Genomic DNA, 72,089 nt, shown 5'->3' on the forward strand with positions numbered 1-72,089 from the left:
GTAGTCTTCCCCGGCAACGGTCTTTATGACGCGGTGGATGGTCGGGTTGTCCATTTCATCGAGTAGCAGTCCTTGGTGAAAAGGTCCCCTCCGGCGGACGGTGAGGCAAATCCCACGCCCATCCTGCATCGTAATCCTGCGCACCGTGTATTCTCCATCGGTTATTGGCAGAGGTTCGTATGTTTCCTGTCTGGGTTCGCAGAGTAGTCGACGTACATCCCCAATGTTCGTCTTGACGAGCCTGGAGTAGCGAGTTGGTAACTTGCCGGCCTGGAGTGACCAAGGCTGTCCAGAGGGCGGATCTTCTGCTGGAGCTGTAGGCGGTGTCGGCGGGCTTGGCTTGACTGGTTGGTCGCCTGGGGACGCAATCGCTTTCCGCTTTCCAACGGCCACAAGACGGGCCTGGGACTCTACGGCGGCACCCTTCCTAGGTGTAGGTGGCAACGCTGGAGTCCCAGGAGCTGAAGTCTGTGGAGTTGTGGGGGGCGATTCCATCACGGCCTGGTTCAGGTCGGGGTTCGCCTCTGGCAAGTCGACAGGTAGGTCCGGCTGGGCTGGATCGGCTGGCCTCGCTGGTGTAGACCGGTGCTGGGGGTGAACTACGGGAAAGGTCGCCGCCGGCAGTTGAGCTGCCGGTTTTGTCCTCCCCCGGTCCTCCCCTGGCGTCCGTCTTCCATTAACTTCCCGTAACTAGCAATGAGTCCCCCCAGGTGTGGGGGGGGGGGGGGGCAACTCAAGAGAGCAGGCACACACATATTGCTTCATCGCTTGCTAAAGTTCGGAAGCGCAAGAATCGACTCGACACTGTGTCGGGGACGGGAAACTCTATTAACGTGCCCCTATCCACGAAGGTTCAGGCACGCCCACTACGGATTTAGCCTCTGACTTCGCCAGTGACTAACTCCGGAGCAGGGGTGACACTGTGTCTAGACACACTAAAAAGACGTGCCTCTTTTATTAAGATCACAGGGTATTGTGTGATACCTCAAATCGTAATGGACTTTACCAGCTTTATTACTGTAAGCAATTCTGTAAAACCCTTGATTAAGTAGACTTTCCCATCTAAAATCACAAAACTGACCAATTACGTAGTCTCAAAGAAAATAAATTATCACTTGGGTATCGTGAGTGGTCGTTTTTGCACCAACGTACTCTTCCAATAAGCCTAATAATAAGCATTTTTTCTTTGGATTTTTTAAGAGAGAAAAATACCATAATTCCATTTCGTTCTATTGATCCAAACTGAAATAGATTTAGTTAAATAGTTTATTATACTATCAAGTCATTTATGTTGTTTTACAAGTAAGGCTGATGAAAGCGAAGGGCCTTGTAAATTAGTGTTTCTTTACACTGTGCATACAGGAGTTGGTCGGAGCTGACGTCACTTCGCCTCAAGCTATAGCACCGGACGCCACAAAAACGAAACAAAATGGCAAGTTAGCAGGAATAATCATGTTTTTTATTAACTCTAAAATTACGCGTTTTTATTTGTTAAAGTGTAATTATGTGTTGGTGGTCCGGGTATGCATCATTCCAAAACATAAAGCTCTTGTTCGAGTTGACTGTCCCTTTAATAAATTAATGTGCTCTAGTGGTGTTGTTAAACAAAACAAACTTTAACTTTTAGGAGATACGAAAATTTGTATTGTTTTGCAATACCTGAAAATATTCAGCTGAAATTTTGTGTATAGCTTTATCATGTTCTGTTACGGAACAAGTTTGACATTTATAGCAATTTATGCATTTTGCACTGAGTTTTTGTTCACGCAACCATTTCAACTATACACCCCACCCCACCCCCCCCCCCCCCCCCCCCCCCCCCCCCCCCCCCCCCCTCCGAGACTCAGAATTGCATGTCAATGCGGTGCATGACTGGTGTAGAAAGATGTAATTTCAAGGGAAAAAATTGAAAGATAAGTTCTCAAGAAGGCCGACGACTCTGGATAAAAAAAAGTCTGATGAGATCATTGAGTTAACTGGACGGGGAACATACCGATTATCTATTTAGAGTTAAACTTGAATCAAGTCTCTGACATCGCACATTCTGACATGCAATGTTGATTCTTACACTATTTAAAACGCATTCCACCAGCACACTTGAACATTTACCAAAAAAGGAAGAAACACTCATATTACATATCCTAATATAAATACTTTCGATGTTAAACAGTTTTGGGAGAGGCTACCCGATATATACTACTCAAAAGAATTTAAGGGTCAAAAATTTATAACCAAATAAGTTTCAGAGTGTATTAGATTGATGATGTAAACTACATCAAATTTTTTATTTATTGTTCCATATTTACAAAAACCCACAAATAAACGTCACTGTATACAAGAAAGTCACATGACATGCTGTCAAAGTTGAAGGTTGTCAAACATGAATTTTACACATTAGAACATTCGTTTAATAGTGTGTGAATCCACCCCTGGCGCGAATACACTCGAGACATCGTTGCCTCATGCTGTTGATCAGACGTCTGAAGAACTCTTGGGGAATGGCCTGCCACTCTGCCATAAGAAGTTGACCCAAATCATGAAGGTTGGCCGGAGGGGCATGGTTAATCCGAACTCTCCTGCCTAATTCGTCCCAGGCGTTCTCTATTGGGGCCAAGTCAGGCGAATATGCTGGCCAATCCATCCTGGCGATACCTTGTTGTCTGAGAAAGTCCGTTACCACCCTGGCGCGGTGGGGTCTGGCATTGTCATCCTGCAGAACTGCCCCGCCGCCAATCTGCTGAAGGCCTGGGAGAACCAACGGCCGGATAATCTCATTCAGATAGAGGATTCCATTCAGATTGCCATCCACCACATAGAGGGGGGTCCTGTGGTGGATAGAGATGCCGCTGCCACCACCGAACCGGTGACGTTGTCTAACGTTAACGTCAGCGAAGCGCTCCCCAGGACGTCTGTAGACACGAACCCGACCGTCGTTGAACTGGAGACTAAACCTGGACTCATCAGTGAACATCACTCGACCCCACTGAACACGTTGCCACCGCAGATGAAGCATGCGCCAGTGACGTCTGGCCGTTCTGTGACGTGGTAGGAATGGTGGTCGAACAGCCTGGCGACGGCAGCGTAGATTATTGGCTCTCAGACGATTGCGTATGGTTTGATCAGACACTCGAGTTCCAGTCGCAGTCCGCAGATTGTCACGTAATCGGCGTGCAGTGGTTGTGCGTTGACGTAGAGCCATAGTGGTGATGTAGCGGTCCTCTCTATTTGTAGTGCTTCGGGGACTTCCCGAACGTGGACGATTTCGAACAGAATTCGTTGCTTGGTACCGTTGCCACAGTCGGCCAACGACACTTGACACCAAGTCTCAGAGCAACATTTCTTTGCGTATTGACATCCTGAAGCCAAGCAATAGCCCTTCCTCGATCTTCGATAGTCAGTTGAAGTCGTACCATTGTCGAATTTGGAGTGTGCACCGTACACGAACGCAAGCTCCAATTATACGGAAATTCAGCATTGGGAACATGGAATACACGTGCAAAGCGTGCAAATGAAGCGCTTTGTGAAAAAGCAAGTTATGGGCACTTAGCAGACCTTTCGCTTTCGCCCTAATTTACGTGCAAATGTAAGCATGTTTTCGCCATTAGAACTAGTCGACAGTGTCAATGACAGTGGATTTTAATTCATTTATGGGTTGCTTAGACCCACTTTCGTCAAAATGGAACAATACCATGCGTGACATTATGGTCTAGCTAATATAATTGACATTCAGAAAATAATGTCGAAAATATCGTCTCACCCTTAAATTCTTTTGAGTAGTATATATATATGCATTTACAAAAAAATCTCAGAACCACCCCCCCCCCCCCACCCCCAACAAAAAACTTGATCAGCGTATTAAGGACGATATACACACTATAATTCAGTTAGCAGTACCAGTGCTTATAAAACCTTTTGAGTCCAGACTCATCTCTAATGACGTCACACGCATATAATTTGTATGGCGTTGCTATGACGTTCACGTCTCAGACTCTATTAGAGTCTCGAGTCTAGACTCTAAAAGTTTTATAAGCACCAGGCCATATATGAAGTTGTATTAATGGAGATGGCATATGTCAACAGCTATAATTTAACCGACTGACTGTTAGTCCACTACTTTTGTTGACAAATCGACTAACGATTTTGATAGTCAGCGTCAGCCCCACCAAGGGTGGAAATACTAGTCCTGTTAGTCAATATCACATTGCCGGGAGATATTTTTGCGTGTCATTCTGTCAGACCAGCAATTATTTTGCTTTTATACTCGCACTTTAGTTTCAGTAAAATATACTGACGTCCAAGAGAAACTTTACATACATAAAACTGAAATAATTTGATAAACATTGTTGCTAATCGAAAAGAACCAATTTAGAAACCACCTTACAAACACTTTGAATATATCACAAAGTACAGTTCGACGTTTAGATGTTGAACTTCATATCCCATCATGCCATTTGCTGGTTTTCTATAATACAATTTCAAGGCTTGTAAAGTTCTTTTGGACGTCAGTATATGTATCTGCATCAAACTATTTGTGAAATCGATTCCACAATAAAAGTGACATTTATTGGAATAATGATTATCTTGGTTATTTGTAACAAAACACATTATTTACATAAAGGCAATCACACTAGTCCAGCAGGTTTTGATTAGGGTCAGCAAAATGCATAACTTATCGTACCGATAGTCTGGCAGGAATTTCAATTTCGACCCCTGCCTACTACGGATGCTCACCCACCCAAAATAAAGTTATGTAGAAAGAAAAACAAAGTCAAAACAAGTACATGTATATCATTTCGTACAAAAATGAATGTTTAATCAGTCTCCATCAACCACACTGTTAAATAGCATTTAATGCATGTTATATTTCACGCAATAACTAATAACGCAAACACATTCTAGAATAATAACACACACATTCTTAGTATCCAATTCCCCTTACTAAAAGAAGAAAAAGTTTAAAAACCCAAACCCAACAAACTATTCCCCAACCCCAACCCCCCCCCCCCCCCCCCCCCCCCCCCCCCCCCCCCCCCCCCGTGAACAATATTAACTTTAGAAAACACAGCCAGTCTGAATGACATGAGACCGTAATACTAATATATATGAGATAGGTGTCAGAAGATGTCAGCTATATATACTTGCCTTTCAATTAATTAGGTGGGGGGATGCATCATTTTCAGTTCGGGTGCTGTACATAGCCCAGTGGTTAAGTGCTCACCTGATGCACGGTCAGTCTGGGATCGATCCCTATCAGTGCATGTAAAAGATCCCTTGCTAATAATGGAAAAATGTAGCAGGCTTCTTCTCTAAAACTATATGTGGTATTACCAAATGTTAGCCAATAAATCAATATCCAATAAATCAATGTGCTCTAGTGGTGTTGTTAAACAAAACAAACTTTTAATTTTCAGTTACGGGCCATAGCCCAGAGCTCACACTGAAAATAAATTTTATTTTAGTCAATTTTACGATACATGTATGTCAAGTAATTACAAAGAAAATCTTAAATGATTACAAATGCCAAGAAATGGTTAGTTTAAAGTAAAATTTATTAGCCAAAGACTAAATGTTGTAGCCATTTTGCATAGAAATTGGCAACTGGCTAATTTGGCAATGAACAGAGTAAGCCCTGCATAGCCCTTTGCCCCTACCCCACCCCCTCATTTCTGACGCCTATGTTCAAAATGGTCAAACTTAAACGACAGCAAGATTTGAAGACCCGATTTCAATTAAGACTGAAAACACAGAACCTGCTTCCAAAATGAATCAAAAAGGAACTTTGTTCTTTCCGACGTTTTGATTGCCAAAGTACCTATACTCTTTCCCATCTTGGTTATATTTGTACGTAGGTTTTGCGGGAAAATATTCCGCATTTAACGCAAAATTGTCCAGTTTATTTTGGTTATGCTTTTTCAAGGTCCCTGAATTCATTTCCCACGTGGGTGGAGTTGTGTCCTCCTCCACTACGGACACCGGGTGGACAGTCTTGGTCACCACTAGCTGACCGTCGTCCTGGAGGACGCAGTTTCTCAGGTCGTCCTCGGTCTCGGGCAGGCCATACGGAAACTTGACCCGCGTGATCTGTATGAGATGTTTCACAGACTTCAGCAACGTGTTCACCTCTGGGGTGTTCTTGTGCACAACTACTTCATTTATCTGAAAATAACAAGTGAGTGCATGTTCAATGAAAGGAACACAATTTTTTTTTTTTTAAAGAAACAAAAAAGAAAGAAATGAAAATATATTTGTCTGACAACACCTCAGCACATTTTAAATCACGGCTATTTGGTGACTTATAACATGATTATTTTAAAACAGAGATGAGATACTCAGATAGACTGAGAGAAAGAAAATCTGCTACTATTGGCTGCATTCATATGCATTTGTCTAGTCAGGATAGCACATACCATTGCCTTTGATGCACCAGTTGTGGGATACTGTTTGGGATGTGAAAAGAATTGCATTCTTCCTTTGCATATGTTAGATGAGGAAAATCAACAGACAAGTTTGTTTACATTTTTCCACATTAATCCTTTGAAAATCATAAAAAATGCCTACATTTGTTTTTAATTTGCAATACTTAGCAATTACATTATTGTGTACGACTACAATTACTGCTAGCAACTTCTAAATGATACATGACATACTATTTACTGGTGACAACATTAAATGAAAAATGTCACTGTCTGCTTGTGTACAGAATTAAGGCGTATGCTACTTGAATTCGTTTGAAAGACATGATATCAATTTAAAAAATACAAACTGAACCAATCTTTTAAAAAGCTGATAAATGAACTCTATACCATTCTTAAATAAAGGTCAGTTTTAACATTTCAGATCAAATCCTAACTATTATATGTATGTGCCAAAATGGCTGCAATTAGTTATAAAATGATGAAAAATCAAATCTCTTATCTGAATAAGAATTTTCACTTTCTATCTATCTGATTTAGGGGAGCATATTCAAGAATTGTAACAGAGACTGAAGAATTCATAAACGTTTTAATAAAAGTGGAGTTATTTCCCATATGATGTTATGATGATATTTTGATTGTTTTTCTACAAATCACTTCTCACTGGTGAGAACATCGTTCTGAAGTTTAAGGCCATTATGGGTCACAGGTGTGTAGAAATGGAAAATATTTCACTATCCCACCAGAACAGAAACAACTAAAATTTAGTAGCCAGACAGAATTTCTACTAGTCTGCCAGTCTATAGGACAATATATTACATTTGTATTAACAATATTATAATATATTATATACAGTGTCTTCACTTCAAATGATATACTAGTATCTTGACAAAACATTATTAACAACACTTGATAAGAGAGATCAACATCAAGTGTCAAACAAAATAAAAAAGACGGATAGATTGTCGGGTTAGTAGTTGCATTTTTAACTCGTCTGTCAGAATTTTTACTCGCATTTGGCGAGTGGGCGAGTACTTTCTGCAGTCCTGGGATCACGCAACTAAAACCAGAGTTGAAAAGTATCACAGTAACATAAAATAATAATAACAAAACTGAATTTAAAATAATAAAATCAGATCATCCATTATACTAATTTATAGCGTAAAAAAGAAGAAGAAAGAAATGTTTTATTTAACGACACACTCAACACATTTTATTTACGGTTATATGGCGTCAGACATATGGTTAAGGACCACACAGATTTTGAGAGGAAACCCGCTGTCACCTCTTCATGGGCTACTCTTTCTGATTAGTAGCAAAGGATCTTTTATTTGCACTTCCCATAGGCAGGATAGCACAAACCATGGCCTTTGTTGAACCAGTTATGGATCACTGGTCGGTGCAAGTGGTTTACACCTACCCACTGAGCCTTGCGGAGCACTCACTCGGGGTTTGGAGTCAGTATCTGGATTAAAAAACCCATGCCTCGACTGGGATCCGAACCCAGTACCTACCAGCCTGTAGACCGATGGCCTAACCACGAATTTATAGCATAATTCACTAACTGCCAAATGCTAGGTGTACCGGTAAGTAGAGAGGCAACACAGTTCTATATCTATGAAGACTACCGTATATCTTCGCCTATAAGTCGAATTTTTTTCACCCAAAAATTATTTTATAACTTGGGGGGTCGACTTATAAGAGGGTTAAAAAATTTCACCAAAAAATATTACTGTTTTGGGGATTATTTACAAGTTTTATTGTTGAAGTATGCCATGTATTTATACTCAAATATGTTAATTTGACACATTTATTTTTTATAACCTATTTTTTGGGGCATTATAACGGTTTTGGTTATGCGAAAAGGCGTACGATCTCACTCGCATGCCAAGCCAACAGTCCACTTAGTTAAATTAACAGTCATCACTAATAGCAAAAATGTAAACAATACTAACTACCTGTTGTCTGAGTTTATTTTGAAATCTGGTCACTGGCATTAATGGTTGTTCAAACAATGTTTTGTCGGTGATTAACTTCATGAATATTACTGAGCTTTCCCTTAAAATAGACTGATCTCTGCAGTTCACTAGAGCAATAGGGACACAGGGACACACATCATTTGGTACAAAAACCAGTGTACTTTTCAGAGTTATCCTCCTTACATGTATTAATATGGCGGCAAAACGTGATACTTTCAGTTTTATCGTAGTGATCTGTTGTCAGTGTTTATAAATAAAGTTGTTGTCTGTGCACAAAACCATCTGTACAGTGCCATACAGTAACAGTCAAACAGCTTTCACTCTCTACTAAGGGAATATTTCGTTTTGATGCTATGTAATAATGATAGTTTGATTGGAATAGTCTGATTATATCATAAGGAGCCAAAATCTTACCGGCTCTGCACAGGGCGGTCTTCCACAGGACGGTTCTGCACCGGACGGTCTATAGTATAGTGTACTAAGATATGGGGGTGAGTGGGTGGAGAGTCAGTAATAATAAAGATAATAATCAATAAATAACGTGTATATATATATATATGTATAACCAAAAAATAATTTATATAGTGACGACGGCTCTGTACAGGACGTTCCTACACAGCACGGTCTATAGTATACGCTGCAGTGAATGGTTACGAGTTGTTGTTCGTCTACACGTGTACTGAGTTATGGGGGGGGGGGGGGGGGGGTGAGAGTCAGTAATAATAAAGAAAACATATGTATATTGTGGATAATACTCAATAAAATATATATGTTTATGTGTATAACGTGTGCGTGTGTGAGTATTAAACGGCTCTATACAGGTCGTTCCTACACATGGCGGTTCTGCACTGGACGGTCTATAGTATAGTGTACTAAGATATGGGGGTGAGTGGGTGGAGAGTCAGTAATAATAAAGATAATAATCAATAAATAACGTGTATATATATATATATATATATATATATATATATATATATATATATATATATATAACAAAAAAATAATTAATATAGTGACGACGGCTCTGTACAGGATGTTCCTACACAGCACGGTTCTGCACAGGACGGTCTATAGTATACGCTGCAGTGAATGGTTACGAGTTGTTGTCTACACGTGTACTGAGTTATGGGGGGGGTGGGGGGTGAGAGTCAGTAATATTAAAGAAAACATATGTATATTGTGGATAATACTCAATAAAATATATATATGTTTATATGTATGACGTGTGCGTGTGTGAGTATTAAACGGCTCTATACAGGTCGTTCCTACACAGGGCGGTCTTGTATTTTATATACTTAGATATGGTGGGAAAATCATTAACATTAAAGGTAATAAATATATATTTTGTATAATACTCAATGCGTTCGTGATGACACCGTATACAAACGTGTATTTACTTTTCCCAATTAGAAAAAATGCAACAAAACACATTCTGATATTTAAAATATTACTTTACTGTTAAAACAAAATTATACGTAATTTCAAGTCACTCAGAAACCCGCAAACACTCTCCGTAATTTAAAAAAGTACTTTCTGGTTCCTTTCTTATTGAAATGAACGCCATCTTTGTGGAACTCGGCCGGGTATTGCATGTTCACACCAATCACACGTTTTCCAAACTTTTTCATGAGGTGTCTGTTGATGGAATTTCTCTGCTTACAATACGCTCTTGAGGTAAACCCGGGAGATTTCTTAAAGTTTCCTCGTCTGCTAATCTCTACGAAATATACTTCTTCAACTCCGAGTCGTTTGAACGATTGTTCTACTGCGCACAATTTATCAAATATATCTTTTGGTGAACTGCTCCCAGAAATGTCATTCCAAACAAAGTGATTTTGGCCATTTCTAAGTGTTTGATGAAATGAATACTGAGGTGTAGCAACCGGGAATAGATATTGTTTAAACCATATCTTTAATTACAATTGTGAGCTTTAATCTCTCAAGCTATACTTGTCCAGCATTCGATGAGAGAACACGTTTCCCAGTACTTTTTTTTACCTTTTAAAAAGGTTTTTCTACTGGGTTTTTCGTGTCGGGCTGCAAGTTATTAACCTTGTAAATAATTTAAATAACTTTAATTAAATACTGTTATGCTTCGTGTGTGTATATATGTATATAGATATAGATATAGATATATAGATATAAATATAGGTATAGGTATAGATCTACAGGTATGTATTGTGTTTGATGAAATGAATACCATATCTTTAATTACAATTGTGAGCTTTAATCTCTCAAGCAATACTTGTCCAGCATTCGATGTGTATATATGTATATAGATATATTGTATATATTAATTGTATATTGTTTCTGTATAGAATTATGTACGTGTATAGAATTATGTACGTAAATAAATTGATATTGATTTCCATGGTTGTTCACTGTTTTCTTCATTTAATTAACAGTTATCATCAATAAAGTAGCCCAAGTGCTCCCAGAGGGGTGGGTGGGTGGGTGTAGGTCATTAACTGAATTGATTACACAAAAGCAGAGTTTTAACTAGAAGGTGGGGGCTGCAGAACTCGCGCACGCGCTCTCTCTTTCTCTCTCTATACACCCGACATTGATGGTACACAGTATTTTACGCAGATATCACTTCTCTATTAGTAATAGTTAGTGAATTAAATTTGATCTACAAAAACGACGTGTCTATATACGGTAGACAAACGTTTATATTGTGTCACGGGGATCCTATAATACCCGTAACTGAATGAAACACGATTATCAAATTCTCTCTCCTAACTGTATATCTATTAGATCTCTCTGTAACGGGCGGTTATACCCGCGTGTGGCTCGTCTAGGTATGATCAGAGATAAGATCTTATATAAAGTATATATAATATAGCACGTTTAGTTCACTAGAAAACACAACAAAAACACAATACACTTTGGAATCTGTATTAACCTACGCTGACAAATGTACTGCCGCAGTAGTTAATTAACAACAACAAATAATAACAACCCAGAACTGATCACGTAATTAGTTAATCTCCAGGTGTCTAGTTTACACAATATGCTAATCACTTCACCGTGACACAACACCCACACGTGTGATAATTGAGAAACGCTTCCAGGGGAACTTAATTAATAAAGGAATTACAACTCTATTCCTAACTGGTTAATTTTTAATTAACCCTTACTACTCATTCAGTAACGTGTGATAATTGAGAAACGCTTCCAGGGGAACTTAATTAATAAAGGAATTACAACTATATTCCTAACTGGTTAATTTTTAATTAACCCTAACTACTCATTCAATAACCTTGTAATACAGACTTAATACTGGTATTACAATAAAGACAATAACCTACAGTTTACCTAGGTCCTCTAGGATGACTGGCTAAGCTTTAATAATTATTTAGAACAGTGAGCCTACAGTATACTGCGTCAGATGACCGGCAGCACCGTCTAAATAATATTGGTATAATACAGTATTAAAATATTTCGCATCAATCACATCAAGGTTATACAACAGAGCAGAAATAATATTTACCAATTTCCCTGGAAGCCTTCCAATATGTTTCTGCCCGATATCTCTAAACCCTAGCTTTTTATCATAAAAGCCGAATATCGCCTGGGGGTACATCGCGGCCCTCCCCCTATCAAGTGATATTTCCACAGCGACCACGCCGGCATATTTTTCTTAGATGGTCAGACTTACTGTCGCCAGTTCGCTAGAGATTCCATGGTCACGCGGAGGTATTACGTAACTACTGGCCACATGGCCTCTGCACCTAGGGTAAGTGCATATTGGGATGCACGGTCGCGTGAAGGTATTACGTAACAAGGTGCCCACCTGGGCTAAGTGCATATTGGAACTGCACACGGCCCTCTAAAACAATTAATATCGCCACAGGTGAAAAGAAATTAAGAGCATGTACCGTCACATATTGTCTAAAGTTAGCAATGTCCATTACTGATATAAACTGACAGAACACAACCAGTCGCACACATAACGAACGTACTGCGTAGCGCCATCCCATGTAGGTAGGACTATACCAATTAATTTCCAGCTGGGTCGAAGTTCGAGGTGCACCGAACTTTTGATAGAGAAGTTAATATCACAAGTCCTGTGATTGGTTATAAATGTGAGTGTGTTGATTGTAAAAAAAATTAGTTTCATCTGGGCTAAAAATGTATACAATTTTAATTTATCTAGTACCACTATGTCAAGTAGCCTTGTGCTTGGAACATGTATGGGGTACATGTAAAAAAAAAGTAGTAAAATTTTGTGCGAAACTAGGGGTGTTGTGAAAACATCTGGTTATACCGAAAATGAGCCATGAAAGGTACCATTTTCTGCAGTTAATACTTTGAGGTAGGGGTTGTAGTACTGATATTTATGGGTCATAGTTTGGTTGATATATTGCATATAGTGTTTTTAAACACAAAGTTAACATGGTCGCCTATGGGATTTGAATTGGTATTGTCCAACCTGTAGCGCTGGCTGCAATGACCCATACACGTCACGTGACCGTCCTGTGAAGAACCGTCCTGTGGAGAGCCGGCTCTGCACAGGGCGGTAAGCTTTTGGATACGTATCGATTATATTGCGATGTACAAAACGTGAAAACCGAAGTTTGTAAAATAATTTTCTTTTGTTCAAATATTGTACATTATTGTTCTCATGTGCTGAAAATAAGAAATATTTCAATATTTATAAGTTGTTTTTCATGGGTCGACTTATAAACGGGTCAATAAAAAAAAAATGTTTTCAGGGCTTGAAATTAGGGACTTGACTTATAGCCGAGATCGACTTACAGGCGAAGATATACGGTACTCTTTTCGAATAGCAGCAAGGGATCTTTTATATATATATTATCCCACAAACAGGATAGCATGTACCATGACCTTTACCATTGCAGGGCTAGCTCTAGGTCAGCAGAAAATTTTACAAAAATATCTATTACCTTAAAAAATTGCAATACCCCAATAATATTGTAACAAAATATCAATTATTACATGAAATTATTTCACCAAATTAAAATAAAATTTGCTAATTATTTTTTAAGTTCGCTATTGGAGTATGCCAGGTCTGGCCCTGCACTGGGCTACGTCCTGCTTACCACCCCCCACCCCGAACCCCAAATAAAGAACAATGGCGTTTGACGGTAAGAACATGGTCTATTCTAAATGGTTAAATGATAAAACTAAATCTGAGAATGCAGCTTTTAAAAAAAACAATCCAGTAAACCCTTTCTCAAGACTCACCTTGGTGTCAAGTCTTAGAGCCTTCATGGTTTCCTTTTCCCAGTAGGGCCTGCCAACAAGTGTCTTGATCCGTCGCACCATGTGAATCATCGACGGTTCCTCAGCAGAAAACTCGGACTGCCTCCGCTTCCAGTCAAGCAGAGGTTGAGCCCACGATGTGTCTTTTGGATCAGCAAATTTCGGAGGTTTCTTTTTCCATCGTACCAAGTTCAACCAGGTACAGGTTGGCTGGCAAAAATGAGACTGAAAACAAATATTTACCAGTTATTTACAACAAGGGCCATTCCGTGGTATTTGGTCCATGGGTGTGGAAATTTCAAAATGATGTTAAACTAAGTTTTTATTATAGCTTAAAGTTAACACCCTTAAGCACATACAAATATACTTTTATTGCCAATTTACTTATGTTTTAATGACAGTTTTATTTGAAAAAATTATTTTTGTAAGCCAGGACGTGACATCTGTTTTTTGGTAATATTTCATTACTGTTATGTCAAATTTAAAAATTAGGTATCAGGACATCATATCTAAAATACACTACATATAAAAATACTACTTTCCCTTCTTTCATATCATAATCAGTATATTAAATTATTTTTTAAAATATATAATGTCACATCCTGGCTGATTTGACATATAAAAGTTAATTTTATTTAAAAGCTATTTTTCAGAAATAAAAATCCTTTTTAATTCTCCTTCTTCTCAATGTTCCAAGTATAAATAAAAGGTATAATGATTACTGGTTGTATTAAATGATTAAAATAACCACCTCAAACTTTGAACCAGGACATGACATTGGGCCAGGACGTGACATTCAAGAGGGCATATTAAATTGAGTAAAGATTAAAAATGTATTATATCTCTCTACATAGAGAAATTGGCAAAACTGACTAGATAATGCACATGTACCTAAAAGAAATTGCTTTTATTTTCAATATTTTTGTTCTCGCCATCAAGAATCGGAAACGGAAAAATTGGACGTTTGTGGGAACATGTTCAGATATTTAACACTGATTTATGTAGATACAAAAATACTATTATCAATTAATTCTATGCTTCTATGTTTTGACCAAACAATGAATTATTGATAATCCACCAATTTAAAGAATATTGTATTTATACCAAATGTTCCATTTTGTGAATTCAAACTGGTGTACAAATAAAATAAATATTGTGTCAAAGAATTGTTCAAATACAATGTGCTGCTAAAATCTTAAGTTTATTCCTTGGCAGATACAGGTATCCAAACATGAATTGGCATAAACCAACATTTCTCCAGTGAAGGATGTAATTGATAAAGATATATGTGGAAGATAAAACTTGGGTTGGGGGAATTCAAATCAATACAGTTGTTGAGATTTTTGCTATTGTCATCTATCAACAGTTTATGTTAATATACATTGTTGATAGTTTGGCCTATCAGATAATGATGAACAGAAAGAAGAATGTCCAAAAACTACAATTTCTGTACTGACTTGGGTTTCTTATTTTGAATTCCAATTAAATCAGATGATCATAAAAATACCAACAAAAAGCAAAATATAATAATATATTAATTGTAAAATATATGGTAAATTGCAAACAAGAATTTTACAGAATTTAATGTCTGGCCTGCCATAAACTTATTTATTCAGTGTCATTGATAGTGCATCTGTAGATATATATCTCAATGCATGTTAAAAATGTTTTTAAAACATTAATTTATGAAAAATGTAGCTACATCTGTACAATCAATATTGAGCTAAATGCAAACATTTATGCCGCAGCCAACGAAAACGTTATACCTATACTTCATTTTTTTAGTTTGTACATGTATTGTAATGTAAAGGTAAGACAAAAATCACCAGACTTAGCAACATCAGGATAAACAATGTTGTTAACAGTATGGTCACTGGTTATAAAAGTATATTATATGAATATTGTATGAGAACATTTATTTTGCACAATGACAGTTCAATTTATTAGGATTTTATGCAGTTATTTTGATGATAAAAACACTTACAATGGTACATAATGGCTGCGCCCGTTATAAATATATAATGGTCGTCACATTTAACTGTTTTATTCATTAACTATACGATTATACTTGTTGATATTAAGCAATAATGTGCATTATATATCGTTGAATATGCATACCAGGCCAAATGCCTTAATTGTCCCCTCCTTTAAGTAGTTGTTTATGGACTTTTAAAGTTTGATGGTGTATGTACATGTAGATTATGGTTCTGACTAGATATAGCTGATATGTTATTCACGACATTACTTGCTTGTTGCAAAATTATTCATTATATAATATATTATGTTTACGTCAGCGACTAGCAGTTATACCGGGCATGTGTTTACATGTGTTTGGCATCTATTTCACATGGAAAATTACATCATTACGGAAGATGGATCATTTTAATGAAAAATAAAATAAAATATGTGTATTTAAAACTATATTTGTTGTACTACGATAATAATAATAAGAACTGTGTTTTAGTCGTAGATTTACGTTTACATGCAAAACTAGGCTTACGATGTTTAGTGAAATTGGGCCCTGACATTTAATTGAAATCTAACACTTGTATGTCAACTCAATCAATGGCAAATCTATCGGATTAACTTCTGCAAATGTTTAATGTAGAGAATTGTAACAGTGAGACTCATGATTTTCGTGAAATATATGAATGGACCTTCACACATTTAGGCCCCCCTATGTGACATTTTGTATGCTAGCCCTGAGTAAATTATTTACTTCTACAGTTTTTACCTCTTTTACCTGGTATTATATTATTGTAAATAAGGGAATTAATGGCAAAAAACAAAACACAACTGGTACATGGAGTGGGATGCAGTCGATTCGTCCACTGGACGATTCGTCCACGGACGATTCGTCCACTGAAAAGTCGTCCACTGAGGAACTCGAGACGATTCGTCCACTACACAAAATCAGTTCCGGACGATTCGTCTACTGGGTTTTTATTTTCCCAGTACATTTCGTCCACGGCCTAAATAATGTGTACTACATGTAAGTGGGGGCTAAATAAATTATTATATATATTTTACCCCGTATTTTTTTTGCTGTGTCATAAATTTACAAAGGTGAAAATAAATTATATTGCATTAGAATACGCTTGGTAGATGTTTTTGTAACAATGCTCTGCAGACATAATTCTTTGGTGTTTCTATTTATTCGGTTATTATTTGTTTCTATAATGTACGCCTTTCACGCTACATGTCGTAGGATGTTTTTCGTACAATATGCCCAGTAAAGATAATCTTTAGCCCTTCCCTTTCAACTTGTATGGTTTCTGTTTGCTTTACATGTGTACTCTATTGTGATATCGTGAAGTAATTAGCAATGCAGGATCATTACTGCTTAAGCTTGTTTCACCAAGTTGGATCCAGTAGCGTCTAAAACAACACGCCTTATTTCAAAGCTGCACCGCTAACTACCTGTATGGACGGAATGAATGAATGAATGAATGAATGAATGAATGTTTAACGACACCCCAGCACGAAAAATACATCGCTATTGGGTGTCAAACTATGGTAATGTAAACAAATACGGTGATGATCAACATCAATATAAACATTCAAGATTTAAATAAAGACAGTGTAAAGAATTGTGCAAAAATATAAATATCACAGATAGATACTGACTTTTACTCAAAATTTCAATTTGTGTTGTATTGGCCATTCTCAAAGAGAATGATACACCCCTGCACCACGGTGAGGTTACAGCACGCTCAGGGGTGTATGGACGGATGCAACGGCTGAAGCATAGGAATTCTTTGCCATTTGGAGACGCTACACCAATACGAAATTACTGCCAAAGAATTGATTCGTGCTGTTGTGAGATTATCCATTCATTAGTCGGCTGACTGTTGGACGTTTCTCTTCCAGTGATATTTGAATGGATAATCTCCTACAGTGATTTGTGCAGTTAACGACGAAATACCATTCATCGATTCTACACTGAATCCGGGGTGGGCGTGCCTGAACCCTTGTGGATATGGGCACGTAAATAGAGTTCCCATTCCCCTATTTACCACATCGTGTACGAGCGAGTGGACGTATCGTCCGTGGACGAATCATCCGCATGATAATGAATACAAACAGTTAATAAAAACTGGATAGTAATGTTGAATTCTAACTCTATTTTACTTTTTTGGTTATAGCATACCACAAAATAATGTTAAGAAATGATTACAATGTCAAAGAAATAACTATTAATATGTTTGAAAAAAATGCAGTCATCGAGTGGACGAATTGTCCGAGGTGAGTGGACGAATCGTCCGGTGGACGAATTGTCTGTGGACGAATTGTCCAGTGGACGAACCGTCTGGAAAGCCATGGAGTCATGGACATGGACGATCAGGTCAGACTGAGGTTCACATTCAGACTCAGTTTGTTTCACATATTTATAACGAATAATCAATGTCAGACGAGACATCGATGAGATCGAGAAAATACTTGTCTTGATATCGTTGTGACAGTATTTGTCTTTAATTGTTTCGATTTCATTATTATAAACTATTTAATTCAATACAATTACTTATGATTACAATTAAGTATTATTACCTGTTTCAAAACGGACAACATGGACGCCGCCATACTTCTTCTGCTGTTGTAAATTCCTTCCCATGTAATTGATGAACTAAAGTGCTACGTTTTGATCGTCATTCAATGGAGGTGATTTTTATTTCATTTGGATAATATGACTTTGACCTGAGTAATTTAATTTCATTAAGTTTCAGTTTGGTAATTTCAAACTTCGTAAGCATGAGTGAGTATAAAATACAAACCAAACTGGACTCTTGGTTTGACAATTACATAATACAATACAATACAATACAATACAATACACAACAATAACTTTATTTCCATGTTCATGTATGTATAATAAAAACATAGTCTGGTTGACCAGCAAAAATAAAGTACATAAAATATTAAACGCTAACATCAAAAAACTAAACTACAACTCTTGTCTAATAAAGTACATGTAGTGTAACAGGTTCTATTGTCTTTTGTCTGTTCTTCGATATTTGGTTAATTAAAATAAATAAATATTATTAAGTGGCAGGGGGTCTAGTTAGAAGACTAGTTCGTGCTGTGTCCAAATCTGAGCAGAGTTGTACGACTGTAATGAGTTGTGTTTTAGGGCAGTTGATGATATAATAACATTTTTCGTCTTTATTTAGTGTTTGGAATATTGGGAATTCTTGTGCGAGTGTAATAAAATATTTTCTTCTGTTCGTTTCTAGCTGTTTGCAGTCCACGAAAAAATGTGCCTCATCTTCCACTGCCGCTTTGCAAAGCTTGCAGAGTCGGTCTTTTCTGAGAATATTGTGATACCTGCCTCTTTCGATTTCGAGGCGGTGTGCACATATTCTAAGTTTAGTTACATGTCTTCTCAGGTTACAATTATTTAATGTTTCGAGGTATAGGGCAAGTTGATATGGTCGTACTATGTGTTTATAATATAACAGTTTTTCGGAGTCTTTTAATTTTTGTTTAAAGTATTGCCTGTAGTTGTGTTGTAGTTTTTCAGTTACTAGTTTGTTGAGAGTTTTCTTGTTCTTTGGTGTAGTGCCAATAGCTGTTATGTCGATGCAGTTTTTCTTAAGCATGTTTGCTGTGTAGTTGTGAAAGCTGTTTTTGTTATTGTTATCGGGTAGCTTGCTGTATTGAGCTGCATCAAGTAGAAGTGTGCGTTCTTGAGGTAGATTTTGTAGATGTGCCCAGTAGCTTATAATTTTCTGATTTATTTCATTTATTAGTGGGTATCTGCCTAGTTCACTTTTACATGCAATATTGGTTGTGTTTCTTCCTACCTGTAAGTTGAATTTGCAAAATTTTATATGTACGTTTTCGAATGGTTCCGATTCTAAAATGTCTAGTAGTTTATTAGGGTCATGTATTTTCATCTTATTATTTAGTTCAATGCCCCAGATTTCACAGTTATAGAGAAGGATCGGTTTGATTAGGGTGTCGAATAGTTTGTTATATATCTGGGGAGGTGGAGGTGATCCAGAAAAGGATTTTTGGAGTCTGAATAGGGTTTTAAGTCCTTTAGTTGCAAGATCTGTTTTGGTTGTACTTAAGTTTCCATTGGTGTTAATGGTACAGCTCAAATAGATATATGTGTGTGTCTGTTCGATTTGCTCCATGCCGTACTGAAATGCTACATGTCTTGGTTTTCCTTTCTGTATAACCATGGAATTTGTCTTTTTCAAGTTGACTGATAAGTGCCATTGTTGGCTATATGTGTGGAGTTCGTCTAACGCTTTTTGTAGACCTTGTTGAGTTTCTGATACAAGTACTAGGTCATTTGCCCATAATAAATGCGACACTCTTTCATTTAGTAGGTGGGGCGAGTGGCAGTCGCTGGAGAATGTCATATCGGCTAAATATATGTTAAACATAGTGGGACTTAAATTATCTCCCTGTTTCACTCCTACTGTAGATGGGAACATGTCAGTTATTTGATTGTTAATTTTGACGGCTAGTTTAGTTTTGCTGTACATGGCTTTTAAGATCTGAAAGAATTTCCCGCCAATACCCAGTCTAAGTAATTTAAGGAGTAAGTCGGTTCCCCAAACAGTGTCGAATGCTTTGTGGAAATCAATGAAACAGAGATAAAGCTTGCTTTTTTTTTGTTCAATGTATTTGTTAATCAGCGTTTTTATGATAAAAATGTTGTCTGTAGTTCTTCTATTCTCTCTAAAGCCAGCTTGGTTGTCTGCTATTAGGTTTTCTGATTCAATGTGACGTGTTAATCATTTATTTAATATGGAGGAGAATATTTTCCCTAAACAGCTTGTAATGGTAATTCCCCTATAGTTGTTTGGGTCTTGTTTAGATCCCTTTTTGTGTATTGGTGTGATATAACCAACTGTCCAAGAGGACGGTAGTATCCCATTCTGTAATACTGTCTTGAATAATTTTGCTATGGGTGATATGATGATTTCATTTCCATATTTTAACATTTCGTTTGTAACTTGGTCTAAGCCACATGCCTTGTTGTTTTTCAGTGATTGTAGGGCTGTTTTAATCTCTTTGATCGTGATACTTTGGTCTAGTACATTGTTATTAGTTTGGGTGGATTCCGTTATCAAAAGTTCATCGAGCAATCTAGCATCAGATTCTATATTCATGGTTGTATGTTGGGTAGGTTCAGCATTTATATCTCTAAAATGTTCATGCATTTTCTTTGCCATATTTTCTGGCAGGTTGATACTTTTGCTGGTTCTTTCTGTTAGGTTATTTATTATTTTCCAATAGGCCTGTGGGTTATTGTTGTGTAGGTTTTGGAGTTTGTCATACAACATGTTTTTTTTAGATTGTTTGTGTGCTTTCTTTGCTTTCTTTAGTTTTTTTTTATATTGGATGTATTTTCCCCTAATTCTAGTGTTATTAGGTTCCTTAGATAGTGATTTAACAATTTCGGTAAATTTACTCTTGAGGTTTTGGATGTCTATTGGCATTTTTTTTAATTTTTAGCTTTCTTGTTTTGTTATTGCAGATGCGAGTTTTGGGACATGATCTAGATACTGCTCCAATGAGTTTGTTGTTGAACTTGTTTACTGCTGTTTCTATATTTGTGTAGGAGGTATTGATGGAGTCATTCATAAAAGTTTGTATTTTGTATTGTGCTTCATCACCTAGGAGACTGTTTATATATGCCATCTTGTTTTTTTCAGACAGTTGATATTTTGTATGTATTGGATGAAGTGGAATAGTGTCACTACTGGTATGGGTTATGTTACATTTCAGTATGACAGATAAGGAGCAGTGGATAGATTCTTCTGTTAAGTAAGAGATGTAAAGACCGACTACATGTTTCATAGTTCTGTCATTGGTTAGAACATAGTCAACTGCGCTGTTTCCCTGGTAGTTGAAGCATGTGAGTTTTCCTAGATAGTCCCCAGGTGTTCGTCCGTTGAGTATTCTGACACCACTTGTTTTACATAGTTCAATTAACTTTTTGCCATGATTATTGTAAGTTATGTCCTGCGAGTGTCGTTATCGGTATATGCTATCGGAAATGTAATCAGATGGAAAAGGTATGTGATTTGTGGGATCATGTTCTATGTAGTCTACTATAGGTAGGCGAGTATCCCCAGTCCTAGCGTTAAAATCACCCATATCAAGACCGAGCCCTTTTCGCTGAATGTTGACAGTTCATTTTCGAGTGTTTGGAATTGGTCCTGAAAATATGGGGAGTCTGCTGGTGGTATATATAGACAACATATATACAGATCACGTGACCACCCAAAGTATGTTTTTGAAAGTCTGAGCCAAAGGCTGTATGCGCTGCTTGTTTGGACTGTGTGTACCTGTTTATGATATTTTGTTTTGTAGTAGATGGCTATGCCACCCGATCCCCTGCCACTTTGAGTTCTTGAGTCCTTTATGGCAAGCTTTGTTGTGTTTGAGTAACCTTCAATATTGCTTTCTGTATATTCCTTATCTCGTATATGGGTTTCTTGAACTGCGATAAAATCATGTTTTGTAAATAATTCTCTAATTTCAGATATGTCTTCTTCTTTTTTTAAGTCCATCTATATTCCATGACATAAATGATAGCATGCTGTTTTGGTTCATACTTAAAATAAGAAATATTGATTTAGTTGTCCCGGGAATCATACACTTATTCATACACGAAGATTACAGTAAGAGTGTGTGAGAAATATATATATATATATATATATATATATATATATATATATATATATATATATATATATATATATATATATATATATATATATATACATGTATATATTATTATTAATTTAAAAAAAAAAGATAATTGTTCATTTAGATGTGTTAAGTTGAGTTTGGTTTATAGAAGACTAAGGTTTTGTTCTATTTTGTTCCTCCATGATGTAGATGTCTGTTAATACATATTAATGGAACTATGAAATATAGGTTATACATTGTTAAGTAACTATACTATGCTAGTATTCGCTAGTATACTAAGAGAAAATGTACTCCAATAAATATTTCCATAAACATGTCTATTACTAGTGTTAGCTAGTACATAATAATGGGACTATAAAATACATATGCATTGTCGGGTACAGGGCCAGCTCTGGGTTAACACAAAGTTTCGCCAAATTATCAATTAAACTTCAAAAATGACAGAAAGCCAGTTATTTTTGATAAAATTATTTCGCCAACTTAAAATAAGATTTGCCAGTTGTTTTTAAAATTCGCAATTGGCGAATTTGGCAACTGCCAGAGCTAGTCCTGTGTGTATCTATATATGTACTCAGATAAACATGTCTTTAGACATACATAAAAATGGCTCTATATATATGCTCTATATACCAGGTTTGTATCTATTATGTACTGTCATGAACCTGTATGATCAAACACAACTACTTCTAAACTTTTTTCTGTTCATACACACTATGGTACATAATATTCAAGCACCAGCGGTACTATGAAATGCATATAGGTTGTCATATAGATATATACTGAGAAAATCTGTATTCAGATACACTATTTATCTCCCGTACACATCTCATACACACGTTACTACCATATGTATATAGTGCATACCTGATATACATGTAACAATGGCTGGTGCGACTCTTTCTTGTCACATATATTCATGCTATTACCACAACATACATGTTGGCACAGAATATTTGGAACAAATTATATATATATACACATATATCTACGTACACATATCCCCCCACCCCAAACACACACCCTTTCGAACATACATCCACCCATACATACATATACATACACATTCATACATATATATATATATATATATATATATATATATATATATATATATATATATATATATATATATATATATATATATATATACACACACACACATATACCTATATAATATACACACACACACACACACACACACACACACACACATACACACACATCTACATACCCATACATACACACACATACATACATATATACCCATACATGTACTCACGTATAATATGTACACCCACATGTGTACGTTCATGCATACACACATCCATGCACACACACAAAATATCTTCATCCACAATTACACACATATTTTAGAATTCTAGATTAACCAAATTATAATTTATTTTCGCTGGATGGAACTAGGGCGTGCGGCTTTAAGAGAGTTAGAAAGACATTTGCACAGTTCCTAAACATATTTTAACAACTGTCTAAATGTCCGTCTAGCTCTCTTACCTAGAGTACTCGGTCTAAACCACTGTATATATACACTGTTGTGGTGGCATGTTTGTTTGTTTTGTTTAACGATACCGCTAGAGCACACTGTTCAATCATCGGCTATTGGATGTCAAACATTTGGTAATTTTGACAAATTGTCTTACATAGGAAACCCGCAACATTTTTCAATTATTAGCCAGGTATCTTTTATATGCATGCACCATCCCACAGACAGGACAGCACCAATAACGTTGAGAGCGCCTGGACGAGGCATACTTTTTTTTTCTTCTTTTTTTTTCGGGTTTTTCGTCTTGTTTTTGCAGAAAAACGTCCGCTAAACTGATTTGTGCACCTCACGTTGGACCAAGTGGCAACGCCGCTGACTAATCAAATAGACAGAAACATTAGGTAAAAATTAGACCCAACCCCGGAAATAAATAGTACAGAGCTAAAAAAATTCAGAATAGTTTCAGAATATTATTAACAACAACATACCAAAAGTCCCCAAGTTTCACAGGCAGACAACAGGCGTAAATGTATAATTATCATCCCGTAACCTGATTACGTTAGTAACCCGTTTTCGTCATCAATCTTTGTGAGCACGTACTTATACCGCACGGACATTTGTAACATCGTATATTTAAAAAACATTTTTTTTTTGGATAAGCTTTAAAGTTTTAATTCGTATAAAGATTAAGACTAAAAATATATTTGTAAGGCTGTCCGTTTTGGTTGTTTCTCATGTTGAAATAGTTTTAATTAATTACTAAAACGTTTCTTTTTCTTTCTTTTTTTCATATTTCGAAGAAGTATATAATGTGTATGGATAAGGATACTTTACTACACATTTTATAAATAATCTACAACAGATAGGTGATATGAGACAGACAGAACCAAGGCCGACTTCAGCTTGTAATCAGCAGGTGACACATTCACACACGTGTATATATTACCAGTCTCATAAATGTCCCCAAAGAAACAAATCCAGTAAAATAATAGAAAATTTCTGATTATTGATGTTCACGTGTTAAGTATATAACCTGTCTAAAATGGCTGCACAATGGGAACCTCTAGATTTCAACATTTCCGAGGCGTGGTGAGGGGAAGATGCCCCCGGACCCTCTAGTGTTTTGCGCCTTCCATGCTCGTTCGTTCCAAGAATTCGTCTGCCCCCCACCCCAACAAAAAATCCTAGCTACGGCCCTGAAGTGTTTAGTTAATAAAATACACCGTACTTTTTATTTTACGAAGAAAATTGTGACTTTTAAAAATGCTTTTTCAAAATTTAAAATCGCTCCTCGTGTAACAGCTGTTTAGCACATTAACAGACATTCAGATATTGCGATGTTTTGTGTGCTCTCATAATACAAAATAAACATAATCAACTACCAAATAAGGTCCAATAATATAAACTGTGCATAGTACTATATATATATATATATATATATATATATATATATATATATATATATATATATATATATATATATATATATATATATATGGATTGTACAAATCTGTCAATCTTTAGTCACGTGAAAGGAAATTGCAAAATAGTACCGAGCTGATTTTTTCCCAGGTTAGAAAGAAAAAAAAAAAAGTTTTATTTAACGACGCACTCAGCACATTTTGTTTACGATTATATGACATCAGATATATGGTTATGGACCACACATATATTGTGAGAGGAAACCCGCTGTCGCCACTTCAAGGGCTACTCTTTTCGATTAGTAGCAACGGATATTTTATATGCACCACATACAAAGTAGTACATACCACGGCCTTTAATATACCAGTTGTCGTGCACTGGCTGGAACGAGAAATAGCCCAATGGGCCCACCGACGGGGATCGATGCCACTCCGACCGCGCAGCGAGAGAGCGCTTTACCACTGGGCTACGTCCCTCCCTCGCCCCCCCCCCCCATGTTAGATTCAGAACATCATTAGCAATAACAACATATCAAAAGTCCCCAAATTTTCCTTTTGTGCTAAAATCACAAGGAAGGAAGTAGATATTGGGGGGAGGGTAGGTGCTAACTGAAAAATAAATGTACTGAAATGCAGTTTCCTGCATTCATCTCTGCCTAAAGATTTGCTACCAGAATTATTGGGTTCAACCTGCTCCGTCGTGCCTGTAATGACGACGTTCATTCTCGGTTGCATGGTACCAAAGAAGAGAGTTCCGTGTCAAAGTTTAATATTTACGGGGTAAAAACAGCTGTAGCTGTGATTGGTAGTAATATGTGACATTGACTATTTGTGCAAATAAATAAATAAATACAGGTTTATTTGTTATATAGTTATTATGCAATATACACCAGAGGTTGAAACTAATGCAGGGTACCCCCAAAAATGGAACTTCCATTTTCAGCAAAAATGACGGTTGCTACTAAAACCATTAAATGGTATGTTACCACCCCGTCTCCAACATACACTTTCTTCCAGGTGTGAGGTGCCACATTTTGTATTGGTGTACCTGGGTGTGTTGATACGCTGCATATATCAGTTGTATTAGTAAACGTTACCATTATCGGCAATAGAAATTGATTTGGTCTATTAGAATCTATATCGATAGCGGAAATGTGATCGAACATGTTAGGCCGTTGTGGAATGGCAACAGTGTTTGTGTAGTCGTGTTCAGCTTGAAACCGGAATTTCCGGATTTATAAATGGTCTATTTTTAGCCGTCAGTAGGTATTTCACAACTGAATAGTCATAGACCAAGTCTTGTCACCTCACGGGTTCTATATCTCATACCGGTTAAAACTGAATGGTCACAGACCAAGTCGTGTCACCGGCGAGTAAAGTCCTCTACACAAGTTCACGGGTTCTAGATCTCACACAAGTTTGGTGTCGGTTCCAGTGACCGCTTCTATTCACCGTTAGCCAGGTTGGTATTCCATTGTGTGTGTGTACTAATGTGTGTGCATGGGCGGATCCAGGAAATATTTTTAGGGGGGGGGGGACCAAAAAAGAAGGGCACATTGACTCGTCAAAAGGGCACGTTACTACAAGTTTTGATATTTACAATTAATATGAATTCCTACAGTTCTACGTCATAATATACTAGCAATAATGAAGTAAATTGGCGTCACTCGCGTTAGAACCTCAATGGGGCCCCATTGAGACTCAATAACACAGACACATATCTGCAAGCTTGCGCATGTACACGAAAATCTTGATTTCATTTATCTACAATATAATTATTGTTTACTTAAAAAAAAAAAAATTCTACAAACAAAAAGGGCACTTGGACATTTTGAGGGCACTTGAACAATTTTTGGGGGGGGACGCGTCCCCCTTGTCCCCCCCCCCCCTTGGATCCGCCCATGGTGTGTGTGTGTGTACTAATGTGTGTGTGTGTGTGTATGTGTGTGTGTGTGTGTGTGTGTGTGTGTGTGTACTAGTGTGTGTGTGTATGTACCAGCGTGTGTGTGTGTAGATGAACGACATACAAGCCAAGCTGTCATATGTATGTTGTTGTATGAGCGGGAGTGCTATACCGAATTTATGAAACGAGTTTGGGAATTATTTTATTCCCATAGCGAGTTTCATAAATTTCGTATGGCACTCCTGCGAATGTTATAATTTATTTATTATGAACAAACATTGATTTTGAGCAAACGTTAAATATGATTGTAATGTAGTCCGAAGGGACGTAGAAAGTGTGCGCTCTGCACTACGTGGGAAGTGTGCGCCCTGCCCTACGTGGGATGATATCAGTTTTAGAAACTGTAACGGTGGAAAGATTGCTGCTATCGCGATTCGTGACACGACAGATGAGTTCAGCCAGACCGAGCAGAAAAATATCCGCTAGACTGGTTTATGCGCTTCACGGTAAACCAAATATGGCCACGTCGTGGACCAATCAAATAGTTCGCGAACGTTAGCGAAACGTTTACTGTCTGAACTAAGGACGGCCTTAAGTCCCTAAGTTCAGCCATCGAACGTTTCGCTAATGTCTATGACTATTCCGTTGTGAAAGCGCATCAACCAGTTAGCGGACGTTTCCCCGCTCAGTCCGGCTGAACGAACCCGTGGTTTCAAGGTATTGTTATGACCTGTGACCCAGGCTATAAAGATAGCGTGGTGTCTTGGTTAAAGGGACACACCCTAGTTACGTTTATTTGTTAACCATTACGGCGTTGTTTTTCGCTATTAAACCCCATTTTTCACAAATAAAATTGCACTTTACTTACATTTTATTATTTAGAATACACATTTCCATTCACCTGAAGTGCTTTTTGGTAATCCTGATGTTTGTAAAACCACGAAATGCATTTTTTGCATTTTTTCACAAGACGTGTTGTCGAGAAAAAACCGTTAAGCAAGCGAGGTCCAATCTATTTTTAGAGGGGATATTTCCATTTCAATTTCACAGACGTTGGTATATCACGTAACCGTTATCATTTTGGTTCGGTTTGTTTTCTCGTGCACGGTTCGCGCAATCAACATCCGATTTGTTGTTGTTCATTTGTGAGATTTTTCTTCACAGTTCGTGAACATTTTCAGTAACAATAAAGTTCAGACAAGTAAGTGTCTCAATACAAAACGTTACAAACCCTTAAAACCAATAATTTTGCTGAGTCTTACGATATCTGGAGAGGGGATACAACCAGGACAGAACAGTTGGAACATGTCGAGGAGAGGTGAAACGAACGCACCCCAAGTCTGTGAAATTTGTCGTGATGTAGGCATTGTTGTGCTTCGAGCGACATCTACCGGTGACATCAGAATACTAACTTTCAAAATTATTTCAAGCAATTGGGACATGGGGATTCCCATGGTATTTATCGATATAAAACCCGCTTTTTCACTCCATTTGATAAAAACGTGATCTAAGTGTGTTACAGGTTTGTAGATTAACCAAATTATAATTTATTTTCGCTGGATGGAACTGGGGTGTGCGGCTTTAATATGTAACTTTAATCGTAGAAATATTTTATTAGTCGGAAACATTTTACAATGGAGCAAACTCAGGAATGTCCCTTTAGGCTGGCTGTGTGTGTGTGTGTGTGTGTGTGTGTGTGTGTGTGTGTGTGTGTGTTGTTTTTTGGTTATGTTATGTGTGTGTGTTTGTATGTATTATGTGTGTGTGCGTGTGCGTGTGTGTGTGTTATTTGTGTGTATCTGTGTATATATGCGCGCGTGTTTGCATGTGTGTGTGTGTGTGTGTGTGTGTGTAAAAGTTGAGTGTGTGGGAGGGGGGTCGACTGAATCGGATTGAACTCAAATGAAGTCGCTCGGGCAATAGAAGAATCTGACACCCGTTTCATAAAAGTCAGTATGACACACAGTCTCGTATAATAATCACTATATATATATATATATATATATATATATATATATATATATATATATATATATATATGCTTACTAGATTGCATATAATAGTGATAATTTCCTTTTCTTTCAAACTGCGTTGGTTCTGTGTTTCTAGATGGGAAGGTCTACTTAACCAAACGTATTGCAGATTTATTTAAGGTAATAACACTCCTTTGCAGTAATAAAGGCTATCACTAATTACTATCCATTACCATTTTAGAGGTTACAGGTTATTTGTCGGAGAACGTTTTAATTTCCTTGAGCAATACCGGTATGTGCTATCCTGTCAGTGGGATGGTGCATATTATAAAAAATTCCTTGCTACTAATGGAAAAATGTAGCGGGTTTCCTCTCTGAAACTATGTAAAAAATACCAAATATTTGACATCCAATAGCCGATGATTAATAAATCATGTGCTTAAAGAATAGACCAATTAACCAGGGAAAGAGTCATTTATCATTTCAGTATGTAGGTTTTTGAACTATGCCACTGTACATCATACATCGTTGGACTAACAATTATTTCGTTGGGTTTTTGTGTGTTTTGTTTTTGTTGCCAGTTTGACACTGGTGGTTTATTTTGTGTAGTTGGTCAGAGAAGTGTGATGGAATCATTTCGATTCGATCCAGAATTAGTTTTACAATTTTTACGTAATACTGACTTTTGTCATTTTGTGTAGACAAATGCCTATTTTTGGATTACTGGAATGGATATTATTACAAGCAAAAAAAAATCTGTTTCATCATTTCGCGAAAATCAACAGACCGGTACACTGTTTCATTGGACACTTCTTAAGACAACACTTTCATCATAACAGTCCTTGTTACGTCGTTTTTGTTTTCCTTCTTGTAGAACAACGACCACAGATGAGTTGTGGAGACCCTGTCCTGACGTTTGGCATCATAGCAGACGTTCAGTACGCCGACGAAGACAACGGCAGGAACTTCCTCAAGACGAGAACTCGCTACTACAGAAACTCTCTGAACATCCTCCACAACGCCGTCAACCACTGGCGTCAGGTGAAGCCAAGAGTGGACTTCATCCTTCAACTCGGAGACCACATTGACGGCATCTGCAAACGCAAGGGCAGTGACGTAGGCCTCCGGACTGCCCTCGGTCCGCTCATCAGCTTCGGGAAGCCAGTCTATCATGTGATAGGAAACCACGAACTCTACAACTTCTCGCGGGAACAGTTTATTGGCACCGAGCTGTTCAGTGCTGGAAGGGAGGAATGCGACTCGCCAGCAGTAGGTTGCCTGTATTACTCTTTCCAGCCTCACCCAGCCGTAAGAGTCGTGGCGCTAGACTGCTACGATGTCAGTCTTATAGGCAATCCCAAAGACAGCGATAAGTACAGAGAGGCGATGGAGATAATTCGAGAAAAAAATACCAACGAGGATCTGGCTTCTCCGCTTGGACTTCCAGAGGAAAATATGCGCTTTGTGACGTGGAATGGAGGATTGTCGTCCAGACAGTTGAGCTGGCTGCAGACTGAAGTACAAGAAGCCGAAAAGCTACGTCAGAATGTTATAGTCTTTGGTAGGTAGTCCTTTTTGTTATTTGTCATTTAGTTTTGTGTTTTTATCAACTCAAAGTTTAGACCCGCTATACAAGGTACCATAGTTCTCAGATATGTGTATGTTGACGACTGTATGTGGGTTAAAGATTAGTTGGAGGAGTCACTGTACAGTAGTGGACTTAAGCTTCCCCACTGATTGTTTAAAACTAATTGTTGTTGAAGTCTGGTACTGAGATGCCAATATAGATCTCACCAGCTTTAACTGCGACGTCTTAATCACCACGCCACCGAGACAAATGTGATAAGTACACGTAGTTTAGTTTAACCCCCCCCCCCCCCCCACCAAATAACAACAACAAACAGTAAAACAAACTCAGCTATTATTAACTGACAGCTGCTGTGTGATTTTGTTTTTATCTGACTAGTCTCTTTCACCTTTCCCAATTAGGGTAGTAGAGTTAGGGTATAATAGTGCATCTGATACTAACATGCCACTTTGCATACAGGACCAACCTGGCAGTGCCCCTATTGGCCACGTGACGTCACAATTCAAAATGACCACCAGTTCACTACTCCTCACTCTGTTTGTATCAATTTAAACGTAGAAGCTTTAACATAATATTAACTCCAATGACAAATGTTAGACAACAGTATTAATGTTTATGTGTTGTTATATATTAAATGTGCAATTGGCTATGTGCATGCTTTGTTTCCCAGGTCATCTTCCTCTATTCCAACCAACGTCCGACTGCGTGAATCTCTGCTGGAACGCGGAAGACGTGGTCGACGTTCTCCACCAGCACAGCTGTGTCGTCTGCTATCTATGTGGTCACAACCACGACGGCGGGGACGCCGTGGATGGCGAGGGTATACTGCATGTGACGATGCCAGGCGTCGTTGAGAGAGGTCCCGGGGAGGACGCTTTCGCCACCGCTAGTCTACATCGTGAAAGGCTGGACATAGCGGGGCAAGGAGCAGCGGGGTCGTTCAGCGTCAACTTGCGTTATCCCATATCATAAACTGGTGACTGCTAGTCTACATCGTGACAGGCTGGACATATTGGGACAAGGAGCAGCGGGGTCGTTCAGCGTCAACTTGCGTTATCACATATCGTAAACTGGTGACTGCTAGTCTACATCGTGACAGGCTGGACATATTGGGACAAGGAGCAGCGGGGTCGTTCAGCGTCAACTTGCGTTATCCCATATCGTAAACTGGCGACTGCTAGTCTAGATTGTGACATGCTGGACATATTGGGACAAGGAGCAGCGGGGTCGTTCAGCGTCAACTTGCGTTATCCCATATCGTAAACTGGCGACTGCTAATTTGTGTAGATGCTCTAAGATCAAGCGCGCTAATCAAATATATTTTATAACTAATAATCCACAGCATTACATTTTTGGACATTGCGTTTCTAAAAGGTCCATTTCCCCTATTTTGAGTAATGTAAAAATTGTCCCATTAAAATAAATAGAGGATTCGTCATGAATTTGCTTTAATATTGAAAATATCAACCTCGACAAATACCGATTAACATAGACTCGGTTGATATTTTCCAAATTAAATTTCTGAAGTCTCCTCACAGGTAATATGACGTCACGCACTTCAACTAAATCTCATCAAAATGTTACGCTCAAGTATACAAATCTTGTTGGCTGTAAACAAATAACCCATTGACAGCAAAACATTATTAACCGAGTTAATAATGGTAACTATCAAATGGGTTTATGGCATGGATATTATGGGTAAGTCACTGGTTATGCCTGAGACTGGACTTGAGATAGACTTGGAATAGACGTGGCCGGACCTCTAGTAGGATATGGGCACGTTAATAGAGTTCAGGTCCAGGTCTAAGGTCTCACTACACAGATCACTTCCGGGTGAGAGTTTATTGATCACGATCCACTATAGTTCCTAATTGTGACACAAGTTATGGTTCACATATTCACTTCTAGGAAATGGTGAAGAATTAAAACATTATGTATATTTAATGGTAAGCCTTCTGGCTGTATTTTGCCCATGCTATTTTGTAATATTGTGCATTGACCTTTTGGGAAATGGGTGTATAGCTCAAGAGAAAGCCAAAGTGAATCGGTTAATGAACCACCTGTTAGGACCGGTACTACACCTAGATGCGGTCTAATAGCAAAAAAACTGAGACGGAAATGTTCTCAGTTTTGGAGTGAAAATAAATGCTTATATAATGTATGTTCGCAATGGTGTGTGTTGTTAGTGCCAACGAGAACCCGTTCTATTGGCAATCTTCATTTGAAGTTGGGCAATTTAACATGGGTTTCAGTGACAGGTGACATCTGTGTAGTGAGACCTAAGATCTATTTCAAGGACGCGTGCGTGTATAAACCGGAAATGCATTTTATTTCATGCATTTATGCTGTCTTTTTTTTTTTTTACATGTAAAATGTGAATTACTAATTTTATAGAAAGGTGTACATTAGTTTGTGTTTATTGTGGTAAGAACTTACGGGAACTATATCGGCCGAATTTACGAAGCCTGTTTTTTTTTTTTAGACGCAGGTGTTCAAGCATTGTAAATGCATGTAGTTCAACGCGTGTAAGACATAAACATACTTTGTAAATACGGCTGTGTATGTTTATGTGAAACGCCAGTCCTAGAATACTGCCCAACTGTCATGAATGCGATTTGACCGATACAATAACTCTTGATTAGTTTTGTTTGGTAATAGAAAAGAATGTATCAGACATATGCAGCTTGTGAAATTGGTGCACGTCACTTAATGAAAAGGAAGAAAGGAAGGAATGTTTTATTTAACTCTGACGACACACCATCAACGCATACACGTTTACGTAGCTTAAATGATTTTATAGCACGTATTTACTTCTTCATCATTAATAACATAAAACAGGAATTAAATGTACTGCAATCAACACAATGAACATGATCATTATTAACATTAAAATCATTTACATCATCATCAAAAGTTGAACCATGGCACACACTTATGATAAAGCAAGGTTTTGAAATGCCACAAAAATACACATCAGCTGTTAGTGTCCAACAAAGGTAAGTACATGCATGAATATCATTTCAAAAAGATGGATTTTATTATATATCCTGGGAAGTGGCAATCCTAAAGATAGTTATATATCCTGGAAAGTGGCAGTCCTAAAGATGGATATATCGTCCGTGGCCCTGTTTCGGTGAGGGCCCTGTTTCGGTGGTTTCGTCGTTTGTGCTCAACAATACGTACATTTGAAAATGTCTGACGTCGTTGACTATTGCATGGGGAAAGTAAACATGTCTGACACATTCACAGAAATGTTCGTAAAAATAAGGTTAAAACGAGCAAAGAAAGCATCTAAGAAAAAACACGGCACATTTCTTAATACCTTTTTCCTATGATTTTCGAAGACTGTTATTTGAAAGAAATCTTATTTTTAAACACTATTTTTGTCTGTTCTCAGCTGTACTGCTATTTTGTTATAGAAGTCACATGATTGTCACGGCGTCTGCTGGCAAAACTATCTTTACAGATACTTAACCACAAAGTATGTCCTTTGTATGTTTTAACATAAATATATTTCTGGATATCTTTTTGTATATTTATTAAAACTCAGAATGCAGATTATATTTTTTAATCAAACAATTTTACCATTATAACTATTCATTTGTTCAACTTTTAACACAACTGCAAGACATCAGAATTGTTATATTCGTGTTCCTAAAATGTTGTCTGTTAACATTGGTTCTCGAGGACTCCATTTTGTAATTTGTCTTAAAATATTTTAAATATTTTTTATAAATTATTATAAGTACATGTTTTGTTGAACAACATTCATGTTTTGATAAAACACTGAGAAGTTTTGTGTTAGAAAGTTTTGGCTGTAAGTTATACCACTAAACGTTTGACTTAACAAAACAGGTGACGTAGTTAACAATATTTACTACGGATGCATGCTACAGTTTTTGACGTACGTGCAGTGATCTTTGCTACATAGAGGCCAGTTTAGTGCTTATTTGAAGCGTAGAAATACTAATAAAAAGGTAGCTATTTGAATAACAACTGTCTGTGTATAAATATTGATATGATTTAGTATCGAATGCTTATGCTCACCGAAACTGGTCCACCCATGATATATCCTGGGAAGTGGCAACCCTAAAGATGGATATATATCCTGGGAAGTGGCAATCCTAAACATGGATATATATCCTGGGAAGTGGCAATCCTAAAGATGGTTATATATCCTGGGAAGTAACAATCCTAAAATAGATATATATCCTGAAAAATAGCAATCCTAAAGATTGTAGTCACTGTACAAAAAAACAACGTCGTTTGGAATGCCTTGTGCAAAAATACGATGTTGAATATGTTAATGGTTTTGTGGTTTGTTTACAGAGTATTGATATCTATACTACACAGTCATCTTTAGATACACCCTGTTTATATGAAAATATTAATTTGGATTTACATTAGTTGTTAAACACTAACTAATCTCTTGCGGAAGAAGAACTGCTAGGCACAGCCTTGTAAGATAAGACGAAGGACCGAAAGCACAGAAATCGCCTGTATGGCCATGCTGTTGATATTCGCAGGAGCTGAATTAGATGAAGGGGAGTCCTTACACCCAGGGGTTGTTGGCGCACCCTTGTCTACCTCTGGACCAAATCCACTTTTATAAAACTCTGGCGGAAGACTATATTCCAAATAAGACACCCTCGTCCCCACTACGACGCCTTGCTTGTTGCGGATGAAGACAAAATCGGACCCGGGAGCTCGAAAACGAAACACGAGCGGGAAATCGAGTTGCTGGTAAAACGTGTCCGGGGTTGAGGTCGACAGGAGCAGGCCGTGGAGAAGCAACCCGAATTTGAATTTCAGGTTCTCGTTCTCGTCTAGGAACACGGTCAGCTTACCGAAGCCCGGGTGGAAGTAGTCCCCGAGGTACTCGGTCGAGTTCGGTTGTGACGTGGTACCGGGCTGTGATGTTGACAGGGGTGTTGAGTCTCCAGGCTGTGATGTTGGCGTGGGAGTTGAGTCTTCAGGCTGTGATGTTGGCGTGGGAGTAACAGATCAACAAGGGGTCACAAGAGGTCGTTTTATTGAGCCAGGGTGTCTTACCTACGAAAGAGGAACACGTTTTATCCTGCAGGCACTATGTATATTGTGAACATATGATGACAGATGGTACCGACCGACCCCGCATGGCTCATGGACTACTAGATACATTTTTATATTTTCGGTCAATTACCAAAGGTTAGAATGGCGAATGCTGTGAGGCTCTTCGGAGCAGCATTCGCCATTCGACCTGTGCAGAATGAAACCGACATCTTAAAGGGACATTCCCGAAATTGCTGCATTGTAAGATGTTTCCGACTAATAAAATATGTCTAAGATTAAACTTGCATATTAAATATAGTTTCTTGTTTAGAATATCAGTGTCTATATATTCAATGTGTTTCTGGTTGTCAAACTGGATTCTATCTTCAAATAATTTGATATGTACGAAAAAAACATATTTTAGGAATTAAAATGAAATTTAACCTAGTACAAATATTAGAACGATCAGAAACACGTTTAATATACAGCCACTAATATTTTAAGCAGAAAAAATATATTTGATATGCAATTACAATCGTTAAAAAGTCTCTGTTAGTCGATAACATCTTAAAAATTGCAGCAAACTCAGGAATGTCCCTTTAATATAACAACTACACCCATTTAAAATTTCATGTTTTCATCACAAAACAACTTTCTGGAGTCTGGTTTGAATACGATGACCTATTAATACCATGTAAAATAAGGCACGGCCAATTTGGCTTTGAGACTATGTTTAATTCTGAGGGCATTGAGGCATATGGCTGGAGCATTACGGTAATTTTCCGCATGGTCGCCGTTAAATTCGAACCCTGCATGCCTATGGTAAATAAATACAATGTATAAATAAAGAGACACACCCAGGAGCAGATCGGTGGCGAACCAGCTGACGAATCTGTTGACGTCAAACTGACTGAAGAGGGAACTGTCCGTGCTGACGGCGGACCAAACCCCGATTCCATCACTGGGGAAGAAAGTGACCCGGGACGCGTAACTGCTGTAAGAACCGGCGTGGAACATGGTTGGTCTTCCTGTTGAGACAGATAAGAGAAATACTCTAAATATCATGTCTGTGGAACATGTAGCTAACACATAAACAAGGAAACGAATATTTGCTTAAAGGCGCATACCCTATAATACTGTCGGAAATAGAATAAAAATGATTTTCGTCGATTATTTCTTACATTATATTAAAGTGACAAGTAAATATTTAGTAAATATCTATTTAATGATAGTCTACCTAATTTAGCATTTACTTGTTTGGGCTCTCATTGGTGTTCAAGGTGGTGTTTACTCTTGAAGTTCAAAGAAAAATGTCAGTAAACAGGTGATTTGTGCACTTTATTGGAACAGACTATAACACATTTTGGTCAACGTGTCAATTTCATTGCTGTTACAATATGTGAGGGACTGTTTCTGATGATGTTTTACCCCTATCCCTCTCCAAAAAAAAATATTTGTAGTCATTTATAAGTAACTTTTGAGCAAAACTGTCAAGAACCATTCTGAGTGATCAATTATACCAGTATTAAAGGTGCTATCTCAATGTTGCACAATGACGGCTATTGCAAATTATTTTGTTTATAACATTTTGATTTAACATTTAAAGAAGACACGTTTAACAATATGCCCATAAAGGATTATAGGAAATAATTTTATCTACTAGTAGAAAATACATTTTTATTGGAGAATCTTTATCACAAACAGATGCTCGCATATAAATATGGTGTAGCACCTTTAAATGGTTGCAAGATTGTGTAAATTTCTAATGTACTTATATTGAATTTATATTCAATAAATATGCTTGTCATAATTAATAATTTATGCTACAATTCAAAATAATCAGTTAACCTGCAGTTTTAAATTAAAAGTTTGTTTAAGGGTAAATGAAATTGACACATATCATCAAAATGTGTTATAGTCTATTCCAACAAAGGTCACAAATCGCCTGTTTACCGACATCTTTATTTTAATTTCAAGAGTAAACACCACCTTATACATCAATGAGAGCCCAAACAAGTAAATGCTCAATTAGGTAGAGTATCATTAAATAGGTATTTACAAAACATTTACTTGTCAGTTTAATATGAAAGAAATAATCGAGGAAAATCATTTTTATTCTATTTCCAACAGTACTTTAGTTTCAGCCCCTGAAAATGGACACTAAGTTTAGTTACTATACAAACCTGGGGCCTATTTCACAAAACAATGTAAGTTTACCTCTGCGAACAGCAATTGTATCAGACATGCACTTACAAGTGTTTGACATCTATTTCACACAGAAAAGTTACATCATTACAGAAGATGGAGCATTTTAAGGACAAAAGAAAATGACATATGTATACTTTTAACTGTATTTGTTGTACTATAATAATAATAAAAATTATGGTTTAGTCGTAAATTTACGTTTACGTGCAAAACTAGAAATTGGGCCCTGCAGCACACGTGACATGTTAACAACGTTATAAGAGAGAAGCTAAAGTCTGTGATGTTTAAACCTGCAAAAACCTGGATGACCAGAAGCACTTCAGATGTACGAAAAAAATCATATTTAGTACATGAGCCAGGCAAAATTTGATTACAAAAAAAAAGAAAAAAGAAAAAAAAAAGAAACCAAAAAGGGACTATAGACCACTATGATGTTTGGTCTGTATAAAAATATGTTTTATTTGATTTCAATTGATTTTCTTGCTTATATCCAATTTAGGTTCAATCACACTGTCCTGGGCTCACACCTTAGCTATCTGGGTTGTCTGTCCAGGACAGTGGGTTAATTGTTAGTTGTTAGTGAGAGAGAAGAGAGTGTAGTGGTCTTACACTTACCCATCGAGTCGTTAAAACTCGTTCTGGGTGGGAGCCGGTACCGGGTTGCGAACCCACTATCTACCAACCTTATGTCCGATGGCTTAACCACGACGCCACCGAGGCCAGTGAAAATATGTGATGGCCATTTCAGAAGCCCAGCTAAATATGAAAATAGCGACCATTTTAAAAAATGGTGGCAATTTTGTTTATAGTTTAGTATTTATCAGATATGGGTATCTTCTTCAAAAAAAAAAAAGATGCGGTTAGGCAAAATCAGTTGATTTAATATTGTCCCAGTATTGCATTCTGAATATTCTAATGTATATTTTATAGCATTGTTTTTATATCTTTAAAAATATTTGAGCCAAACAATATCGAATAATGATGCTTATGGTCTGTTCTAAATAGTGAATTAATAAAATTAATTCAACTTCATAATAATAATAATAAATATAACCGCAAGCGGTAATGACGTATTCCCAAGCTATAATAGCTGTACATTACTCCGATATATTTATATGATATTTAATTGTAGGAATAATTATGCCCCCAACCCACATGCACGCGTTAAACATATCAAAACCGTTCTTACAAGATGACACTACAGAGGCGACAACAACAACAACAACAGTAGTAATAATAATAATAATAATAATAATAATAATAATCCCAGCAAAAACAATAGGTTCCCAGCCGAAAAGGCTTGGGGAACCTAATAATAATAATAATAATAATAATAATAATAATAATAATATGACTGAAGCCAGTTTACCTCTGTATAGCCCATTCCTCCATCCCATGGCGTAAGTGGGGTTGAAGTTGTCCACGGGATATTTGGGTTTGTATAGTCTCCGGCCACTCAGACTTGGCATCATTGGTTTGTAAGTTTCTTGAAGAGCGGCACTGTCAACGAGTTGTGTCCCCTTCTCGTCCTGTAAAAACCACAGGTACAGAAACCGGCCTCGGTGGCGTCGTGCTTAAAGGGACACACCCTAGTTACGGCTATTTGTTAACCATTACGGCGTTGTTTTTCGCTAATAAACCCCATTTTTTCACAAATAAAATTGCACTTTACTCACATTTTATTATTTAGAATACACATTTCCATTCACCTGAAGTGCTTTTTGGTAATCCTGATGTTTGTAAAACCACGAAATGCATTTTTTGCATTTTTTCACAAGACGTGTTGTCGAGAAAAAACTGTTAAGCAAGCGAGGTCCAATCTATTTTTAGAGGGGATATTTCCATTTCAATGTCACAGACGTTGGTATATCACGTGACCGTTATCATTTTGGTTCGGTTTGTTTTCTCGTGCACGGTTCGCGCAATCAACATCCGATTTGTTGTTGTTCATTTGTGAGATTTTTCTTCACAGTTCGTGAACATTTTCAGTAACAATAAAGTTCAGACAAGTAAGTGTCTCAATACAAAACGTTACAAACCCTTAAAACCAATAATTTTGCTAAGTCTTACGATATCTGGAGAGGGGATACAACCAGGACAGAACAGTTGGAACATGTCCAGGAGAGGTGAAACGAACGCACCCCAAGTCTGTGAAATTTGTCGTGACGTAGGCATTGTTGTGCTTCGAGCGACATCTACCGGTGACATCAGAATACTAACTTTCAAAATTATTTCAAGCAATTGGGACATGGGGATTCCCATGGTATTTATCGATATAAAACCCGCTTTTTCACTCCATTTAATAAAAACGTGATCTAAGTGTGTTACAGGTTTGTAGATTAACCAAATTATAATTTATTTTCGCATGATGGAACTGGGGTGTGCGGCTTTAAGCCATCGTACCGTACATATGGCTGGTAGGTACAGGGTTCGCAGCCCGGTACCGGCTGGGTAGGTGTAAGACCACTACACCCTCTTCTCTCTTACTAACAATTAACAAATTTACCACTGTCTTGGACAGACAGCCCGGATAGCTGAGGTGTGTGCGCAGAACAGCGTGCTTGAACCTTAATTGGATATAAGCACGGAAATAAGTTGAAATGAAATGAAATGAAACAGGTACAGACATTCATTCGGTTGGAATTCTGTCACATTCAGGCGTAGGCCCCGACCCCTCTATTTTTTGTCAGACAATATAGATTACAGGACACACACACACACACACACAAATACACACACACACACACACACAAATACACACACACACACATACACATACACACACACAGACACACACAAACACACAGACACACACACAGACATACACACACACACACAGCAAACTTATCCCGTCCACCTGTCAAGGATGTTTAAATTCTATTTTTAAAAACAACAACTGATTTTGGGGCACATCTATTATATTAACTAATCCGCGCCTGACATCACCTATACTTAAAGGCAAAAGTTATTGTGACATGGATTGTTTGGAGTAATAAATTTGTGAATGGATTTATGGATGTAAACCAGAGAAAATGTATATGAAACAGCTCAAAGAAATGCAACCAAGCAGTTGTTGCAGCGATTGCATGCTTTGTGCAAGAAACACCGGCCTCGGTGGCGTAGTGGTTAGGCCATCGGTCTACAGGCTGGTAGGTACTGTGTTCGGATCCCAGTCGAGGCATGGGATTTTTAATCCAGATACCGACTCCAAACCCTGAGTGAGTGCTCCGCAAGGCTCAATGGGTAGGTGTAAACCACTTGCACCGACCAGTGATCCATAAATGGTTCAACAAAGGCCATGGTTTGTGCTATCCTTCCGCACAAATAAAAGATCCCTTGCTGCTAATCGGAAAGAGTAGCCCATGTAGTGGCGACAGTGGGTTTCCTCTCAAAATCTATGTGGTCCTTAACCATATGTCTGACGCCACATAACCGTAAATAAAAAAAATTGAGTGCGTCGTTAATGGAATATTCGGGAGAAATCCTGTCCAGTGTTCACCATAAAAGGCCAGACATTCAGTCGCAAATCATTGCCACTCTGTGCAGCCTTCAGAAGTCCAGAAATCAGAAAAACACCATTAGTGAACTGTTTGATGCAATTTCGTCATGACACGCCTCAGTGAAAAGAAGAAGTTTGTTTTATTTAACGACACCACTAGAGCACATTGATTAATTTATCATCGGCTATTGGATGTCAAACATTTGGCAATTCCGACTCGTAGTCATCAGAATAAACCCGTTACATTTTTCCTAATACAGCAAGGGATCTTTTATATGCACTTTCCCACAGACAGGAAAGCACATACCACGTAGGGCTAGTTGATTTTTAATCATGGCTAGTAAAATTTTAAAATCACTGATCCCATGGCTAATGATTTTTATTAAATTTTTAGAAGCTCTGACCCAAAGTCTACATCGATCGAAACAATCGTTCAGTCCGAGAATTAGGACATCCGCTATTACGTAGGTTCCATTTCAACTATTACAAACACCAGATTGACTAAAACTCGTTGAAGTTATCAAAATTGATAGTTTATGCAAAACGTTTTAAGTAATTATTATATGTACATAATAAAGATCTGAGTTCTTCAAGTCATATTATAAATTAAAATAAACTTTGGAGAAAGAGGTGAATAATATATAGCTGTATATGTTTCTTTCTTCTTCTTTTTTTTTGTTCGTAAAGAAAAATAATAATAATGAGCAAAAATATAAATCTAAAATTTTCTTCACATACGTTTCCTCCATTTAGATGGAATTTTATCCACTTGGCCATATCTTCGGCATTGATGAATACGCCCGCAGCTGGGTCGATTTCGACTATTGTTCTGTAAAAAGAAGTGTTCAGCAATGTGTGTATGTGGGTATAGCATTTCATTGTTTATTATAGCGAAAGAACGCTAAAGTATGTTTCATTTTAACGTCCTTAGTAATCACTGAGATATTATGGCAAAATGAGCTTGTCTAAAACCTTTTTACCATGTAGTTCATTTATTCTACCCAAAATACCAATATTTGTTTTTATCCACGTAGTGATTCGTTTTCAATCGTACATGAGTCTTTGGCGGTAATGCTAATATGAATAAATATTGTTATACAGATTCAGGCATTTTTGTTTAATTAGGGCAAAAATCAGTCTGCCTCCGTTACGTCCGTACAAAAATGGGATCCGGTACGCCTATGAATTATTATAGCGAATATAGTACCTACCAACGTTTTGTCCACTGTCTTTAGAATCATTATATTGCAACGCCAGACGGGACGGAAACTGTATTTACGTGCCCATATCCACAAGGGTTCAGGCACGCCCACCACGGACTTGGTTTCTGACACCGCCAGTGGCCAATTCCGGGGCGGGGTGTGTGGGTGGTGTGGTGTGTGTGTGTGTGTGTGTGTGTGTGTGTGTGTGTGGGGGGGGGGGTTATGTACAACGCCAGTCTATTTTCAATATCTATGCTTGTATTTATAACCTAGTAACAACCAACAAGTCTTTTAAGAGATACCTGCCGTTTTACACTCACCTAATATTAGTTTTCTCAGGGTTCTTCACGTACGTGTTGTTAATCCACGTATAGGACCAGGCTGTTTTCGACCAATCATCGTCCGTCATAGTGGCGGCAATCCGAGCTCCCGTCATTCCTAGAGAGATATGGACTTCCGGTGTTATGTTTGTATTATGGCCAACTGACTATTGTACAATTAGCGTTAACAGTGCTTGGACCTCTTACAAAATTAGTATTTCTGTCTAAAATTGCTTTCTGAGCCTATATTTACCCGTCGCCAAAAAGTATTAGAAATTTTCTAGTTGTGGCATACCAGATGAATTTGCAGATAACATACAGTACACTCCAGGTCCTTATGCTGGAATTTTAGCACGGTGTATCTATTCTGTGGCGAGCGAACTTTATAGGGGGTCAACACATGCTTCCCCGCAAAATGTATTGTGCAAATGATTTTTTTCTTGCGCGAGGGGGGGGGGGGGGGGGGGGGGGGGGGGGGGGGGGGGGCGTCGAGTCGAAACCCCAGCACACACAGCCTGCAGTCAGGACTATCTTTCAAAACTAAATGTGAAAAAGTACTGTTTCAAGACAACAACACACAAAACAAAAAAGGAGAGAGAGATAGAGAGAGAGAGAGAGAGAGAGAGAGAGAGAGAGAGAGAGAGAGAGAGAGAGAGAGAGAGAGAGAGAGAGAGAGAGAGGAGACATACTGAGAGATGGATTGAGATAGAAAATGAGATAGAGGAGGGGTCGAGAGAGAGAGAGAGAGAGAGAGAGAGAGAGAGAGAGAGAGAGAGAGAGATGAATGAGAGATTCAGGAGAGGGGTCAAGAGAGAGAATGAGAGAGAGATTCAGAGAGAGAAAGAGAGAGAGATGAGATGAGAGAGAGAGAGAGGAGAGAGAGAGAGAGAGAGAGAGAGAGAGAGAGAGAATGAATGAGAGAGATTCAGGAGGGGTCAAGAGAGAATGAGACAGAGAGAGAGAGAGAGAGAGAGAGAGAGAGAGAGAGAGAGAGAGAGAGAGAGAGAGAATGAATGAGAGAGATTCAGGAGGGGGTCAAGAGAGAGAATGAGAGAGAGAGAGAGAGAGAGAGAGAGAGAGAGAGAGAGAGAGAGAGAGAGAGAGAGTGAATGAGAGAGATTCAGGAGGGGGTCAAGAGAGAGAGAATGAGACAGAGGGAGAGAGATATGGTGTGTGTGTGTGTGTGTGTGTGTGTGTGTGTGTGTGTGTGTGTGTGTGTGTCAAACTTACAGTGCTATATACAGAGCGTGTTGTCGTGGGAGAGCGTTCGCGATTTAAAGCCTTCTGTATATTATATTATAGTTCAGTAGAACAAACACTTGCAATAGATTCAATCTATATATCAAACTAAATTAACCATGGACGTTTTCAAGCTCTCGCCATACAAGTAATAGTGAATTACTTGAGTTCGGGGGTAGGTGGGGGTAGGTGGGGGACGTGGATGGGGGATGTAGAGTCTTTAAAAGAAAATAAACGCACAGTACTGTATGGACACTTATTTATCTTTGGCAAAACAAAACGGGTTGGGGAGGGAGTACGCTTGCTTTATGCTACCACTAAGTACAACCCTAATCGATCGCAAGCGTCTTTGAACATTCGTTCTCTTGAACACACTGCTGTTTTACCCAGAGGTTTGTATATTCTGTTGTACATCGCCTCCTCCCACCGCTCTCCCGTCGCCTTCTCGATGGTGGCCGCGGCCAACACAAACGGATAGTTGGAGTAGTGAAACCGTTCTCGAAAACCATACTTCACTGGGAAATACCGAAATCGTCTGCAATTAAAAATATAACAATAATAACAAAATATAGGGAGGGGGTCTAAAAAGAGCGCCTATAGTATTTCAAAGTATATAGTGAATGTTTACCGACACCCCAACACGAAGAATAAATCGGCTATTGGGTGTCAAATTGAAGTAAATGTATACGTAAATGAAGTGATGATCAACTTTAACACAATCAAAGTATATAAAGACAACTGCTTAGCAGGAAAACCTGCACCCCCGCCTTCTACCGATTCCGGTCGGACTGCTGGTGCTCCCTTGCACCTGCCAGTGCAGGCGGTCCCCTCTCCCACCCCAACCCTCTCCGGTCCTGGACGGAGGAGCTGTGCCCATGACAGGCCTGCGCTACAACAGCTTGCTCTGAATTTGTACGTTAAACCCTATGACCTGACCTGCAGGTAAACCTATCCTACTGGATTTTTGTGCCACTTTGAAGTTCGGGGGAAGGGGTACGCAAAAGGACTCGCTTTAAAAACATAAATAGATCCGAAAAAACCCCACCCCACCCTTTGAATATACATATACACATACACATACACATACACATACACATACATATATTTACAACTGAATAGGCCTTTCATCTTTTTTACGAGCTCGTCAGTTCAGTATATGAACTTTATTTGAAAACTGTTGGGGTTTTAGTTTGTTTCTATTGGGAGTATAGAAAACAAATATTGAATAGGATTAAATGCCACACTGGGAAAAAACCCAATAACTTATGCTCTAAAGAACTGACTTAGTTACAGTTCGCCGGCTAATATGAATATATTAATAACAGTATTGTATGCAAGACGTCATGAATAGACATGTCGTAATGTAAACCAAATATTATGTTAAATACATCATCGTAGGCGTTTCTCCTGTTTTAGGTTTGCTTTAGGGTCGTTTTTCATGGTCGGTCTGAAATCGATCCCCGTCAGTGGAACAGCTATTTCTCGTCACAGCCAGCGCACCACCACTGGTATATCAAAAGCCGTGGTATGTGCTATCCTGTCTGTGGGATGGTGCATATAAAAGATCCCTTGTTTCTAATGGAAAAATGTAGCGGGTTTCCTCTCTATGACTGTGTCAAAATGTACATATGTTTGACATCCAATAGCCGATGATTTATTTTATTTTTGTTATCCCACTATCCCCTTTCCTTTCTCTCCTTTGAATTCCATCTCATTTCTCTCTGTGACGGTACATGCTCTTAATTTGTTTTCGCCTGTGGCGATATTAATTGTTTTAGAAGGCCGTGTGCAGTTCCAATATGCACTTAAGCCCAGATGGGCAACTTGTTACGTGATACCTTTGCGCGACGGTCGTCGAGCTTTTCTAATACACACCCAGCGCAGGTGTGGAGGCCATGTGGCCAGTAGTTACGTAATACCTCCGCGAGTGCGGTTTTTACAACCGTGATTTTGGCGACTAGGCGTCATTGAGTCTGGCGATCTAAGAGAAAGATATGCCGTCTTGGTCGCTGTGGAATATCACTTGATAGGGGAAGGACCGCCTTGTACCCCCAGGCGATATTTGGATTTTTTAAATAAATAGCCAGGGTTTTAGAGATATCGGGAAGAAACAAAAGGAAGGCTCCAGGGGATCGCTGTCCGTCCGGACTGGTAAATATTATATTTTCTGCTCTGTGTATAACCTTGATGTGATATTTTAATACTGTATTATACCAATATTATTTAAACGGTGCTGCCGGTCATCTGACGCAGTAATACTGTAGGCTCACTGTTCTATATATATAAAGCTTAGCCAGTCATCCTAGAGGACCTAGGTAAACTGTAGGTTATTGTCTTTATTGTGATAGGTACCAGTATTAAGTCTGTATTACAAGGTTATTGAATGAGTAGTTAGGGTTAATTAAAAATTAACCAGTTAGGAATAGAGTTGTAATTCCTTTATTAATTAAGTTCCCCTGGAAGCGTTTCTCAATTATCACACGTTACTGAACGAATAGTAAGGGTTAATTAAAAATTAACCAGTTAGGAATAGAGTTGTAATTCCTGTATTAATTAAGTTCTCCTGGAAGCGTTTCTCAATTATCACACGCGTGGGTGTTGTGTCACGGTGAAGTGATTAGCATATTGTGTAAACTAGACACCTAGAGATTAACTAATTAAGTGATCAGTTCTGGGTTGTTATTATTTGTTGTTGTTAATTAACTACTGCGGCAGTACATTTGTCAGCGTAGGTTAATACAGATTCGAAAGTGTATTGTGTTTTTGTTGTGTTTTCTAGTGAACTAAACGTGCTATAATAATATATACTTTATATAAGATCTTATCTCTGATCATACCTAGACGAGCCAGCGGGTATAACTGCCTGTTACAGAGAGATCTAATAGATATACAGTTAGGAGAGATATTTGGACAATCGTGTTTCATTCAGTTACGGGTATTATAGGATCCCCGTGACACAACTCCTCCTATCTTTCAACTTCTTTCGCTGTCCACCTCCACATCCCAGTCCTCGTCTCTCCAACTGCAACAAGTGCTTGTCTCTTGTGCCACACACCTGCCATTCCCCATCAGCTTTTAGCTGTGGGCTTAGTCTGACCACTTCGGGGAGTGTTCAGTAGTTACTTCAGGCATTGTTAAGAGGCACTTGCAACCACCTACTATGCACCCCTACTACCGGTGGTCGTTAATGCCGTGGGTCAGACCAGCTTTATTAGCGGTAGAGGACAAGGATGCAAGGTAGGTGCAGGGAAATACACAGAGACTGCACCCGTGGAGGAAGTTGAGACAGGTAGGCGATGGTGTGGATAGCTCAGAAGACAGAGTTGGAGAACATTAACAGAAAGGGTCGAAACAGATTGAAATCGTGTTTGTTTTTTTTATATTAAGATAATGAGAATGATAGGCAGAGGGTGATAGATGAGAAAGATGAATGAATGTGTGAGCCAGTTTTGACGGGATTTGAACCACTGTCGTCAGCCTGATTGTCTAGCAGCTTATCCACTAGACGAAACAAACGGTGTTTTTTTCAAGTACACGTATTTTGACGCGGTGCGGGCGCGATTACAAAAAAAACTAACAAAACAACAAACAACAAAATCCGGTATACCGCAATATAACTTTTGAGCAATACGTATCGCGATATTTTTCTTGCGTACCGGTATATTGCGCTTATGTATTTTGTACGTGTGTTAGTGCACACTTATTATATTTTCAAACAAAGAAGAAAAAGAAGTTTGTTTTATTTAACGACGCCACTATAGCACATTGATTTTTTTTTATCTTATCATCGGCTATTGGACGTCAAACATATGGTCATTCTGACACTGTTTTTTAGAGGAAACCCGCTGTCGCCACATAGGCTACTCTTTTACGACAGGCAGCAAGGGATCTTTTATTTGCGCTTCCCACAGGCAGGATAACACAAACCATGGCCTTTGTTGAACCAGTTATGGATCACTGGTCGGTGCAAGTGGTTTACACCTACCCATTGAGCCTTGCGGATCACTCACTCAGGGTTTGGAGTCGGTATCTGGATTAGAAATCCCATACCTTGACTGGGATCCGAAACCAGTACCTACCAGCCTGTAGACCGATGGCCTAACCTCGAGGCCACCGAGGCCAGTATTTTCAAACAAAACTACTAGTTTAAGAAAGGAAGAAAAACAAAGCCTATAGTTTCATTTGTTCGGAACGAATTTTGATTGATTAATGTATCATTTTATTAAGTTATACAAAAGGTACATTAAATTAGAGCACTTTATAAATTATAATAATTGAGAATTGGTTTTCGCAATATATCGTGTCACATATATCGCAATACGAAAATTCCGGCATTACCCATCTCTTAACAGCGCCTCTCATATTTGGGGCTCGCACAGCAGACATGGAGCCGGCCCTTAGCAACTGGTGTATTTAGACGAGTACCGTATAAAAAATAGTTACTCTGTTTTTTAAAGTAATTTTGGCAATATGTTTTCTCTACACTTGGTTGAAATAAAATAGTGGCTATATCAACAAAAAAGTAGCTCGTAACCCTGTCATGTCAAAGTTTGCTTTATTAAACATCGGATTGGATGTCAAACATTTAGTAATTCTGACACATAGTCTTAGAGAGAAAACCCGCTACATTTCTTTTTTCATTAGTAGCAAGGGATAATTGGTATGCACCATCCAATAGATAGGATAGCACATACGACTGTCTGAAACGAGAGATCCCTCCAATGTAATCAATTCTATAACAACCAGGATATCCATGACAAACGTTCATTAATAAAGGTCTCCACCAAACCAAAAAACCAGTAACTAGCGGTTTACCGATATTAAAAAAAAACGAAATGCGAAAAAAATATACACATTAAAAAAATTATAATTGAACAAAACTAACTTGACAATTTCTTCTCTGGTGAGGTTCATTACAGCAGTCGTGACACCCCAATAGGACGGCATTCCGAGTTTATGCGCCAGCAGATCTCTGATGGTGGCCTCTGATGTCCGGAACTCATCCTGCAGCTGGAAGTCCTTCCCCAGAACCGTCTGAAGAGGCTCGTCCCACTGCAGTTTGCCGCGGCCAACGGCGTCAGCTGCCAACGTCGACGTGAAGGCTTTGGTGTTGCCACCGACGTTAAAAAGCGTTTTTTCCGTTACAGGCTGTTTCTCTTCCAGAGTCTGGTAACCAAATCCACCCTGGTAAATGGTTTCATTCCATTTCACCACGGTTACTGCCAAGCCTGTCAGGTTTTTACAATTCACCAAGTTCTCTATGTATTTCTCGAGTTTCCTTGCAAATTCGTCGGCTGCGATGGGGTGTGTTATACATGTATATGTCAACGTTAAAAATATAAAACTTACAGTTGTAGAACCCATTTTCTCATAACCTTCTTCTACACCGTCAAACTAACTGAGGCGAAACGACCCACTTTGTTTGTGATTGTCGATATCTATACACCCGGACCGGACTATACGTACTCATTTCTGTTTACTGAATATCATTAAACAGGAAAGATGGGGCGGATACAGAAATTTGAAAATGGGAGGTGTGAAATGTTTTGTGCGCTTAAATGATGGATGGTGAATGCGCAAAACACAGGATCCTATGGGCCCATACATGTTCGCGAAATAGAACAAACATATTATATAGATTTGAAAATATCACAGATGCTTACAGAACTAATTTTATAAAATTTAAGACAGAATGAGTCGTGTACTTGCTACTGTCATGATTTTTTTTTTAAAGCAACAACAACAAACAACAACAACAACAACAGCAAAACACAAAAATCCACGACTACATTGTGACGTCTGTATTATAGTATATATTGAGTTTGGACATTTGGACATTTGGACATGTTGTTCGCAAGCATACAAGTTACTCCAGAATGTTTATTCCAAGTATAAACCTAACTCTAACTGTAACTCCAACTGTAACTCCAGTATTTTAATTGAACACAGTATTTATGCTGCAGTGACATTACATCTTCTAAATTGCATCATCCTTTTTCATCAAGGCGCGGGACGTAGCCCAGTGGTAAATCGCCCCCTCGATGCGCGGTCGGTCTGGGATCGATCCCCGTCGATGGGCCCATTGGGCTATTTCTCGTTCCAACCAGTGCACCACGACAGGTATATCAAAGGCCGTGGTATGTACTACCATGTCTGTGAGATGGTGCATATAAAAGATCCCTTGCTGCTAATCGAAAAGAGTAGCCGATGAAGTGGCGATAGCGGGTTTCTCCTCTCAATATCTGTGTAGTCCTTAACCATATGCATGACGCTATATAACCGTAAATAAAATGCGTTGAGTGCGTCGTTAAATTAAATATTTTATAATATAATATATTCCTATACCATTAGCATGATGATGATGATGATAAATAGTTTAACGTGCCCATATACCACTAGGGTTTCGAACACGCCCATCCCGAGTCCGACCTCCGATAAGATCGGTGGCCTGACTCGGGATGGGGGGGGGGGGGGGGGGGGGGGGGGGGGGGGATTAGAGTTTAAAATGGAGAGAATTTTGAAAATAGCAATTAGTAAAAAAAAAGTTAATAGAACAAATTTAAAAAAAAAGAAAAAAAGTTACAAGCCAAAAATAAAAAGATTTGACGGCTCGGCCGAATATTTATATAATTTGGAGCATTTAATAATAATAGTAATTTCGACATAAAATGTTGAACGCAGATCTAAAAGTTTAAAGTACGATCGATATGTCCACGTGAGTGGCCTCGTTAAGGCCGTTTGGGTGCACAGCTTATAGGGACGAGATGGGTTGCATCCCGTCAAGAAAACCCCTAGATTGACAGTCATTAGACGTTGAAGGTATAATGCTGTGCTGAAATACAGATCTTGAGAAGCCGGATCCGTCGGAACGAGAAAGAGTATCAGACTAGGATATAGTCGTCATGGGTTCGTATAGTGGTGCGGACGGGCCCGACTCCAGAGGATACCAGATGGTATTACTATAAAGTAAAGTCTAGAAAAGAGTATTAGGGGCCGACCCCGCTTCCTATTTCTTCTTAGAGTGGGGCGGTCAATCTTCCAGTGCTGCTAGGACAGGCTCGGACATGTAGAGACTAAACGCGAACAACCGTGGCGTTCTGCAGAATAGCCGTCATACGAGTCACGAAAAAACAAGTCGACATACTCAGCCGGAGAAATGACGTGGAGGCAAGGAATCTCGCTAAAAAATAATCCAACCTGGTGGTGCAGGCTGTCGAAACGAGAAGCGTTCCAGCGTTCAATCAGTTAAATATAATAATGGTCGCATACATCCTAGTAGAAAACTTCATTTCGCTGACAAAAACAACGAAATGAAGGATCCCCAAGTCGAGCACACGAAAGCACGTGCAGTGTGCACAAGCGAAACAAACACGTCTGACCGCGTCGAGCTCCAGACTGGGAATGTATACGATTAGGAACAACACTCTCATGTGTATTCGAGGGGGTTTAAAACTAGGGTATGTCGCTTTAACAAGCCTCGGTGGTGTAATAGTTAAGCCAGGGATTTTCATATCACACCCTACAGTTAATCCTAATAAACACTAACCCTCGTACAACACTTCGGAGACGTCGGTGTTCTATCTGCACAAGACAGTATATAAACGTCGTTGTGACAAGATCGTCAATGCTAAAAAAAAAAAAAAAAAAAAAAAAAAAAAAAAAAGAAAGAAAAAGATCGTCAAAGCTCTCATGAAACAAAGTCAGGTCTCTGTACAGAAGGAGTTCCACTCTTCAGAAATATATGCGCTATTACAACTTAATCCATAGAGCAAACTGCCACTGCCCCCCCCCCCCCCCCCCCCACGAAGCCCAAGAGATTCGCACCCTTGTCCTCGTTGAATCACCCTCCCTCAATGGGCACCGTCACGCCTGTGTGATTTTAATTGTTACATAGAGCTCTACTGGAATATTCCAGTAAAATTATTATAACCAAGAGTTTAGTTTCTTTTGTTCGTTTATTTTAACTCTCCAGAAAATAGGGAATTAGAACCACATGACATAAATCTGGATGGCTATGAAAAGAAAAAAAAATGTTTTCACAGACACCAATAGGACTATTTTAAAACGTGAATGAATAGTAAAGAATAATAACTGAAGAATGTAAGCATATGTCAACGCACTGACGTACGTATAGAAAAAAAGAGATGAGTTTACATTTTATGCGAATAAAGGGAGTCTTTACTGTGTTTATTCCTACTCCACTGGGCCGTGGACTTCAATTCAATTCTTTATTTTAGCCTTGAACCCGAGGTTCATGAGCACAAAAAACCCAGCATACACATTTCGAGTCTAATGCTCACAGGCATTAATGAACTGTTGACAATATAGTACAATACAATATTAGAAGTAATTTTAGTTTTAGTTTTAGGGGAAGCGTTGTGAACAGAGCATCCACTGGACTGGAACTACGTTTACCGGAGACATAACTCCCTTGGAAATGTATCCCTTATCCACTGAAAATATATGTACCCAATGATTATTAAGGAAATCTCTGTACCCCTATATCCAGCTCCAGAGAGATGCCCCGCTCACAACGTGCACGTTATAAAAACCAGTAATAGTTGATTATATATATATTTGAACACAGAAAAATCAAGTATGGGAATTTTGTCGTCTTTTACATAGATTATGTACAAAATTACCCAGTCGTCGTAAATTATTTTTACTTGAACTGCTGACCAAGAACAACTACACTATTTACCTTACAACACTGTTTATGTTCTCTCAGTTGTGATTGAAAAAGTTGAAATTGCTACAGTCCCCTTCAGATTACGTTTATTATGTAGTATTACTATATCGTTCAGGTGTCCCCCACCAAAATATTTAAAAAAAAAAAAAAAAGCCACACAAACAAAACAATAACGGAGTAGAGTACTCCATCACGTTAGTAGTCACGTGACCCTCTTGATACCCTCTAACATTGAAACCGGCCTCGGTGGCGTCGTGGTTAGGCCATCGATCTACAGGCTGGTAGGTACTGGGTTCGGATCCCAGTCGAGGCATGGAATTTTTTATCCAGATACCGACTCCAAACCCTGAGTGAGTGCTCCGCAAGGCTCAATGGGTAGGTGTAAACCACTTGCACCGACCAGTGATCCATAACTGGTTCAACAAAGGCCATGGTTTGTGCTATCCTGCCTGTGGGAAGTGCAAATAAAAGATCCCTTGCTGCTAATCGGAAGAGTAGCCCATGTAGTGGCGACAGCGGGTTTCCTCTCAAAATCTGTGTGGTCCTTAACCATATGTCTGACGCCATATAACCGTAAATAAAATGTGTTGAGAGCGTCGTTAAATAAAACATTTCTTTCTTTCTTTCTAACATTGAAATTGCCTTGAATTACATGGAATAATTTGTCGAATCATAACGTTTTAGTGAAACAGTAAAAAATGCAATATCGTTTTGGGCGGGACGTACCCCAGTGGTAAAACGCTCGCTTGGTGCGTGGTCGATCTAAGATCCATTGGGCTATTTCTCATTCCAGCCAGTATTCCACGACTGGCATATCAAAGGCCGTCTTATTTACTATCCTGTCTATGGCATGGCGCATATAAAAGATCCTTTGGTATTAATGGGCAAATGTGGCGGGTTTTCTCTCTAAGACTAAATGTCAGAATTACCAAATGTTTGACATCCAATAGTCGATGATTAATAAATCAATGTGCTCTAGTGGTGTCGTTAAACAAAACAAACTTTAACTTTTTTTTTAAATTTAAAAATGCAGTCTGTGTAAGCTTTTTCTCTGCTTCAGTCTCTAACAACAGTAAACAAAATAGCATACACAGACTGCATTCTTAAAAACCCAGCGTGTCGACAGTAGTTTCTTCCCTTGGCCCATTGCTGAATATAGTAGTTTTCAATAATGGTAATAACATAATTCCTAGGGGGGGGGGGGGGGGGGATTGAGTGGAAGGAGAGAATTACCCTACTTTCATTGGGGAAAGGAAGACCAAACGTCGAAAATGCACATTATTATTCAGTTATTACCCTATTTCAGGCCCGTATTAACCCGGGTGGGGGTAGGGGGGAGGGGAAGGGCGTACATGTTTGGAACGGTGGGGTTTTCCCCCCATAATGTATATAAATAAAGATTAAAATGTGGCTTGTGCGCTCTTCCACAGGAGACTGTGCCCCCCTCCCCACTAGAGACTGTACTCCCAGTTCTATTCATCTTTCCTATGGGTTTGTATATTTTCATTATTGCTTAGCGTATTGTAGTGCTCCTAAACATAGGCGTACGGGGGGTGGGGGGTGGGGGGAGGCTGTTTTTTGCCCGAAATAAACGAAAATGTTCGAATCTGGATAACAACATTTATTCTTTTTTTTTTTTTACGATCCCCCTCCAACCCCCCCCCAACATTCCCTTGGCATTCCACCTCATGTCACCAACCCCCCCCCCCCCCCAATGGATTTTCGGGATCCGCCACTGAAACGAATCACAACTCATTTTTACATGGATTGCAACTATTTTTGCAGGTAGAATTTTTGCCCGAATTAAAGGATTTCCCGTTGTCATCCCCCTCCCCCTGCCCCCTGTCTCATACGCTTATGTTCCTAACTTTCGAAGGTTAAGCCAAGACCCAGACTTCAGACGTAGCCCAGTGGTAAAACGCCCGCTCGATGCGCGGTCGGTCTGGGATCGATCCCCGTCGGTGGGCCCACATGGCTATTTTTCGTTCCAGCCAGTGCATCACGACTGGTATATCAAAGGCCGTGGTATGTACTATCCTGTCTGTGGAATGGTGCATATAAAAGATCCCTTGCTGCTAATCGAAAAGGGTAGCCCATGGAGTGGCGACAGTGGGTTTTCTCTCTCAATATCTGTGTGGTCATTAACCATATGTCCGACGCCATATAACAGTAAATAAAATGTGTTGAGTGCGTCGTTAAATGAAATATTTCCTTCCTTCCATATAACCGTAAATAAAATGTGTTGAGTGCGTCGTTAAATAAAACATTTCCTTCCTTTACCATATTCGCGACAGTAAACTATACTCAACAACATTAATTAGGGACCAGTAGACGTTTGGTGATTCTTTGCTAGTGACGTTATTTCAGCAATATTTGTATACAGACATAAGCGTACGAGACGGGGTGTCCCAGTACTGGAGCAAAACTTCAGATTTCTTGCAAAAATGATACAGATATTCGTGCAAAATATGCTAACCTGGGAGATAAATCTAAGGAGCCAAAGAGTCCGGACCTGTTACAGAGGGTTTAGGGGCATGCATGTTCATACATGGCATATCCCCGTTCTCACCGCAATAAAATAGAAAAGTGAGAGGTGGTTCCAGATCCCCTCCCCGTTCTGCGGCCCCTGTTTGTTAATATTCTACGTCTTGAACAGAGGGCAAAAATAGCCAAGGCGTGTTCCCAGGACTGCGCATTTCATTCTTAATTGGATTCAAACACCAAAACAAATTGAAACGAACAAAACCTGGCATTCCCAAGAAATCTGGTGCCCGGCCTCGGCACTTCGTGTCCCCTAATTAATTATGTTTAACTAATTGTAATCGAAATTGCGCCAGCCTAACTGCTATAGAAAGTAGATAAGACACGAGAATTAAACATAACATTACAAACTGAAAATGGCTTTTGTTTTTTTCACATGTAACCATTTTCTTTCATTCCATGACCTCTCGTGGCCACGTGTCAAAAGGTCAAGATGGCTACGTGCGCGGTTGTGGGTTTGGCTGGCGTATTAATACATTCTCCCGCACGTTCTTGTGTAATATGAGATCTGTTTATGATAATAATTGGTGGAGTTATGCGGACTCTGCCGAAACAGTTTGATAGAACGAATTATCCAATGCATTTGTTCCCTGGCCATTAATTAGAAAGGAAAGGAATCCATTCGCAAGTTGTCACCTCATCTAATTTGTTAGTTATTGTTTTGTACTTGTGTGAAAGTGGTCTTTGTCAAAGACTTACGACCATGACAAGCTGCGGATTAATAAGGTCGTGTTGTTTGATAAGAACCCCCCCCCCCCCCACCTCCCCACCCCATCCAAGCATGAACGCGATAACACTACGATGTAAGCATTCATTATTTTCTCACGTATTTATTATATGTATGTGTGTGTAATATCTTTAATTTATGGGTCTACCAAACGAGCAATTTAATATGCATTAAGCTGACACAGTACAGTGTTGTTATCATGACCGTGTTTATCTGTATCTAGCAGTCCCAGTCTTCATGTAGCCATACCTGGATGGGGATAGGAAGATTACTGTTGCCCCCACCCTCATTTTTTTAGTATAGGAGTGTCATTTCTTTCTTACAGACGAAAAAACAAAAAAAAGTTTGTTTTGTTTAATGACACCACCAGAGCACATTGATTAATCAATCATCGGCTATTGGATGTCAAACATTTGGTCAAGAAAGGAAACCCGCTACATATTTCCTAATGGAGCAAGGTATCTTTTATATGCACTTTCCCACAGACAGGAAAGCACATACCACGGCCTTTGACCAGTTGTGGTGCACTGGTTGGAACAAGAAAGAAACCCAATGAGTTGAATGAATCCACCGAGGTGGTTCGATCCTGCGACGCAAGCACCTCAAGCGAGCACTCAACCGACTGAGCTAAATCTCACCTCGTCTTACTGATGAAGTCCCAGTTTCAGTGTTATAGGTATGATCCTAATTGATAGTTCACACCCACAGAGGGGATTCGAACCAGGCACTCTCTATGAAAGTCATTGTTCTACCACCTGATCTAATAGAAAAATGGCCACTAACTAGCTACTTGAAGACTGTTGTGTTTTAATAAGAGGAGCGAGCGAGTATGTCCATGTATACCTTTCAATTCAATCCGAGGAGTACGAAATCTCGTTTGAATTAATAATTCCCTTTCAACTTTTTTTTATCCCACTGGCCCCTTTCCTTTCTCTCCTTTGAATTCCATCTCATTTCTTCCCAATCTGGCAACTCCTCCTATCTTTCAACTTCTTTCGCTGTTCACCTCCACATCCCGGTTCTTGTCTCTCCAACCGCGACAGATGCTTGTCTCTTGTGGCTATCTGTGCCACACACCTGCCATTCCCCATCAGCTGTTAGCTGTGGGCTTAGTCTGACCACTTCGGGGAGTGTTCAATAGTTACTTCTAGTATTGTTAAGAGGCACATGTAACCATCTACTATGCACCCCTACTACCGGCGGTCGTTAGTTAATGCCGTGGGTCAGACCAGATTTATTAGCGGCAGATGACGATGATGCCAGGTGGGTGCAGGGAAATACAGAGAGACTGCACATGTGGAGGAAGCTGAGACAGGTAGGCGATGGTGTGGACAGCTCAGAAGACAGAGTCGGAGGAAACTGACAGAAAGGGTCGAACGAGATTGAAATTGTGGGAGAAATCGGAAAGTTTTTTTTATGTTAAGATAATGAGAATGATACGCAGAGGGTGATAGATGAGAAAGATGAATAAATGTGTGTCAGCTTTGACGGGATTTGAACCACTGTCGTCAGCTTGATTGTCCAGCAGCTTATCCACTAGACCAAGGAGCTCACTTATAAATAAATATTTTTTTTTTTTTTTAAATTCCCTTTTAACACCTTTTATTTGGAGGTGTGGCATTTTCTCATTGACATTTTGAAGAGTGACATTTCTGCAGTGTTTTATCAAAAACCTTTATAATTAATTGATCTCCCCATATAATTATGGTTCAAGCACGCTGTACCAGGGACCTGGTCGTGAAGCCTAATCTGCTACCTGTCAAATGTCAATGTCAATGTCAATGTCAATGTCAATGTCAATGTCAATGTCAATGTCAATGTCAAAGTAATGTCAAAGTGGGTCTTTTCCATCCCCACTAGAGCACGTTGATGTATTAATCATCAGCTATTGGATGTCAAACATTTGGTAATTCTGTCTTCTGCATTTGTTTCCCATTAGTAACAAGGGGAGATCTTTTATATGCAATTTCCCACAGACAGGACAGTGAAGACTATGACTTTTTGATATGCCAGTCGTGTAGCACTGGTTGGGATGGAAAAAAAACTATCAAATAATTGGTCCACCGAATAAATTCGATTCTTCGACCCAACAGTCTCAGCCGAGCGCTCAACCAACTGAGCTAGATCCCGCTTCTGTTCTAAAACCGGCCTCGGTGGCGTCGTGGTTATGCCATCAGAGTACATTTGGCAATTTTGATACTAGTCTTCAAAGGAAACCCGTTACATTTTTCCATTGTCAGCTGGAGATTTTTTATGTTCATTTTCTTCCACCCAGGGCAGCACATATCACGTCCTTTGATATACCAGTCGTGGGGCAGTGGTTAGGAGGGGGGGGGGGGGAGGGATGAACAAATGAGATAATGGGTCCACCGTGGAGGTTTGATCTTGCGACTAAAGCAGCGCTCTACTTAGATCCTGCCCCTGAAAAGTTTTTTTTCTAAACGACATCACTAGAGCACATTGATTTACTAATCATCGTCTATTGAATGTCAAACATTTGGTAATTTTGACTCGTAGTCATCAGAGAAAACCCGCTACATTTGTTTTTCATCAGCAGCAAGATATCTTTTTTATATGCCCTTTACAACAGGACAGCACATACCACGGTCTTTGATATACCAGTTGGGATGGAAAAATATCAGAGAATGGGTTCACCGAGGAGGTTCGACCCTGCGACCAAAACACCCCATGCAAGCACTCTACTGACTGAGCGACATGTCGCCCTCTACTGCCAATAGGAACACTTTATATCAATACTACATAATTAATTTTACGACCAATGTACCACGACTGATATATCGAAAACCGTGGTACGTGCTGTCCTGTCTTTGGGAACGTACATATATACTGATGGAAAGAAATAAGGGAACACATCAATTTGTAGACCACATTTAATTCACAACTAGCGTAGTAATGTCTGTATTGCATACCAAGTTGTAATGTGGGATTGAATGTATGTAGTGTTGAATGTGCTGCCTATATGTTCCCAGTCAACTTCAGACAATATGAATTGATTTTTGATGCAGTCATTATTTCTTGTTGCTATCTATGTGATCCTTTATTTCTTTCCATCAGTGTATAAACGGTCCCATGCTACTAATTGAAAAGTCTTTTAGCGGCTTTCCTCTCTTAGACTATATTGTCCGAATTACCAAAGTTTGACATCCAATAGCCGATAATTAATAAATCAATGGACTCTAGTGGTGTCGTTAAACAAAACAAACTTTTGTGGGCACTGGTTGTGCTTTCCCACATACAGGATAACACATACCATAATTTTTGATATACCAGTAGTGGCGCGCTGCTTGGGACGGAAATAAAACAAAATGTATCCGCCGAGGAGGTTCGAAAATGCGACCAAAGTATCTCAGACAAGCCCTCTACCAACTGTGCAGAATACCGCTCACCTACTTCATTCATTCATTTCAACTTATTTTCGTACTTATATCCAATTAAGGTTCAAGCACGTTGTCCTGGGCACACACTTCAGAGAAGTCGGTGTGGTGGTCTTATCCACTGAGTCGTTAAAACTCGCTCTTGGTGGGAGCTGGCACCGGGCTGCGAACCCAGTACCTACAAGCATTATTGCCCGATGGCTTAACCACGACACTCCCTACTGTCAATATGAACACTTTATACCAATACTACAACCACTGCTATCATTAAGGGCGGGACGTAGCTCAGTGGTAAAGCGCTCGCTTGGTACGCTGTCGGTCTAGGGTCGATCCCCGTCTGTGAGCCCATTGGACTATTTCTCGTTCCAGCCAGTGCACCACGACTGGTATATCAAAGGCCGTGTTATGTGCTATCCTGTCTGTGGGATGGTGCATATAAAAGATCCCTTGCTACTAATGAAAACAATGTAGCGGGTTCCCTCTGTATGACTGTGTACACATATGACCATATGTTTGACATCCAATAGCCGATGATTAATAAAAATCAATGTGCTCTAGTGGTGTCGTTAAACAAAACAAACAAAACTAACATTCATTTTGTTAGTTCTCTCTTCTTTTCTGGTTGTTGGGTTGTTGTTGTTTTTTTTTTTTTTTTTGTGTGTTTTGTTTGCGCTTTGCCAAAACAACAAGTTCCGTGGACTAACCGATATTCAGCTATGCGGTTTGGCATTCTCCTCGTGTACGATTCGCTAACTGAGCTCTAGTTTTACACAGCAATCAAAGACAACATGCTGATGAACATGACAGACCAACATACTCCCCATCTCAATCCCAGAAGCTTATCATTAGGAGAAACACATCTCCAGGACGCTCTCGGTGCCAAGACGCAAATTAAATGTTCGCAGTGAATGGATCCGACAGCTATGTTTCGCAACATTATTACCGCAATTATGACTAAATATTGCATAGGAAGAAGTAATGTGAACATTCATATGACTTCAAAACAATCTCGACAGTAAGAAATCAATAAAATGTAGCCCTCCTACTGTTCAATGATAGCTAAATCTTGTCAATTTCCCTTGAAGTCGAGCGATAATCGCACCGAAATAGCGCTGAAATGGGAACCAGAGCACAAAGTCTTAATAGATTTTTTGCTACGTTGCTTGTTTCCACTTTGCAGTTTTAAGGTGCTATGCTTTCTGCCAGAGAACATTCCCACTCATTTGGTTTATATTTCTTTCCCCTCTGTTTCGCTCTCTCGCTTTCAAAGAGTTACATCTGGTTACGAATGTTCGCTAATTTGTGAGCAATTATATCGAGCAGAATGGAACATCAACACGTGTAGAAATCATGCCGATTTCATTTACGTATGAAGTCGCTTTCAAAGGATTCACAAAATTGTAATAATTCCTTTGCACTAATCACTTTTCGTTGATGTGTCCCTCTGTAGCACGTGCAAGACCGCGCGCTTAATTGCCCAAATGACGGATACGTCCTTTTGACGGATGGAAATACGCCAACGGAGAAGAACGACAGGGTAATACTTTTGACTCCATAGCTTTAAGCGAATAATACAGATTCTAGAATTGTGAGACGCGTTCTTGGACATAGTGGTTACCACATAGAAGTTTATTTATTATATTCATTCATTCATTTATTTATTTATTTATTTATCTTGTGATGTGGTTATTCTTCTAATTGTAGTTTTAAAAACAAACAAAAAACTGTATTAATACTTCTAGTTTTAAATGCTGCTCTCCTGTCTTTACGTTTAGTTTTCTCCTAATGATGTCAACATTTGGTTGACGCAAAGTTGAGACTTTTACTTTGTGGTTTTAAACAGACTCTTATTTTCATTATTTATTTATTTATTTATTTAAACATATTATATAGAAATATAAATGTCTGTTCAACTCTATGGCTTCTACCCTTTAGAACATCAATATTGCCCAGTTAAATCATGACATGTATTCAAGTTCTACAAGTATATATAAATATATATAAATATATATATATATATATATATATATATATATATATATATATACACACACACACATATTTATTTATTTGTTATTTAATTAATTCGTTCATTTATTCATTCATTCATTCATTCCTTCATTCCTTCATTCATTCATTCATTCATTCATTCATTCATTCATTTGTTTAACAACATTGTTTAGTTAACAAGTTATATGTCAAACATATTATTATTTAATTACAGACATTAATCTAGTGTGCTATAAATAAAATCGCCACTTCCATATAAGTTACTCTTTCCGTTTCAGCAGCAAGTCTTTACCACACATTAAAACAAACTGGACAACGAATACCATGGCAACCATGGCTATTATATACTAGCTGTGGAGTTCTAGCTGGAGCTGGAAATATCCCATTCGGTCCCCGGTGAGATTCGATCCTAACACCTATAGCACACCAAACGAGCACTATACTATACGGTTGCACCTGTATTTTACGAGAAGATGAAACTCGTTAGCTTTATATCTATGAGTCGATAACACCGAGAGCCGCACACTTTAACACGAGTTTGAGGCAATTATTACACAGAAAATATTAAATAAATTTCCATTTAATACCCAGTCTGTTAGACAAGTTTGTGATTAGATAGAAGTTAATGTTGGAAGATGACATTAATTATATTAGTAAATTGTTTTTGTTTGCCAGAACTTTCTTTAAATGTTATTTTATTTAATAATAAATCATTTAAAAAGAGGCATTAATACTTTTGAAAGTAAAGAAAATACTATGTCATAACGCGACAGAAACACCCTCTTACATAACTTCAGATATTACTCACTTTTAAAGTTGTAACATGGCTTCCAGTGTACAACAAACTTTAAAATTGCACAGTTTCATAACGGATAAAACCTATCAACTGTTACAGTTTAAGAGTTGAAATTCCTCTGGATTTTTCAGGCACTCTTGTTATCCGTTATCCGAAAACTGTTTACACCGTTGTTTTAGGGTCTCACTATAAAGATGCCATCTTCCGTTGAAATCCATGTTAAAATGCTCACTTTAAAATGAAGACTGCCTATTAGAACAGATTCTCGTTTGCACTAACGATATAATAATACCATTGCGAAGATATATTATATCTTCATTTAGTTTTATACCAAAATTGAAAACATTTAAGTCTATCTCTTTTTTTAACTAGTGGACCCCATCTGGCTATAGTATCTGTTCGTACTGACCGGCCTCGGTGGCGTCGTGGCAGGCCGTCGGTCTACAGGCTGGTAGGTACTGGGTTCGTATCCCAGTCGAGGCATGGGGTTTTTAATCCAGATATCAACTCCAAACCCTGAGTGAGTGCTCCGCAAGGCTCAGTGGGTAGGTGTAAACCACTTGCACCGACCAGTGATCCATAACTGGTTCAACAAAGGCCATGGTTTGTGCTATCCTGCCTGTGGGAAGCGCAAATAAAAGATCCCTTGCTGCTAATCGGAAGAGTAGCCCATGCAGTGGCGACAGCGGGTTTCCTCTCAAAATCTGTGTGGTCCTTAACCATATGTCTGACGCCATATAACCGTAAATAAAATGTGTTGAGTGCGTCGTTAAATAAAACATTTCTTTCTTTCTTTCTTTCTGTTCGTACTGGTTGGGAAGGAACCGATTTACACTGGTACATGTAACATGCTCCGCTGTACACTCATGTCTCACAATGTCAATGCACAATATTACAAAATAACATGGGCAAAATCCAGATGGCTTACCATTGGAAAATACAAATCGTTTTAATTCTACCCCAGTCACTAGAAGTGAATATGTGTACCTTAAGACATTTCACAATTAGGAACTATTGTGCACCGTGATGTATGAACTCTCACCCGGAAGTGAACTATGTAGCGAGACCTATGGTGGAAAGTCCACAGTAAATCTTTGCTTTTTTGTACCTTTGCTGCCCAATGCAATTTTCATGTATGCAATTTTCTGAAGTCTAGTGGATTTTGTGTTGCATATGAACACCTTTGAAATTGTAGTTTCATGATACACAGAGACATGCTAAATGGTAGTTTACTATTGAATAGTGACCACTGACATTGTGCATTTCCATTATGCATATTGACTTTACAATTAATGTTTCGTGATGCAAAGTGACCTTTTAAATTTGCATTTCAAAATCTTTCAAAATTCATTGACAGGACACAGTTAGTAATCTTTTATATTGACAGAACATAACGTATGATACATAGTTCCCTTTCAATTTGGTGATGCATACTGACCTATTAGATTCTAGAGTTTCGTGAAAAGTTACATTTCTCTTTCAAATATTCACAATGCAAAGTGGGTGACCTTTCGTATTGTACTGTTTCGTGAAAGGACAAGACAGTCAGATACTGGCATACGGAATTCTTTGATATTAATATTATAAAAACGTAACACCTTGCAGGCTATTTCGTGACAGATACGACGACCTTTCTTGCAAATAATTGCATGACACAGACAGCGATCTTTCGTTCTCTGGACAACTTGGTAACAAACACAGTCGCTTCTTCCGATTACCAAATCGCAGAGCATGAAACATTGGAGTCAGACAGCGAAAAGTAATCGGGGTCGTCAAGTCATTTGCCAGACATTAATAGCACGTATTGTCAACAAGATGGCTCGCAGAGAACCCAACTAGATGGGGATATTATTCTGGATTAATATCGCAATTTCTTCTACACTCGTATTATGGCAAGAGGCTAAAACCAACCCGACGACGCCCCTGGGACGCGCAGAAATTAGCTATATGTAGTCGGGAGGAAAATATCATAAATGAAACAAGCGAGATGGAAAAGGAACTACAGAACTGTCGAAATCTGTTTTGAATTGAAAATATAGAGAAATAATCCCATACGGCTATGTTCTCGATGGCGGGATGGTTCTCATTATGCGCAATAATTGTTAATCATTTGGACCACTCATTGTTAAAGGCCGTCTCGACGGGAGTCGTTAAAGCGCGGATCTGGACAGAATGTATTTGCAATATGATGGTTAATTCTCCGAAGATGTATGAGTTTGCACCGATCTTGTGCGTACGTTAACCGCGACAACATTTACCATCTGCTTATGCACGTGCGAACATGCAGTAGATGTATTTATTTATTTAATAAAAGCCCAACTGTAATGAAGTTTCATTTGCACTGGCAATCAATTGACCGAGACCGACATGGTAGCCACGTAATGGAAACTGGCGACCAACTCAAGTTACGCACTGGATATGTAATATTAGATCCTGCCTGCGCCATCATTTAATTCAGATATTCCCAAGCTCTCGACAACATCTGTTTTGTTTGTTATAATAAAGATACTTCAAACAATTATAAATTGCTTGACATAGACAAATGTTAAAACATTCATGTAAATTGTTTCACATCTTAAAAAACGTTTAAGTATAATTCCTTTTTAATATAATATTATGACTTGAAAGTAAATGAACATGTACAAAATTATTTTCTAATAATTGCCCCTCAATTAGAAGATTGTATGCGGTTTTAGTTTTATTTATTTAATTAATTCAATGTATTTTTAATTTATACTTCCGAATATCGCCCATTGACGCAAGCTTTTGTAGACAAACATCTTAATTTCATGATAACAACATTATGAAACATAATAACAACCTACAAAATATACTGAACAATAAAAGAAGCGCGAATTCTTTAATACGTATATTTATTTTTATATAGATAATAATACATGAGTGGCCATTAGATATAATATATCTAACAACGAGTTGTTTTAAAATGTATATAACGAGAGAAAGCGAGTTTGATACGTTTTTAAACAACGAGTTATGAGGTAAGTGGTATCTGACGGACACGAATGTATTATTCTATTTCTTACATATCCTCAAAAAACCAGGTTTTAAGCAAATTTAAAATTTTTATAGACTAAAAGATATTTACAACCCTTTGCACTTGTAGCTGACTTACGCGTCACAGACACACGATTGTCAGGTTAACTATACGTCACAGTGTAATCGATTTCCACCCTGCTGGTGTTTTATTGGACGTGTGGCATTGGTGACCTGGTCATCACCTAGGAGCAGCCAGTCGTATGTCTTGAAATTGTTAACACACGTATGTGTGTAAACAACTATGTGTTATCAAAAATAATGCATGGTGTTCTCACCAACGGGCGTGTAAGAAAATAAATTTAAATCTGAAAATACACTGTCCACATACGCCTAAAATATTTACAAGACATGGACAATTTTAATAGACACAAAACTAATTGGATTCAAACTTAAATAACTGAAAACTGAATTAATATTCGCGATCCCGTCGGTGTGCCCATTGGGCTATTTCTCGTTCCATTCAGTACACCAAAGGCCGTGGTATGTGCTATCCTGTCTGTGGGATGGTGCATATAAAAGATCCCTTGCTACTAATGGAAAAATGTAACGGGTTTCCATCTCTAAGACTATATGTCAAATTATCAAAATGGTTGACATCCAATAGCCGATGATTAATAAATCAATGTGCTCTAGTGGTGTCGTTAAACAAAAACAAACAAAACGTTTTAATAGTCGCGATCTACTGGTGTTCAGCACAATATATTCCGCGCTGCCATTATGAAGACTCGTTAAACATTACATAATATATACACTGAAGAAATAAAACCACAAAAAAATAAGTTTATTTTATTCTACGGAATGATGTAAATTTTATATTGTGCTTTTTGTTTTATTGTGGATGCATTGTTACTCGAAAACGTATTAATAAATTTATTATACATCCAGATATCAAACTGTATTTGAAAGTATTGCCTTGGTTTGGAACTGAATTTGCAGTTTTCGTAGACTTTATCTTCACTTTCTCTTCCTCTGAATGACTGGAGCTACTATGTTTTGTTTTGTTTGACGACACCACTAGAGCATATTGATTTAGTAATCATCGGCTATTGGAAGTCAAACATATGGTCATTTTGGCATATAGTCTTTGAGTTGAAACCCGCTACATTGTTTTCATTAGTAACAAGCCTTGAAGGGATCTTTTATATTCACCATCTAACACGCAGGATACCACATACCACGGCCTTTGATATATCAGTCGTGGTGCACTGGCTGGAATGAGAAATAGCCCATTGGGCTACCAGAACTACTAGAATCTATACAACGAAAGAAGAAAACAAAAATAGAATTATATTCTACATCAGAGGCCATTTGTTCAAACGTTAGTTAACTTAACAACTGGTTAAGGCCTGAATTAATACAAATAATAATTGAAAGGATGATGTTGAACCACGGTTTAGAACAACTAACACTTTGTGTTTTTAAATATTAGACCAACCAAAGGTATCCATAGATAATCAAATATAAAAGGAAAATATTACACTAACCCAGAGTTTATCTAACTGTGTTTTGAACAACTGGACCCAAGATGTTGAAATATATTCTAGGTGCATTATTTGTTAAAATAACACCAATCAGAATCTGTGTAACATAAGATGAAAAAACACAACCCCCCCCCCCAAAAAACAACAACCCAGCATCACTACAAAAGGTATTTATGATTTTTTTTTATTCCATCTGAGGATGTCACTAATGATACATTATGAGCTTACCCCCACACAAAAGACCAACCACTGGAATTAGAACTGTTTTGTGTGATAGTGCGATGCACACAAGGGACGACTTCAGCGAATTCAGCTGTCCCACCGCCGCGTGTATCCCCGACTGTCAAACCTAAACAAAAGATTTATTTTACCTTGATACGTCCGAATATCTGTTATTAAATAAAAAACCAATTTCAGTTTCTTTTCAAGTATTGTTTGTGAAAAAAGAGAGAACCTTTTTCCCGATTTTAGCTTCTGATGGCATCTCTTCAAAGGGAAGCGTGATTTGTGGTTTTATTAATAGCGCATTCTAGCAGTTTATGACAGGGTTCAATTGATTCCAAATGCATTATTGTTGTTCGACTACCCAAACAAATGTCCCGCGGAGAAGATTACTTTTAGCAAGGTAATGATTGTTTTCCTTTTTTTTCTCACTGACCGCTCTATGCAGATCGCATAGACTGGGCCAAATTCGGTATTGTTTAGGCCAAATCACAGTGACCCCTGCTAACCATCGATGACCTTTTCCGGTTCACCTTTTACGGAGGAGTCCGGCAGGTGCTTGCATGTCAGACTTTGTGTGATACTGCATGCATGTGATGACTTTTAAAAATCCCAGTATATTTATAAATAAAAAGACTGCTTGTTAATTATGAATTAACAAATATGAATTACATTATTTTATGTACGTATGTTAGGTACATTCACCAACACTGTGAAACCATTTTGTATACTGTGTTTTTAAGCAGTTGTACTTCCCTTTGAAATTACACGCGGTATAACCGTTTAGATAAAGTTAAAGTTTGTTTTGTTTAACGACACGACTAGAGCACATTGATTTATTAATCGACTATTGGATGTCCAACATTTGGTAATTGTTTACTTATAGTCTTAGAGTGGAAACTCCCTATATTTTTACAAGGGATATTTTATATGCATCATCCCACAGACAAGACAGCACATACCACGACCTTTAATATACCAGTCGTGGTGCACTGGCTGGACCGACTGCGTATCAAACGAGCGCTTTACCACTGGACTACATCCCACCCCTTATTTTGGAAGCTATCTCAGTACTACGATATCGTAAAACCGTCGTAAGCTATGTCGTGTATCGTAGTGACGTCATGGCCTACAATGGTTTTACGATATTTTAGCGCTAAGATAGATTCGAAAATCTGTAGCCAGAATTTGTTGTCATCGTGTCTAACTGTACTGGGTCCTGTTCCACTAGGCCGTCTTAGCCCTAAGATGACCGTAAGTGCATAGTTACGCTATACACGGGGCTCAGTAACGCGGTCCCTTCTAACACCCCACCCACCCAAACCCTTTCCTGTCCTGGACGAAAGATCCGGCGGAACTCGACACCTGCGCCCATGACAGGCGTGTGCTACAACAGCTTGCTCTGAATATGCACGTTAAACTCTATCACCTGATCTGACCTTAAGTTGAAATGAGTTTCAGTATCAGATAAGCATCTTTCTGTACAGTAGACAGATGTTGGATAACAAGTGCGCAGTCATTAAAGAGATTGCTCTGTATTTGCTGCCATTAAAAAATGTTTTCCACTAATGTGGCCATTTTTATGACTAAAATTACATATTGAGAGACATTTTCTTGTTTAGAATATCAGTTTCTCTTCGTCGTAAAGTCTGTAATGGGTCAGACTTCGTTTTACGTCCTAATAAACTTTTGTCTCACATCTGATATAATTAGGACGACCAGGTACACTTTCAATATACAGACACTGGTGTTCTAACGAAGAAGATGTATTCTTAAATAGGCTATTAAATGGAAATACCTTACAATGGCAGCAAATCGGGTCTGTTTCTTTATGTTAATGCACGTACCGGTCTAGGTGGTGTCGTGGTTAACCAATCGGACATAAGGCTGGTAGGTACAGGGTTCGCAGCCCGGTACCGTCTCCCACCCAGAGCGAGTTTTAACGACACAATGGGTAGGTGTAAGACCACTATACCTTTTCTCTCTCATTAACCACTAACAATTAACAACTAACCCACTGTCCTGGACAGACAGCCCAGATAGCTGACGCGTGTGCCCAGGATAGCGTGCTTGAACCTTAATTGGATATGAAATGAAATTTATGCACGTATTTGACAAATAGCGAATACTAAATGAGTAGCCGTTAGATACCATGTATCTTACAACGAGTTGTTGTAAACCATATCTAACGAGCGAAAGAGAGTTGGCTACGTTTTTAAATAATGAGTTTTAAGATAAATGGTATCTAACGGACACGAATGTAATAACATTTTTTTTTACATATCTTCCAAAAACGGGTTTTAAATAAATTTAAAAGTATTTTCCAGCTAAAACTTTATTCACGGCCCTAGCGCTTGTAATTAATTTATGAGCCACACAAATAAATTTCAGGTTAACTTATACGTCAAAGAGTAATCGATTTCGATTATTCTGGGGTTTTTTCATTGGATGTTATGACAATGGCGACCTGGTCATCACCTAGGAGTAGCCAGTCATAAGTCTTTAAATTGTTATAACATGTACATGTATATGTGTTAGCAGTATGTGTCATAAAAAATAACGAATAACGAAAAATAATCAACAGGTGTGTAAGAAATTGAAATAATGATTTGAAACTGAGCCTTCAGACCCCGTGCCTATTCTTGTCTATACTCCTTTGACAAAAATATAAATGAATAATGCATAATCCAAGTGTTTCGTCATAACAGAAATAAACACTATGAAAATGCAACACTGAATAGGAAAAAAAAAAAGGATACCATAATACCTGGATTTACGAGCATATCAGCTTACACATATGAGAAAGAAGAACTGTTTTATTTATCGACGCACTGAACACATTTTTTATATACGGTTATTTAGTGTCGGACATGTGGTTAAGAAGTACACACATAATGAGAGCGGAAACCCGTTGCCGCCACTCCTTGGTTGTTTTTTTACATTTTATTAGCAGCAAGGGATATTTTATATGCACCCATCCCACGGAGAGGATAATACACACCACCTCATTTGGTGCTCCGGAGGATGGGGGCGTTTAGCTCAATCGGTTGAGCGTTCATCTGAGATGCTTGTATCACAGGATCGAATCACCTCGGTGGATCCATTCAACTGACTGTTTTTTCTCATTCCAACCAATGCAGCACAACTGGAGAAAGATCGTGATATGTGCTTTTCTGTCTGTGGGAAAGTGCATATAAAAGATCCCTTGCTGCTAATGGAAAAATGTAGCGGGTTTCCTCTGATGACTACGAGTCATAATTACCAAATGTTTGACATCAAATAGCCGATTATTATTTAATGTGCTCTAGTGATGTCGTTAAACAAAACAAAACTTTGATACTCCAGATGTGGAGCACTGGCTGGAACGGGAAATAGGCCAATACTTCCACCAATGGAGATTGATCCTAGTTAGAGCGCGCTTCGAACGGGCACATTACCGCTGGGCTGCGTCTAAAGCGTCTACACAAAGTGGTTGAGGGGGAAATGATGAGGAATATTTGATAAATGACCCCTCAGCACATGTAATCTTTATATGTGTAACCGCGACACGTCATATAACAGATTATGGGGGTATGATATATATCTCGTGTTGTGTGCGGTAGGCTTTAGGTTGGCACTACGACACTGTGCCAAGGCAAACAGGTGGAAGAACATTACGATGTATACACGTAGTCCCAACTGTTGCATAATGTAATATAGTCCCTCTGAAAAAAAGGTTTGATTGATATGAAAATAATACAGTATAAACCTAATGTTTACCGTTCGGTGTATATTTCAGAAGTGCATTATATTTAACACTGCTCTGCTTTAGTCGCCTGAAAAGATGCATTCTGTTTTAATACATAAAAATGCATAATTTATATGATCATATATCGGCAACAAATATGAAAAGATATTTAAAAATGCACAAGTTAGAAAACTGTCGTCAACCTATGAGGATATTGTGCATGTTATTTCAGCGTATAATATATATGTATATATATATATATATATATATATATATATATTTGATATTACATTTGCAAAATTTATAATAGATACATCTGCAGTCAACTGAGCTGACGGCATAAGTATCGGCAATCGGACTATATTTGTAATATAAAATAAGTTTTAACTCAAATAAAAAAACAATAACATTAATGTAACAGAACATGATGAACATTAATTATTTATATTAAATATTTAATAAGCGATATTTATTGACCCATTAATTCTGAAAAATAGGCAAATAAATACAAATGGCTAATAAATCCATTCCAGAATTCATACGTGTATACATCCTTAAGTTCAGTCAGCCGTTTTTCGCTAACGTTTGCGAACGATTTAGACTGGTTCCCGAGCTGGTCATTCGGTTTACGTGAAGCGCATAAACCAGTCCAGCGGACGTTTTGTTTTACTCAGTCTGGCTGAACTCAGCTTTGGATTTTTGAGTGCTTTTTTGGTGTCGGATTTACATTTCGTTGACTAGCCTTTCTACCTTTTTTTTTTTTTGCACTAGCGCTTTAGAAAATAAAACTTATCATATCTGACAAATGTTAGTTCAACATAGTAACTTCCCGTTCTACATCGTCATTTGGTGTGTGAAAGTTCTTTGTGCATTGTCGAAGGCGATGCGACACCATTGTGAATTCTGTCATTTGTTTGTCCAATGTAAGGTTAGCTTACAACTGTCGACGTGCACGCTGTACCGATGTGTTTTCGTCTACACTATAATAGAGCCCGCCTTTGTGTACCTGACAGGTCATATTGTTAAAATAAACACCAGCCTGATACCTTGATACTAAATTACCTTTTCCAGTAATTGCATTATTTGAAATAGATTCTCATCCCGGTATTTTCCATGTATATATTTTCTTTGAATAACTGCACTGAAGCAGAGACGCGATATTAGAAGTGTATACGAAACTGGTTGCTCTCTTTGTGCTTCCTTACTTCAATAACACGAGTCTGACCCCAGCAAACCGCTTCGGCGCCAAGTATGTTATTTCTCTTTCG

General features: G+C 38.5%; 4 protein-coding genes across 4 annotated transcripts in view; 1 reads left to right on the plus strand and 3 right to left on the minus strand.

The window, feature by feature from the left end:
- LOC121376561 overlaps positions 1-641 on the minus strand; it is a 10,740-nt gene extending 10,099 nt beyond the window's left edge. The window contains exon 1 of the mRNA XM_041504476.1: positions 1-641. This exon is cut by the window's left edge and continues 119 nt beyond it. The gene's annotated coding sequence lies outside the window, so the exon portion shown is untranslated.
- A 4,137-nt stretch (positions 642-4,778) lies between these two features.
- On the minus strand, positions 4,779-18,215 carry LOC121375954. The gene is made up of 3 exons (XM_041503696.1): positions 18,170-18,215; positions 13,604-13,846; positions 4,779-6,156 (listed from the first exon to the last, which is right to left on the minus strand). Exons 1-3 carry the CDS (start codon positions 18,200-18,202, stop codon positions 5,767-5,769), a joined length of 666 nt encoding a protein of 221 aa, XP_041359630.1. The 5' UTR covers positions 18,203-18,215; the 3' UTR covers positions 4,779-5,766.
- Positions 18,216-26,451: 8,236 nt separating this feature from the next.
- On the plus strand, positions 26,452-32,113 carry LOC121375974 (manganese-dependent ADP-ribose/CDP-alcohol diphosphatase-like). The gene is made up of 3 exons (XM_041503718.1): positions 26,452-26,678; positions 29,967-30,653; positions 31,351-32,113. Exons 2-3 carry the CDS (start codon positions 29,981-29,983, stop codon positions 31,650-31,652), a joined length of 975 nt encoding a protein of 324 aa, XP_041359652.1. The 5' UTR covers positions 26,452-26,678; positions 29,967-29,980; the 3' UTR covers positions 31,653-32,113.
- A 1,288-nt stretch (positions 32,114-33,401) lies between these two features.
- On the minus strand, positions 33,402-49,540 carry LOC121374716 (protein flp-like). Its single transcript, XM_041501823.1, has 7 exons — positions 49,062-49,540; positions 44,563-44,711; positions 42,938-43,055; positions 42,154-42,244; positions 39,286-39,445; positions 36,569-36,739; positions 33,402-35,732 (listed from the first exon to the last, which is right to left on the minus strand). Exons 1-7 carry the CDS (start codon positions 49,538-49,540, stop codon positions 35,653-35,655), a joined length of 1,248 nt encoding a protein of 415 aa, XP_041357757.1. The 3' UTR covers positions 33,402-35,652.
- Between the last annotated feature and the right edge of the window lie 22,549 nt (positions 49,541-72,089).

The sequence above is a fragment of the Gigantopelta aegis genome, chromosome 6, assembly GCF_016097555.1.
Source record: "Gigantopelta aegis isolate Gae_Host chromosome 6, Gae_host_genome, whole genome shotgun sequence".
Lineage (NCBI taxonomy): Eukaryota > Metazoa > Mollusca > Gastropoda > Neomphalida > Peltospiridae > Gigantopelta > Gigantopelta aegis.

Coding starts and splice junctions, on each gene's coding strand:
- LOC121375954 (XM_041503696.1), bottom strand. CDS start 18,202: ATGGCGGCGTCCATGTTGTCCGTTTTGAAACAG. Junction 13,847..18,169: donor TGTTGTCCGTTTTGAAACAG/GTAATAATACTT, acceptor ATTTGTTTTCAG/TCTCATTTTTGCCAGCCAAC. Junction 6,157..13,603: donor CTCTAAGACTTGACACCAAG/GTGAGTCTTGAG, acceptor TGTTATTTTCAG/ATAAATGAAGTAGTTGTGCA.
- LOC121374716 (XM_041501823.1), bottom strand. CDS start 49,540: ATGGGTTCTACAACTGTAAGTTTTATATTTTTAACGTTGACATATACA. Junction 39,446..42,153: donor TCCATCTAAATGGAGGAAAC/GTATGTGAAGAA, acceptor TGGTTTTTACAG/GACGAGAAGGGGACACAACT. Junction 36,740..39,285: donor GAGGAATGGGCTATACAGAG/GTAAACTGGCTT, acceptor CTGTCTCAACAG/GAAGACCAACCATGTTCCAC.
- LOC121375974 (XM_041503718.1), top strand. CDS start 29,981: ATGAGTTGTGGAGACCCTGTCCTGACGTTTGGCATCATAGCAGACGTT. Junction 30,654..31,350: donor TCAGAATGTTATAGTCTTTG/GTAGGTAGTCCT, acceptor TTTGTTTCCCAG/GTCATCTTCCTCTATTCCAA.